Raw genomic sequence first — 72,089 nt, 5'->3', positions numbered from 1 at the left:
GAGTGAGGCCCATGATACAGCTTATTCAATTCATCCGGGCAGCACGAAGATGTATTATGATCTGAAGGAACATTTCTGGTGGTATGGGATGAAGCGTTCAGTGGCAGAGTACGTGGCCATTTGTGACACCTGTCAGCGTGTCAAGGCTGAGCATCAGAGGCCAGCAGGTCTGTTACAGCCTTTGAAGATACCAGAGTGGAAATGGGAGGAAATCACTATGGACTTCATTGTTGGATTGCCTCGTACTCAGAAAGGGTACAACTCTATATGGGTAGTAGTGGATCGATTGACGAAGGTTGCTCACTTCATTCCAGTGAACACTACTTACTCCGGTGCTAGACTTGCAGAGTTGTACATCTCTCGGATTGTCTGCTTGCATGGTGTGCCCAAGAAGATCATATCTGACAGAGGGTCTCAGTTCACTTCTCGGTTCTGGGAGCAGCTCCATGATTCGCTGGATACGAAGCTGCGTTTCAGTACGGCTTATCACCCTTAGACAGATGGGCAGACAGAGAGAACCAACCAAGTGTTGGAGGATATGCTGAGAGCTTGTGCCATTCAGTATGGTACTAGTTGGGATAAGTGACTGTCATATGCTGAGTTTTCATATAACAACAGCTATCAGGCCAGTCTGAAGAAGTCCCCCTTCGAGGCTTTGTACGACAGAAAGTGTAGAACTCCTCTATATTGGGATCAGATTGGTGAGAAGCAGCTCTTTGGCCCTGAGATCATAGATGATGCAGAGCAGATGGTTCAGGCTGTGCGAGAAAATCTGAGGATTGCACAGAGCAGACAGAAGAGCTATGCTGATGGCAAACGGAGAGATCTGACTTTCAGTGTTGGTGATTATGTGTACCTAAAGGTGTCTCCGATGAGAGGAATCTGCAGATTTAATGTCAAGGGGAAGTTTGCACCTCGGTATGTGGGTCCATTCAAGGTGCTAGAGCGAAAAGGCGAAGTTGCTTATCGCCTGGAGTTACCTCTCAGCCTCTCAGGAGTTCATGATGTCTTCCATATATCTCAGCTGAAGAGGTGTTTGCGAGTACCCGAGGAGCAGGCACCCCTGGATGGAGTCGATGTGCAGGAAGATCTAACTTATACTGAGCATCCGGTGAAGATTCTGGAGACATCAGAGAGGGTTACTCGGAACAAGCGCATCAAGATGTGCAGAGTTCAGTGGAGTCACCACAGTGAAGCTGAGGCTACTTGGGAGCGAGAAGATGAGTTGAAGAAGACATATCCAGATCTCTTTGCTAGCCAGCCCAGCTAAATCGCGGGGACGAGATTTCTTTAAGGGGGTAGGGTCTGTAACACCCTAATTTAAATCTCAGCATTTATTAATGAATTTAATTGGCTTTATTTAAATTTCTAAGGATTATTGTGTTAGACTTGCATTTAATCTATATTTTTGTTCTATAAATAATTAAAATTTATCATAGGTTTTAAATTTTGATGATGCATTCATGCTGGTGCATACTTTCATTGATTTGAGTGTGGTTGAATTCAAATTTGCATTTGAATTCAAACCTTGTTTGAATTAGGAATAGAAAAGTTTAGAAATAGAAAAGAGAAAAAAACTGGATAAATAGGAAAGCAAACCCAGCCCAACCCGAAGCCAAAACTCAACCCGGCCCGGCCAGCTCCCGGCTCGGCCCAGGCAAACCCGCGCGTCCCACTCTCTCAGTCGCGCCCCCTCTCTTCTCCCTGGGCCCGCTTCAGCAGCGCGCGGCCCAGCTCGCGCCAGCGCCCGCAGCCCGCACCGCCGCACGCGTCACGCCCCGGCCTGCTCCGCACGGTCCCGCCCGCCAGCGACACACCCCGAGCCAGTGTCGCCCCACGTTGCGCCGCGCTCACCCGCTGACAGACCGGACCCGCTGGGCAGACTCGTCTCCCCCACGCCGCGCCTGCGCAACGAACCCCGAGATCCACGGCCCGGTGATCTCGCCGGCCTTCCTTTTCGGACGCGCACGCCGAGATCCCAGCACCCCTCTTTAAACGGCGCCCCACACCCTGGGATCCTATCTCGCCCCCACAGCCGCCGCGCAAACCCCAGCAGTCGTCCCCACGCCGCTCCGCCGCGCAGGCTCCTCTGCGCCGCCGCGGACCAGCCCCGCCACAGCCTTCCGGCCCCTGCCAACCACCTCAGGAGCCCCGCCTCGACGTCAGAAACACCACCGAAGCCGCCAGCCCCGACTCCAGTCCGAGCATCACCGGAATCGGACCCGGACGCCATCTCAGGTGGGCTCATCCGCCGTTGCAATTGGCCGCCGTCGGTGCCGCTCCGGTCAAACTGACTCCTCCATTGGCCTCGCAGGGACTCCACACATCGACCCGTGGAGCCTAGGAGCCCGGAGCACCCCCCGTACCGACCCCGCCACCGAGCTCTGTGCCGACCCGCCGCTCGGACACCGCCGACGACCACCCTGCGCGATATCCCAGACCCAATCCAAACCCCGGTGAGCTTCCACACCTCCTCAGGCCCCTTTTGTGCTAGTTTTGTTAGGCCGTAGCCCCTGGAGAACCCCGAACGCGCCGTGCCGGCGAGCTCCGCCGCGCAGGGCCGCCGCCGACGCAGCGCGCCCCACTACCAGCCTCCCCGAGGCCCGCAAAAGCCTCAGGTGGACTACGCGTGTCGCGTAGTCCCCTCCCGACCCAGATCTCGTCATTTTTGACCCCGGGAAGGCCGAGTATGGCCATCTCCGGCGTAGCGCCGCCGCGGGGCTCGACTCCGGTGACCCGCGCCGCCGCCGTCGCCCGCTTTCGATCTGGACCATCCGATCCGCAATCAACGGATCAGATTAGATCCTGCGTACCTCTTTGTTTTGGCGCACACGATCGCGATCCAACGGCCCAGGGCCGTTGACCATGCTAGATACCGGTCAGCACCGATGTTTTTGCTAAAGAGCCCTCGGAGTTTTCGGTAATCAACCCGCAGTCCGAACTTATTCAAAAATAATTACGCAGAGGTCCTGTTTTTAGCGTTTGACCCCCTGAGCTTCTTTAATTTTGAACCCGCCGTCCAGCACCTGGTCTTTTGCACGTTAGCCCTTAGATTTAATGGTTATTTATGTTTTAGCCCTCAGTTTTTGCAGAAAAGTCCCTGGAACCCCGTTTTTATTACAAATAAGCCCCTAAACCTTGTATTTAGCCTAGAAAATGCGTTTTAGCTCCGATTTAAGCGTTCTTTATATCCACGCGATCGTTGTGACGCGTAGAATAGTTTTAGACTAGTTTAGTGTTCTGTTTTCATGTATTGATGTACTATTCTTTAGCTTTTGTTAGTGTTTGCTTGTATGCTTATTATTGTGCATTGTTTTGGCCATGTGTTCGTGAGTAGACGTTGATCCATCTGAGGAGCCCCAGTACCAGTACCCGGAGCAGCCATCTTTGGAGCACTTTGAGCAGCAGCCAGAGCAGTACGAGGAAGGCAAGTATAACATGAACAACCTATCACTTTAATTACAATTTCATACTGCATTTTAATACTGTATGCCTATAAGGACTTTCCTAGCCACTTTATATCCTTTATTTATGCCTTTGGGTTGCTTTTTGGTTAGTTGTGCTAGGTTGCTGCGCTATAACACACTTGGTCCTTTTTAATTAATTTGATTAATGGTTTACTTGAACTTAATTCTGGGGGTGGCCCTCTGTGCTTCGTGCTTGAGTGGCTCACGTCTCGTTAAAATATGGTTTTTGTAGAAACATGGTTTAGGGGGCCAGCACGGTGCTTAGTGCTTGGTTGGCCACTCTCCATAAGGACCGGTTCATAGAGCGACAACCTGGGACAACAGCGCTACCACAAGGCTAGAATGGGATAGACTTGGCGTAATAATTAGATCTTTTGGTTTGGAGTAACTTACCTGCAGGGCAGGGGCGGTAAGCTTCTATGGCCCTCGTGCTGAGTGGCCTCGTCTGTGCTTCGTGTCTTGATGCCCACTAGACCTGCTCCATAGTCGCCGATCCAACCTTGCGGTTACTCCCTACCAACGAGATTCTTTGTAAAGGCCTCGTAGTGAGTCGCTGGCCATCTCACCTAAGGAAGTGTGATGAACAACTGGCGTAGCTCACGACTTGTGGGTAAAGATGTGCAACCTCTGCAGAGTGTAAAACTGGTATACTAGCCGTGCTCACGGTTATGAGCGGCCCAGATCCTCCTTTTGATTAGTGGGGTTGTCTCCTTCCGACGAGGGAGGTGCCTCTCGGGGTTACCTTGGTGGCTTGGTTTCGGTTTGGTTCTCAGTAGTAGTATGATTAATTCTGATTAATTACTATGTAACTGGGTTAATGGTAATTCATCAACTCGTAGTAAATAGCTTTAATAAAATTTTGCCAACACTTAAAAGCTAATGCAGTTGAGTCAGCCAACCTTAGAGCCTCATAGTTTGTGTTATACTTGTTGAGTACAAGTTGTGTACTCGCTCTTGCCTCTTCTCTACTTTTTCCTCTTGGCTACGCTACTGCTGCTCAGTTCCTGCCGACTCGAGGGAGTTCGTCCAGCGCTACCAGGACTACGAGGACTTCTAGGTGTTCGTCTCCCAGTCGACGTCCCTGTGGCACCCTGCTTCAGCTTCGGAGAGTCTTTATCGTATTTTGTACTTCGCTTCCGCTGTATCAGACATTTTGTCATTATTGTAATAAATAACATTTGTATTTCGATTTATTATATCTTATTCGTGATATGTGCTGTGATATACTGTTCATTCTGTTGTATATACATGTGACTTGATCCTGGCAGGTATATGATTGCTCGGTTTATGTCCTTTTATAAACCAGGTGTTACAATTCTGCTCAAGATTCTGACTCCCATTGTAGACTTGATGATGACCAGATTACTCTTTAACCCCTCTTGTTTGAATTCACCAGATCTTTCAATGCATCTTGGATCATGCAAATATCTAACAGCAAGCTCTCTAACTATTAACTTCGACTTCAATAAGTTATGAAACTCAAATAGCCAAAGTAGCTGTTCTTCTGGTCAGATCGATGTCAATGATGGCTAGACCGATTTATCCAGGATGTGCCCCCCAGTGTTGCAAAACATCGGACTTTGAAAAGAATATCTCTTGCACATGGTGACCTAATGCCCATTATTGTAAAGTATTAATCCAGCACCATCATGTCTAAATGTCTTCAGCACCTAGCCATCAAGGTATCAAATTATAGCCCGAATTGAAAAAACACATATAATTCAGCTTTATTTGCTAGTGTAAAATTTTCCAATCGGCTCAAGACCTCAAAACAAAATCAAAACTTTGAGATCCCTTTGCAAACCGATTTACTGAATAAAAGCTTCATGAGGTAAATTACCATTTGCCGATTTTCTGCCCCCCGAGCACTAAAGCCTCGTTGAGCTCCATATTGCCGCGTTCTTAGTGTAGCCTCATAATCCACTAGCTCTTCATCATCTTGCACTAAAAATGTCAGTGGTGTTTCTTCATCGTAAGAAGCCGAAATGGGCGCTTCTGATTCGGCTTTCTACTGAACTGGAGGGTCAACCAGTCTGATTGGTTGCTCGAGGCGGTCAGATCGGTCAGCTATACCGGTCAGCTATACCGGTCAGACCGGTCGGTAAGGGCGGTTCGACCGGTCCTGCTGGCTGGTTAGCTGACTTGACCCGCCACACTTTGCTCTGAGGGAAGGTGGGCCTGTACTTGTTGAATTGCTCATACCTCAGCCTTTTGGCCTCCTGCTACTTCTGCTCTTGACATCGCAGGTGCTGCAACCTCCTCTTCTGCGTATGAGTCAACCCTGGTGGACACCACTTGTGTTGAGAGTATTTGTTCACGGAGCAGCTGCTAGCTTCATGGTTATCAGCCATGACAAGCTTCTGGTTGTGAGGATCGACCGATTTATCGAAAACCATCGGTCTTTTCTCAACATCATTGACAACTACATTGACATCGCTAATCTGCACGACATCACTGGTTGTAGTCTTCCTAGAATCAACTTCCATGGGCTGAGCTTCATCCTTCTTCTTCTTGATGCGATACTCTTGCTCCGGAGGATGAGACTGGACCGATATGACTGGTGCAGCATGCTGCTGCTGGACCAGATTGGTGTGGGCCCAATCGGTCATGCACCGGTTGTGAAAACCTATCAAACACAAGTCTTCTGAAATATCCTCCACTCTAGTGAGATGACAGATGCGGCATCGGATAGCACTGCATCCAAACTCCTTCATGCCCCCATGTTGGGCAAAAAGAATCTGATGCCAATGACGCCCATGGCATGTCGACGTACACTCTTTGAGGAGGAAACTTTGTAGTGACATCACCTCTGCACTTGCTGGATCCTCACCTAGGAAAAGAAGGTTTGCCTTGACGCAAAGGCGACCTCGATATCTTTTTTACTGGCCGATCTTTTGGAACGGCTTTTTTGTACTTGTTCAGCAACTGATCAAAGGTGGGTTTTTGCTTTACAACTCTTTCCCGCACCCTTGATTCATTCACCTTGCAAGTACGCACTTCCGGGCCCTTAGGCTTGACAGTTCTGGGTCGGCTCTGTGCCTGACCGGTCTGACCGGTTGAAGAAGCCGGTCTGACCGGTCGTGCCTGGGCAATAGGCCGACTCGTGTCTCGCGAGGAACTTTCTTGCCCCCCGGGTCTTGATGCTTTACAGTGATTTTCAACGACTCCCTACCATCAGGAGTCTTTTCCAGCACCACTTCCCTGGCCAGAATCTTATCCTTGACATCATTCGGCCTTTCTTCACCAATGATCACATTTTTTCCTTTCGCTCCTTCGGCTTGTTCCGGCTGAATGAGCACATTGGCATTACACAGATCAATGGTATGAACAGGGATGGGAGCTTCGTTAATTTGCAACTCAGGCAAAGTCAATCGTCCTTCATTAACGGCCGATTGTACATGTCGACGAAACACATTGCAATCATTAGTTGCATGAGAAAATGAATTATGCCATTTGCAATATGCATGCCGCTTCAATTCTTCAAGCGGCGGTATGACATGAGATAACTTGATGTTTCCACTTCTAAGCAATTCATCAAATGTGCGATCACACTTAGAAACATCCAAAGTGAAATGAGCTTCTTCTCGCCGATTGTTGGCAATCGGCTTAAGCGATGGACAAGAACATGGCATAACTTCTGATGGCCATACAAACTCGGCCACATAAACTTCTTTCCTCTCATCATCCGAATCATTGACTTCACACTCAACATGTGTGTTGGATTGATGAGATTCACAATTCTCTTTGGCTTTTCTAAATTTATACTCTTGGCTCATAGCTCGAAGTTGTAAATCATTAAGATTGTAGTAATAGAAACCTTCAAGTTTTTCCTTAAGATATGAATGCAAACCACCAAGAGCAATATCTATCGAGTCCTTATCAGAAATTGACAAACAGAAACATTAGTTTTTAATTTCTTTGAACCTTTTAAAATAATCAGAAACAGATTCGTCCCTGCCTTGTCTAACCGATGTCAAGTCTATCAATTTACCCTCATTCTACCCACTATAAAAGTGATCATGGAATTTTTTGTTCCAATTCATTCCAGGAGCAGACCGAATTAGGGGATAATGAAGAAAACCAAGAAAAAACAGTTCTAGTCAAAGATAAAGAAAATAAACGGACTCACAAAGCATTACTGGAACTAGCTTCACCAAGTTGAGCAACATATTGATTAATGTGCTCCCAAGTTGACCGATTGTCATCCCCACTAAATTTGATAAAGTTGGGAACGCGCCACCCCGTAGGATAAGGAACCAAATCAAAAGTATCAGGGTACGGTCGTTGGTACAAATCAATTTTACTAGGAGCTAAACCCAATTGACTTAGTGCTTTTCTAAAAAGTTGGCTCAGATCTTCTCTCATCTTAATATGATCGGCCTTGTAACTTTTCAGCGGTTGATGTTTGAGTACTAGAAGCTAGACAGTTTACTGCTGGACCAGTATCACTCATTGTCTGTACAGCATTGTGGGGACTATTCTTAGTTAAATCATCCCAAACATCTTGTGGCATGGAGGGTGGAAAAGGTGGCTCGCCATACGATTTAGTAGTGTATGGCGGCACAAAGCCTTCCAATTCACCAGTTTTGCTAGGGGCAGCCGAACTTGGAATTGGTGCGAGCGCGGAAGTGGACGCCGAGGCCAGCACCATGGCACCGGTCTGACCGGTTTGAGGGACCGGTCTGACCGGTTTGAGGGACCGGTCTGACCGGTTTGAGGGACCGGTCTGACCGCACGATTACAAATAAAAGGAGGGAATGAGAAATCTAAACGACTTAGTAGAGCTAGAGTATACAATTGACAGAAAACACATACATAGAACATACACTGACGAGGGACTTGTCTAGGGCGTCTTGATGGAATAGAAACCAAAAATGGTCAAAATCAATCCAAATGTCATCCATTACCCGATAGAAATGGGTATGTTTAATTCGAGCAGCTAGCATTATATACCCCTATGCACATGCTTTCAAGTACCACTGATGTAACTCACGCATTCTTGTTGGTAGGGTGTCAATCAGCTCTGGCCACATCAGAGGTTCCCCCAGTACAAATGGCTTTCTTCCTGCCCCTTGGTGAACCGGGATTTTTTCCTAACCTAGGAGCTGAGCTTTTGTGAGGTTCGTTTCCTTGACAAACTCAGCAGTAGCTTCATCCTCTTTTGAAAGCACTACTAGAGGGGGTACGCTTTGTTTGGGTTGTTCGCTGAGCTGGGGGACTTGGTTGTACCTCCGATTACTCTTCCTCTCCCATGATTTTGTAATCGAGCAGTCATAGTCCGACATCAGTGGAGGATTTGGTTGGCACATCATGGATAGATAGAATTTCTTCGCTCCTGGATCCACTGGTTCCTATGGCGGAGGCTTCTTTGGCTTCAACTACTTGCGCACGTCTTCTTGCACCCAAGCATCCAATTCCTTTGGAGTCATTTCGTAACCTGACTTCTCTGGCGCGGGCTTCTCTTTCATCTTTCGTTCTTGGGTCTTCTTATATCTTGGAGGTGGCGGTGGCGGCAACCAAGCAGATTTCTTCTTCTTTACGGGGCGAGGAGATGGCGGAGGCGGACTAACACTAGGCCCCCCGGAAGCGGCCGGTGACGGCGATAGACTAACGCTGGGGTCCTGGGCTGCGGGCGGTGACGGTGGATCCACACTGGGCCTCGGAGAACCTTGAGCAGCTGGCGGTGACCTCAGAGAAGGGCTAGGATCCCTTCCTGCAATTTTTATGTACTGTTTTTTTTCCAACAGATCCAAGTGTGGAGGGCCTGTCCTAGTTCCTCTTCTCCATCGCCTCCAGGGATCTCAAGGTCGAGGTCTTCCCATCCTTTCTTGACACGGTCAACCATGACTCTAGCATATCCTTCTGGAATCATCATGCCATGGATTGTCCCACCTTGAACAGGGACTTCAGCAACCCTGTGAGCAACTACTTTCAGTTTTTTCCTTAGCGGAAATAGAAGCTCACAGGGGGTCCTCACGGCGATGTCGTCCACGGGGTAATGTTCCGCAACTATTTCCTCTAGATCTGCGGCTGGGTGTTCCATTGAAGCGACACTGCTACGACGCTGCGAGCCGACGGGGCTAGTCTCCAGCTGAGCCATTGATCTGGCTTCTGGTGGCTGCTGTTGGCTAGCTGTAAGTGCACCTTTGATCGAAGCAACCCATTCTTCTAGGGCACGCACCTTCTCTGCTACTTCAGCCTTTCTTCTCTATCGGCTTCGATACGTCTCTATGTCGCCACTGAAGCCATGCTTCCATGGAACTACGCCCATGCCTCACACATGTCCTGTGTGTTCTGGTGTGCCAATAGCGTACGTCAGCTCGTCTTTCTCTCTGTCTAACTTGAAGTTGCCTTCGGACATGGCCTTTAGTGCCACATCGAGCCTGTCGGCCGCTTCCCTTATGGCATCGCTAGTGACGAACGACTCATCTTCCATATTCAATGAGCCTCCATGAGCGTAGAAGTAATGTTTTGCTCGTAATGACTAGTTGAAAGTCGCCGGTACGATTCCTCTGGCAACGAGATCATCTTCCATGGAAGTGCTTCTTTTTGCTCGCATTCTCCTTGCCCAAGATGATGGAAGTGCTTCTTTTTGCTCGCATTCTCCTTAGCTTGGGCTGTCTTCTTCTCACTATCCTCGGATGACTTGTACTGCACGAATGCCTCCCAATAAGGACATTGATTCTTGAAGTTTTTCTCGAAGTCCGGCGTGAGTCCCTTTCTAACATAATCTTTGTTCAAATTTTTCTTGAACGTCTGAAAAGCAATAGCCATCTTCTTCATGACCCAATCCTTAAACAGCTATTCTTTGTCCTCCGGAAAGGTGAAGTGTCGTTTGACATCTGCCCATAACATTTCTTTCTTGGTCTCGGGAACGACGTCAGCATCGATATCTGTGGCTTTACTTTTCTTCCATAGCTTGAAGCTAATGGGAATGTGGTCCCTGGCATAACATCCACATAGATTCACCACCGTCGTCTTCACACCCTTCGGAGACTTTGGTTCACCGTCAGGATGCAATGAAGTGATAATAGTGTGCCCCTCCATGATTTTCTTCGACCCTCATTTCCGTTTTGGTTTCCTAGTCGATCCGGATGCCTAAAAAATATGTATTTAATATGCATTATACTTACATATAGAATTAATGAGTATGTTTATATATATAAGCACGAATTGTATATACCTCTGTGCTATCATCTTGCACAGTCGTTTGTTCTGTCTGGTTATCATCGCCATCACCAGTATCATTAAGGTATTGGCTGCCATCGTCCTTGGCAGCATCCTCTTCATTGTGGTGCGTGCCCGTACCAATTATATCCGCAAGAAAGGCCTCATCGTCATCACGGTGAAAGGGTTCCATTTCATTTCCTATGTGAATCAACATATGTTTGATATGCAATTTTGTACTAATTCACAATGTATAAAAAATTTACAAGTGCACCTTCAATAAAGTCGTACAACGCATACAAGATCAAAATTTGTAAAATTTACATTATATACATCTTATATAAAATGTGCCTTGGAATTTTATAAAATGTGCCCTGAATTTTCTAAGATTTTCAACTATTTTTCTACTTTTTTCACCAATTTCTAATATTTTCTACTAATTTCACCTGTTTATAGTATAGCAATCTAAAATTTACAAAGAAAATTACAAATTCAATAGATAAAGCTGTACAAGACAAAATTTACATCATATACATGTCATAAAATACACAATTCAACAATACCAAATAAAACAATAAATGTTAATCCCGTAAAGACATGAAGTTTTCTACAATATACAAGATTTTTGTAAAATATCCATAATTACTACAAGATATAAATGTGAAGCCCGTAAAGACATGAAGTTTTCTACAATATTCAAGGTTTTTGAACAATATCCATAATTACTACAAGATATAAATGTGAAGCTCGTAAAGACATGAAGTTTTCTATGTATATATCTACCAATTTTTTTACAAATTTCTACAAATTTTGTACAAATTTCAACAAATTTACTATATATTGAACAAATATTTATAATTTTCTACAAATTTTCTAAAATTTCTACAATTTTCACTATTGCGTATCAATTCCTAACATTTTCCTACTATTTTCTACATTTCAACATTTATATATACCAATTTTTTTACAAATTTTGTACAAATTTCAACAAATTTACTACAATTTGAACAAATATCTATAATTTTCTACAAATTTTCTAAAATTTCTACAACTTTTCTTCAATTTTTTACAAATTATAATAACCCTTTTAACTAATTACAAAAAATAGCTGACGTCAGAACGGAGTCGTGCCGACGTCAGCCCGAGGGCTCACATCGGGGAGGCGAGGAGGCGGTTCTTCGGCACGGCGGCGATGGGGAGGAGCGAGGCAGGATGGCGGGCGGCGCGGACGGAGAAGGCTACATGGTGGGCGCAAACGGCGACGGCGCGGAGGAGGCTGGACGGCGGCACAGCGAGCGTGGAGGAGGGGGCGCACAACGCGGTCGACGGAGGCGGCGGCGGCGGCGTACGGAGGGGCGGTGGCCGGGACGGAGGGCGGCTGCTGCGACGGAGGACACCTCCGGATGAGGTGATTGGGCGAGGGAGGAGGCCGGCGCCGGAGGGGACGACGACGGGCGGCGGCAGCGCGCGCGAGAGGGCACGGGGCCGACGTCCGCGGTGCAGGGCGGCGCAGAGGAGGATGGCGGTGCAGAGGGCATCAGGCGACGTGCGCGAAGGGGGCCGGACGGCGGTGGCGGCATCGGCGACGGGCGGCGGCCGACTTCGATCGATCTCGTCGGGGGGGGGGGATGGCGACGAACGCTAAGTCCCCCCGATTATATAGAGGAGGCAGTTTAGTACTAGGCCATGGCTGCGCCTCGTACTAAACTGCCTTCTGCGCAGTTTAGTACCGGCTGGTGCTACGGCCCGGTACTAAGCTGCCCCGTTTAGTACCGGGTCGTGGCCCCAGCCAGTACTAAATGTCCCCAACAGGCGGGAAAATTTGGGGAGGTTGTTTAGTACCGGCTGCAACTATGGCCCGGTACTAAATGCCCAAAATGATTCTGCCTTTTTTAGTTTTGTAATTATTTTGTAATTCGTCTAAATATGTTTTATGTGCAATAAAATTCAATAAACAATTAAAAAATAGATATATGTACTATTTTCACCATGCAAAATTATATTATTAATGTTAAACATACATTAATCTTAATAAATATATGTTTTTGCACTAAATTCAAAGTATTTCAATTCGTTTAAATATGTTTTATGTGCAATAAATTCAATAAAAGCCTATAAAATATATAAATTTGCTATTTAAGCACTTAATTTATCATATTGAGTTCAAAATTTGTTATATTAGTGTGTCAAATGTGTTTTATTGTGTATAGTATTATACAAATGTATATATATATATGCATATATTTACTACTTAAGCACTTAATTTATCGTATTGAGTTCAAAATTTATAACTATTGTAACCAGAAAAAAATGAAAAATAATGATTTAGCACTTAATTTGTAAGAAAAAAATACTATTGTAACTATAAAAATTAATAGTTTTATACTGTTTTCAATTGTGTTTTCTGTGCAAACTATTATATAAATGCATAAAAAATTTAAATCTCAGTTATTTCATACATGTTAATTAAATAGTTAATTAAATAGATTTTATGTTTTTTTGGTGTTTTATCATATATGTGCATGCACTTAATTAAATAGATTTTCTGTTTTAATTATGTTTATCACATTGGGTATGCACTTAATTAATTTATCATATTGAGTCTAAATTTTTTTATATCTGTTTCAATTGTGTTTTCTGTGCAAACTATTATATAAATGCATAAAAATTAAAATATAATTTATTTCATAGACCATATATTACATCAATCACTTGGTTACATTAACATGAAAGTATAACATAATGATTACACATCATTGTTTAATGGAACGTTGACAACCTTTCTTTTTATGAATGTCCTTTGATCATGATCCAGGCGTAAGTAAGGAGCGTCCTCTTTGGACAACAGGATGCTAGGGTCAACATCGACAGAGAATGGAGGACGGTCGTAAAACTGATCAAAGTCTTTTGACTTGTCCGAAATGTCTTCAACTCCAACGATTTTTCTTTTTCCTGGAAGAACTATGTGGCGTTTTGGCTCATCGTCTGACTTGCCTTGATTTTTCTTAGGTTTGCTTGCCATGTCCTTCACATAGAAAACCTGCGTCACATCCTTGGCGAGGACGAATGGTTCGTCTTTATATCCAATCTTTTTGAAGTCCACTATTGTCATTCCATACCGGTCTATCGTTACACCGCCACCTGCTCGGTTCACCCATTGGCATTGAAACAAAGGAATCTTCAAGGGGCCATAGTCAAGCTCCCATATTTCCTCTATGACACCAAAGTAGCTGTCCTTATTTCCATCATGGCCTATTGCATCAATACGCACACCACTATTTTGGTTCGTGCTCTTTTCATCTTGGGCTCTTGTGTAAAACGTATATCCATTGACCTCGTATCCTTGGTATTGCATGATTGTGGCCGATGGTCCCCTAGCAAGCCATCGTAGTTGTACATCAATCATGCTGTCACCTATGAGTTTTCTTCTCAGTGAAACCATAAAGCTATCTATGTGATGACGTGTAATCCATGCCTCAGACTTCCCTATGTTTCATATCGGACAATATTGATGTGCTCATCCATATATGGGGCCACGAGGGATGAATTCTGTAGAACGGTGAAATTTGCTTTGCGGATTTCACTTTCAGGGATGTGCATATTAGATTTCTTACCTAGTGTGCCCTTTCCTTCCAATCGCCCATCATAGCGTGACATGGGGACCCCAATCAGACTAAGTTCATCAATGAAATCAACACAAAACTCAATGACCTCCTCTATTCCATAGCCCTTGGCGATACATCCTTCTGGCCAAGAACGATTCCGAACATACTTCTTTAAGACTGCCATGTATCTCTCGAAAGGGAACATATTGTGTAGGAATACAGGGCCTAAAATGTTTATCTCTTTCACAATATGAACCAGGAGGTGGGTCATAATATTAAAGAACGAAGGTGGAAAGACCATCTCAAAACTGACAAGACATTGGACCACATCATTCTATAGCCTTGTGAGCTTATTTGGATCAATTGCCTTCTGCGAAATTTCATTAAGAAAGGCACATAGCTTCACCACTGCTAATCTTATATTTTCTGGTAGAATACCCCTCAACGTGACTGGAAGCAATTGGGTCATCAAAACATGGCAATCATGAGACTTTAGGTTTGTGAACTTTTTCTCTTTCATATTAATTCTTCCCTGCATATTCGAGGAGTAACCGGACGGTACCTTCATACTGTTCAAGCAATCAAACATGCTTTCCTTCTCCTCTTTGCTGAGAGTGTAGCTAGCAGGACGTAAGTAGTGCTGTCCATTTTCTCTCTTCTCAGGACATAGGTCTTCTCGTTGTTTTGTTTCTTTCAAATCACGTCTTGCTTCTAGTGTATCTTTTGACTGCCCATACGTACCAAGGAATCCTAGCAGGTTCATGCAAAGATTCTTCATCAAGTGCATCACATCGATTGCATTGCAGACCTCCAGGACATCCCAATATGGGAGTTCCCATAGTATGGACTTCTTCTTCCACATTGAGGCATGGCCGTTTTCATCATTCGGAACTTGTTTGCTTCCACGGCCCTTTCCAAACACGACATGGACATCCTTCACCATCGAGAAAACACGCTTCCCATTTCGGAATATAGGCTTAGCACGAGTTTCTGGTTCCCCTTTAAAATGTTTTCCTTTTCTTCTTAAGGGGTGGTTGAGGGGAAGGAATCGACGATGACCCATGTACACAACCTTCCTACAATTTTTAGATACAAGCTATCGGTTTGTTCTAGACAATGAGTGTATGCCTGGTATCCCTTATTCGACTGTCCAGACAGATTGCTAAGTGCAGGCCAATCGTTGATGGTAACAAAAAGCAATGCTCGCAGGTCAAAATTCTCCTGTTTGTACTCGTCCCAAACACGTACACCTTCCTCCTTCCACAGCAGCAAAAGTTCATCAACCAACGGTCTTAGGTACACGTCAATATCATTGCCCGGTTGTTTTGGGCCTTGGATAATCACCGGCATCATCATGTACTTCCGCTTCATGCATAGCCAAGAAGGAAGATTGAACATACAGAGGGTCACAGGCCATGTACTGTGACTGCTGCCCCACTCGCCGAATGGATTCATTCCGTCCATACTTAAACCGAACCTTATGTTCCTTGGGTCATTATCAAAATCTGGGAAATCTCTATCCACATTTCTCCACTGGGACCCATCCGCAGGGTGTCTTAGCATCTGATCTTGCTTACGCTCTTCTTTGTGCCACCGCATCAATTTAGCATTGGATTTATTTCTGAAAAAGCGCTTCAAACGTGGTATTACTGGGAATACCACATCACCTTAGCGGGAACTTTTTTCTTGACGGGCTCCCCGTCGACCTCACCAGGATCATTTTGCCTGATCTTGTACCGTTTTGTATCACAGACAGGACAAGCATCCAGTTTCTCATATTCTTCGCCTCGGTAGAGAATACAATCATTAGGACATGCGTGAATTTTTTGTACCTCCAATCCAAGAAGGAAAACAACGTTCTTTGCTTTGTATGTTGTAAAGGGCAGTTCATTTCCCTCTGGAAGCATGTTCTTTACGATTCCATGTAGCTCCTCAAATCCCTTATCGGTGACACCATTAGATGCCTTCCACTGCAGCATTTCAAGTGTGGTACCCAACTTTTTAAGCCCCTGTTGTAATCTGGATACAATATTTTTTTGTGATCCTCCAACATCTTCTCAAACTTCTTTGACTCCTTTAAAGTTTCACAGTCTCTTTGTGAATCCACTAGAACCTGACCTAATTCATCTGGTGGTTGGTCTTCTGCTGCATTTTCTCCAGCCTCGTCCATTTCTTCAGCATCGTCCATGGGTTCATCTTCAAAGGCTCCCGCTTCATATAGATGAGCCCAGTCTACAATATTATGATCATCATCTTCTTCACCATCTTGCATCACAACTCCAGGTTCACCGTGCTTGGTCCAAAGAGTATAGTTATACATGAAACCCTTTTCATAAATGTGGGCGTGTAGAGTGCTCCTCTTAGAGTATTCCTTTTTATTTTGGCAAACGCGGCACGGACAACACATAAAACCTTTCGATGACTTGTGGGCCTCCTCCACATCGAGAAAAGACTTTAGACCATTAATCCATGCCATGGTGCACCGGTCGCCGTACATCCATTGTCGGTCCATCGATCTACAATTTTGAATTAAGTAACAACATTATTTTACTTGTATTCATATCATTTAAATTGGCACATAACATAATGAAATACAAAAGCCATTTTTGTGAATTTAACATTGAAATACAAAATTAATAGAAGTCCAAATTAATAGATACATTACACTACATGCTTAAATTATAGAACTGTTGTCAGTCGAAACCCACCGGCGAGCAGCGACAAGCAACACAAAGAACCAGGAGGTCGCCGGGGCGCTGGCAGGCACTACTCCCTCATCGACGGCCCGCAATTCCGTCACGCGCCCGGGGATTCCGGAGAAAGTCGGGCGTGCCACCTGACCTATACCCGATCAAGAAGGTGCGAACGTGCTTGCAACCATTTGCCTGCATACACAAACACGTGGAAAAATAAGTCCGAGCCGTGGTCGGCTCCTTGGGACGACTCTTGCATCGGCTTTAAATAGCCGATCGAGTCCCAGTGTCAGCTTGGATCTGCATCTATCCGGATATTGATAAATAAAGCAAATAACTGTAAAGCTGCTTTAATTAAATCTAACTAATCTAATCCACGATGGCAAAAGCTTCACTGCTAGATCGGAACATCCTACACGTAATTGGGCCTAATGAACGTAACAGATAACTAAACCATAACAAAAAATAGAGGCCTAAGAACTAGCAAAAGCCGATTCCCGGAACAATTCCCTGTTAAGACTAAAGCAAAGCATCTAACACGTCACCGGATCATCCAATCCGTTTGCAAGGCCTAACCTAGTAGATATTACGCCAACTCTCAAGAATAAGAGAAAACCATAACAGATTAAATCTACTAGATGGAAAAGAAGCAGGGTGTTGACTCCGTGCAACTAATTCTACGCAACAAGAATTAGCATAAGATTGAAATGTGACTGCACGGAAACAACATGATATTCGTAGATGATAAATAACAAAGCACAATAGATCTACTAAAAGCCATGCTACGAACATCAGGATAACTAGCATTACTCGCCATAAAAAATGCTTTAGTACGAGTAATACCAAGGTAAAAGCAAGAACAATGCTGCCCTGATCGCAAGAAGCGATCAGGGCAGCATGGCGCTTACTTGGATGAAACACTAGAATTAGGGGTGGCGATGCGCCGAGAATTGTTGATTGCGAGATGTGATGACGTTCTTCTTTTCATGAATAACATAGGGTACATATTTATAGTCCGGAGACTTGGGAAACAATCTAATCCTATCTTGTCCCGATCGGACTCTATCTCTAATCTTGAATTAAATCTAAAGATACATGGCCCATGTGGCCCAAATGCTCACGCAGGAGCCGATTTACAATCCTTCTTAATCTTTTGCTTTAAGCCCAACTTGCTTCCTGTTAATTTATGGCGATAACACATGCCCCCCTGGTTTTGGCAATGATAATTCCAAAACCACTCTGTTGCTTCATCTTCCCGTTAATGTTCATTAAAACACACTGCAACCACCAAGGAAGACGCAACGTCTCTGCAACTGGCTCCTCGTAGAATGTGAAACTGCCGATCCATCTTCCACCCTTTTACTATTTAATCTCACCCCGAATCGGCTCTTCTTCACGGCAAACACTTCTTCCTCCCAAGCCAAGTAGCACAGAAAAAACCCCGATCCTCCAACAGCCATGGCAATTTCTTCCTCCTCCGGCTCCAACTCCTTCGGAGATTCTTCCTCCTCCTCTTCTCCTTCTTCTTCTTCCCTCTCTGCTTCTTCCATCAATTCCATCCCAGAGAGCCGAGAGCCAACTCCCGAGTGGAACCCAACAGCAGCGTACGAGGCGCTGGCTCCTCTGCATTGGGATGCAGAGGAGTTCGACTTCGGGGTCGTCTCCAAGGAGGACGAGCCCGAAACCGAGGGAGAAGACCTCCAACTCCTGTTCCAGGAGGAGTTGGAGAGCGACGAAGAAGACTCCTTGGAGGGAGTCGACTCCTCCTCGGAAGAGGAGATCGACTCCTCCTCCGATGATGACGAGCCGATGGGCGGAAAGCCATTCCGGTTCCTCGGGTCCTCCGGGGAGGACAGTGAAGAAGAGAACAGCGGCAGCGGCGGTCGGAGCAGCAGATTCGGGTCCGAAGGTGGCAGCAGCGCCTTCGGCAGCGACGACGACAGCGACGACGGCAGAGATGCGCCGACCCGAAGCCCCAAACATTGTAGGTACTAGGTACCTACGAGCAGTAGAAGTAGTACTGTAGGAGTAGGATTGAAAAGCCGAAGGATTAATTCCTTTGTAAAATCGGCTTTCCTCTGTAAAAACCTTTCCTTTTAATGAAATCAATTTCCCTCAATTTTGTGTGTATGATTTACTTTCCAAAAAGCCGATGGCAACGCATCAGGCTTCTATAAATATCCAAGAGCCGACGAAATTCAAACTAGAAGCAACCCGCATAAGAGTAGAGTATCACTTCCACCTTGAACCGAACTCGAAACACGCTCTCAAATCCGAGCGTAATTCGAAAACCCAGCTCTACAAATTCGAGCAAGAACTTCTCCAAGCATCTGGAATTCGAATCAGAACCCATAGCAATTAAACCCTAAACCAACAGATCTGAACCATGGCGGATTCTGCAGCTCAGATGACAAATTCTGCAATCGATGATGCGGCAATTTGTGGCCTGAAGGTAACACTCAGCCTAATTCTTTTGGTATTCTTCAGCTTATTAAGCTTCTGAACATTAAACTCTGAAACCTGACACCATATGCATACTTCTGAATTTCTGAACTTCAGGTGTCAGACATTCTTCTGCCACAACCTTCCAACCCAAAATCTTTCTGTCTTGGCCCACGAACTTATGAAAATCCCACAGATTTAATCTCTTGTGAAGCAAATATGATTCCTTTCGTGAGTCAAAACATCGATTTGAACCTCTGGGCCGACTGCTTAAGAGCCTGGCTTAACCCCCCTGAGAGCTGGACTACATGGTACAGCAGAGTAGCAAAAGCTTGCATGCCCTTGTGGCAAGAATTAAACATAGCCGATGCGCTTAACTTATCATTATCACCCCTTGACAAAGATGAAAATCTTCTGAAAACCATCGGCTATTTTTGGTCTGATGCTCTGAACTGTTTCTTCTTTGGTCATGGACCCATGACCCCTACTCTGCTAGATGTCACCATGATCACTGGCCTAGATATTGGATCTCCTAATCCAGCTGCCCACAAAATGGCAGAAGTCCCCTTTAAACTTTCTTCCAAGGCAAACTGCACAAACTGGGGCACTTACATGAACCAGCATATGAAAACAAAAGGTCCAGTGACTGAAAAGGAACACATAGCCTTCTTAAATCTTTGGCTAGAGCACTTCATCTTCTATGGTCCTTCTTTAGCTCCAACTAAAAACTATCTTCCCTTGGCCTATCATTTGGCCCATGGCAACCGCACTGGCCTAGGTAAACTTTTCCTTGGAGAAACCTACAGATATCTCCATTTGATGACATCTAACTTGCTTAACCAAAAGAAACTGAGAACTGGAGGCCCTTGGTGGTTTATTCAGTTGTGGGCACAACTGTACTTTCAGCACCATATCCCAAACTTCCAAGGCCTGACCAAGAACTCTTTTCCTGATGAGAGTGGCAAACCAATTAGATGTATTAGTTACGGCCAAGCTTTATTTAGTCTTCCTGGTAGCAAACTGAACCCAACAGATGCAGCAAAATGGTTCAGAGTCTTCTACAAAGGACTAGACAATCCTCTCCTTTTCCCATTCACTGAATCTGAATCCTTTGAGAATCCAACTACCTTTAGACTGGATAGTTTTGCCGATGACGACAACACTCGGCATCTATACTCTTCAATGATCCGACCTGGCTTCCTTCCTGTTGGCAACAGCACCTCTAATAGAATTATCAAGCCAGGTTACGAAACTTACCAACCAGTCATAGCAGCTCGACAATTTGGCCTAGGACAGGTCCCTCCCCACTTCCATATTCACCACTTAGTGGAGAGTAGAGCCGATCTGCCTGATGGACTCACCAGTTCAAGATGCTACAGCATGTTCGATGATCTCCATATTCCAATACCAGCCGATCTGTCCTTTGATCCTTCATCAATCGATTTTAGCACATGGTGGGGAATGTGGAAAACCCATGTTTTCAGAAAAGCTCTAGGTCCTCGACTACAGCAAATTGATCTAGAATATGTAATCCCCGAGGAAGAGGTACTGAATTTATGCATTCATCCTTTCTAAATCCTCCATTCCTTTACTCGACTAATCTTGCTCACCCTGTTAGCAGCAACAGGATGGTCCAGAACCCATGACCAGCAACAGGGAGCCATTCCACTTTCTTCCAACTGTCCCTAATGTTCTCTTCTGCAAAGGATCACCATCAATGAAGAAAGTGATAATGACTATTCAGCCGGACTTACTTCAGTCGGCTTCCAAATGAAGACAAGCTTCTGCAATTGTTGCCCCCCGAGTCTTAACCAAGAAAAGGAAGATAATCACTAGGCGAGTCATCAAGAAACCAGCACCAGCTTCCCCGAGTCCATCAGAGTCCAACACCAACCATGTAACTCATCTTTCTAAAACTTCTTCTTTATTGCACACACATGTACTCTGGTTGACTATAATTTTATTTCCAGGACGCAACTGAAGACATCCTCGAAACCAGTAGCCCAGCACAACACGGAGTCATCGTTCATGAAGTTGATACTGGAGTAACTGAAACTTTAAATGCTCTGACGGATGTGCATGACGAACAGGTGACATAATCGAAGCCCCTGTTGTCACCTCCAATCCAACCGGATCGGCTACACTAGAGCCGATCATCACTTCTTGTTCAGAACAGGTAACTTTTATGAGAACCAATTTTGAACCAGCCGATAGCTTCATAAATGCACCTTGCTCTAATTTCAGATATGTCCACAGGGCTTTGATATTTCAAATTTGCTTTCCTTTGACCCGGCATCAATGGGTCTGACTGCCCCTGGAGTAAAAACACCATCTTCGCAGCAATCAGCTATTTTGGCAAATCAGCTTCATCTCATCAAGGATCTACTATCTGCTCCACTCACTGCTCTGGTTGATGATTCCAGCAAGTTAAAAGAAATTCTCGAGCAGATAGAATCCCAGCTTCCAGAATCACTTCGAGTCAAACTTTGGCCAGCCGGCCATCTTCCTTTCTTTCGGGCAGAGGTGAAAGCAACACAACAGAGGATAGAACTGCGTCATTCTCAAATCCCTCTGAAAGCCGACATCGCTCAGAAGTGTAAACTACTCAACAAAAAGAAGGCAACTCTGGATGCTAAAGCTAATATCTCCGAGAGCACAAGACGACTCAACCTCTTGGAAAAGGAACTGATAGAACTTGAAGAAAAAGTCTGCAATACCCAAAGTCTAATCCAAGAGGAGAAATCTTCGATCGCAAACTCCAAGCAGGAAGCCCAAGAAATGACTGAACAAATATAGGCAGAGTTTGCAGAGATAAGCACCTTGAGTCGACAAATAATATCAGGCAATGACAAGGACGATGAAGAAATAATTGCGAGAGCTGATGCTGTACGTACAAATGCCATCCATGCCATAGAAGGATTCCTGAACTAGTAAAACTATTCAGAAAACATTTGATGTTGCCTGTTAAACCTGAAACTTGTACTCATTTAAAACACCTTAAGTCGATGGTTACACATCGGCTATCTTGCTTCTCATATGTATTTTTACTAGCCAACTCAACGTGTTAGCCTCTCATCATTTTTTTTCTCTTGGCCAACTCAACGTGTTGGCCTATCTCTTTTTTTTTTACCGGCCAACTCAACGTGTTGGCCTTTCATGATTTTTTTTACCGGCCAACTCAACGTGTTGGCCTTTTCATGATTTTTTTTACCGGCCAACTCAACGTGTTGGCCTTTCATGATTTTTTTTACCAGCCAACTCAATGTGTTGGCCTTTCATGATTTTTTTTTACCGGCCAACTCAGCGTGTTGGCCTTTCATGATTTTTTTTTACCGGCCAACTCAGCGTGTTGGCCTTTCATGATTTTTTTTTACCGGCCAACTCAACGTGTTGGCCTTTCATGATTTTTTTTACTGGCCAACTCAACGTGTTGGCCTATTACACTACTAGATGGATCTCATCGGCTCTTGTCACTCGCCTTCCCACATGCTCGGAAAATATTTCTTGAGCTGTTGGCCATTAACCGCCACGGGAAACTTGACACCATCCAACTCTTCAAGCATGTAGGCATTTCCAGGCAAAACCTGATCAACCTTGTACGGTCCGTGCCAAGCTGGAGACCACTTGCCATATTTTCTATCTTTAGTTCCCAATGGCAATACTGCCTCCCAAACCAAGTCTCCAACCTAGAAATTCTTTGGCTTGACTTTCTTGTTGTACGCACGAGCAACTTTAGCCTTGTTCTCCTTTATCTTGTCTAATGACCAAAGTCTTAGCTCTGTCACGTCCTCCATATTGTCATTCATCAAGACTGCATATTGTTCAGTTGTCAGATCGTTCTGGAACTCGACACGCCTTGATCCAGCCGTAATTTCCATGGTAGCACAGCGTCTTGGCCGTAGACTAAATGGTACGGTGATGTCTTGGTGGATCCATGACATGAAATATGATATGCCCACAAAGCCTCTGACAAAACTTCATGCCAGCGCCTAGGATATTCATCAATCTTCCTCTTTATGAGCTTGATGAGGCTCTAGTTGGATGCTTCAGCTTGTCCATTAGCCTGGGCATAATATGGAGATGATCTGATCAGCTTAATCCCCATGTCATCGGCAAACATCCTGAATTCCTCTGATATAAAGACCGATCCTCCATCGGTCGTAATGGTCTGAGGGATCCCAAATCTGTGAATGATGTGCTTTTTGACAAAGTTGATCACATCTCTTGACGCTACTGACCTCATTGGCACTGCCTCTACCCACTTTGTAAAATAATCTATAGCAGCTAAGACCCACTGGTGACCCTTGATCGCAAGAACAACGCTGCCCTGATCGCAAGAAGCGATCAGGGCAGCATGACGCTTACTTGGATGAAACCCTAGAATTAGGGGTGGCGATGCGCCGAGAATTGTTGATTGCGAGACGTGATGACGTTCTTCTTTTCATGAATAACATAGAGTACATATTTATAGTCCGGAGACTTGGGAAACAATCTAATCCTATCTTGTCCCAATCGGACTCTATCTCTAATCTTGAACTAAATCTAAAGATACATGGCCCATGTAGCCCAAATGCTCACGCAGGAGCCGATTTACAAGCCTTCTTAATCTTTTGCTTTAAGCCCAACTTGCTTTCGGCCCATAAATTAACCCTGCCTGTTAATTTATGGTGATAACAAGAACATGATAAATAGAAGTCCAAATTAATATGTACATTACACTACATGCTAGCTACCTAATACAAACTACTCATCATGAGATCTTTGGACCAATGCTTCGTGAACTGCCTCGCGAAGTCTTGACACGGAACGGTCATATTCCACCCGCCCCGACTCTTCACATCTTGCATTATATAGAGCCATCAACTCACGATCATCATCAGTACCATGCAACTTGACATTATATTCACGACAAAATTTATGGCTTTCTTTGCCAAGGAAGAATATATAAAAAGCTTTCTTAATCAAACGACAAATACGACCGCTAACAAGACCAACACGCTCTGCAGGGTGGAACTCAAGCGAATGACCGGTGCACTCCAATTGATTGCGTACCACCGCCTGAGCTGCAGCTCGGCGCTCAAAGGCATCATGTTGCAAAGGCATTTCTAATAAGTAATATTAATAACACGTCAATTATATGTCTCATTAAGAAACAAAACTAATTTCAATAAACTAATCAAATAAATATAAAGATCTGAACAAATTATTAGAATTAAAATGAAAACATAAATTGTAAACCATAATTATTTTAACACTCTTCAGTTCAACGCGAACACGTCGTTCCACGCCATAAGGGATGCGTAATCAATGTTCGTGGCTTTGTTTTAGGCTCACTTTCTCTAAAACCATCGAGAAGAAAAAATGTTTGTTTCGAAACATGTCTATGTCGTTAACCTTGACCCTGTGGTGATGACACTGACATTCAGGGCTAGTATTGTCATCCATGACACAGTGCAGTACAATAGGACCCGATGAAGGATTTCATTATTGGGACCAAGACCATACTCCTTCATCGTGTCCTCATATATACCGCACCGCATCGTGGATATCGATGCTAGCCCCAAATACCAGAGTTTTCACTGAAGGATCAAGGTTAACGACATATTCATGATTCGAAACATATATTTTTTAAACTTCTCGATGGTTTCAATATGAGCCCCAATAAATACATCATTAGAGTGACAAAATAATGCAACTAAATGCATAACAAATACCAAACTAATTAACCATGCCACTGGAAAAAAATTGAAAAAAATCTGAACAAATTATTAGAATTAAAATGAAAACATAAATTATAAAATATAATTATTTTGACACTCTTCAGTTCAACGCGAACACGTCATTCCACGCCATAAGGGATGCGCAATCAATGTTCGCGGCTTTGTTTCAGGCTCACTTTCTCTAAAACCATCGAGAAGAAAAAATATTTGTTTCGAAACATGTCTATGTCGTCGACCTTGACCCTGCAGTGATAACACTGACATTCGGGGCTACTATTGACATCCACGACACAGTGCGGTACAATAGGACCAGATGAAGGAGTACGGCCTTGGTCCGGATAATTTCATTCTTAACTGGCTCAAAAGGTGTGGATTTCATAATTGAGACCAAGACCGTACTCCTTTATCGCGCCCTAATTGAGACCAAGACCGTACTCCTTTATCGCGCCCTCATATATACCGCACCGTATCGTGGATATCGATGCTAGCCCCGAATAGCAGTGTTTTCACTACAGGATCAAGGTTAACGACATATTCATGATCCGAAACATATATTTTTTAAACTTTTCGATGGTTTCCATATGAACCCGAATAAATACATCATTTGAGTGCCAAAATAATGCAACTAAATACATAACAAATACCAAACTAATTAACCATTCCACTTGAAAAAAATTAAAAAAAAATCCCTATAAATTATCCACATTGAAACTATCTAATACACCTTCTCCAAATTCAAGTAATGAATTCTATACATCTCAAATCCATGCATAAATCAAAGAAATCGTGCTCATTCTATATATTTCTAAAAATCACAAATATTTCAAACTACAGATCATGAAACAAATAATAAATACCATCAAACAAGAGAGAATGATAGACTCCTAATTATTTTGACACCCTTCAGTTCCAGGAGAACACTCTTTTCCATATCCAGAAACCATCTAGAAGAAAAAAAACTTTATTTCGGAAAATGTATATGCCGGTAATCTCGACCCTGCGGTGATGACAATGCCTTTCGGGGGGACACGGTGCGGTATAAGGATGTCACCAATCGGCCAGTCGCAGCACCAACATTTCCGATTAATAGGAACACAGCACTAGGCACAGGCAGTGTGCTCGTTGATATGCTCTCAGTGCAACAACGGCCACGCTGACTGCGTCAAATGATGTCTTCGTATCAATCGGAAGTGCTGGTGATGCGACCAACCGATTCGCGACGTCCATATAGCGTATAGTGTTTCCCCGAAAGGTAGTGTCATCACTATTGGATCGAGATTAACGACGTCCCACATTCAAGTCATCGGTTCTATATATATCTCAAATCATTGTATAAATCAAAGAAATCATACTCATCCTCACTATTTCTAAAAGTCACAAATTTCTCTAACTATAGAGCATAAAACGAAGAATAAAGACTATCAATGAAGAGATGATGAAGTTGCAAACCTTTGGCGTATTTGGATAACTAGAACACTCACTAAAACTAGAACAAATGCATGGCGGCAACTCTCTAAGGGAAGAACAACCCCGAGCTCGAGCTTCTCTGGTGAAATGGCACTGGCTCGGGCTCGGAGAGGAAGAAGGGTCCCAATTTATAGTGGGCACATTAGTACCGGCTGGTGGCTCCAGCCGGTACTAACGCGCCAGATTTAGTACTGGCTGGAGCCACCAACCGGTACTAAATTTCCTCACGGTAGTTTAGTACCGGCTGGTGGTTCCAGCTGGTACTAAACTGTCACTAACTGTCGATGGCGGATGTCAGAGCCTGTCGGTGGCGGACTTTAGTACCGGCTGGAGCCACCAGCCGGTACTAATAGGCTCCCAGGGCCACTGTTCCTTTGGCCCGGTACTAAATTTGCACGTTAGTACCGGTCAAAGCCGTGACCGGTACTAACGGCCGCGGACGAATGTGCGTTTTTCCAGTAGTGTGAGTCCAAAATAAATTCAAAATCATCATCCATGTCAACATTTGAATCAGCTTGATGCTTACAGGCTGCCACCTAGCGTCTCCCAACTTCTGAAAATAAAAAAATACCATGCAATTATAAAGATCCTGCATTCTGCTTATCTCATGCATCGAAACAAATATAATATAAGAACACAACCCACACAATGCCACATGCACGGATAGCCATAACTTGTCAATTTCTAAAATAAATCATAGATGACCAACACGAATGGGAATAGTTAGTAACCACATAATTATTTTTGCATATGGAGTCTGACAAAATACGGTGAACATACTACCAACTCCTGTCACATTCATTTGATGTTTCAGGTAGAGCTGAAAAGCAAGGTTAATTATTACAATGTAGTAAGAATGTCTAGCATCTCTATCCCCTCTGCTCTCTATTAAAACTGAAGCCTCAATTTTTGTTACTCTATGTAGCCGACTGAGATTTGCTAGAACAATTTTCTTTCAAAAAAAAAAGATTTGCTAGAACAATGATCCGTCTTCAGTCTACATTTAGGAGCCAGCCATAAACACACACACAAGACGACGAGATCAGGGGCGGAGCTGCGTGTAGCTGTCGGGGTCGCCGGACCCCGACGGAATTTGATCAAATCAATGGAAGATTACTATTTAGCACTGTTTAACCATGTGGCCGACCCCAGTGTTTAGGCCATCCAACCCCGGCGACTCTCTCGTCTGGCTTCGCCCCTGGACGAGATATAACCATGATTGCATCTATACAAGCAGATAAAGTACAAAAGGGGAGATGGAGGAAGGAAGAGGGCTGCCTCACATTGTAGTGGATGTTGACATCGTCGTCGTGTGCAGTGGTGCCTACTGCCGCGGTGGCCTCATCCTCCTTAGAGCTCAAGCCACCAGCGCCCTGCTGAGCCCATGCCGCTGCCTGCTGGTTGTTCTAAAAAGAAATCATTGGAAAGCAGTTTAATCAACAGCTAAATAAAAACTTCATCACAAATCTAGACTGGTTCATACAGGGGATATAGCCAGCAGCGAATGGGGAATTTTATTCATGGAAAGCAGTGAAGTAACAGCTAAATAATGAAGTGAAAATTTGTTCAGACTTTTTGCTTACGACATAGAACAGACGGAAGAAGCCTGGAACAGGAGATAATCCGCCCCCTCACCTGTTCACCATGTCACGGGAACTCGAGAAGACGAAGCCCACCGGCTATATTGGAACTGCCATGATCCAACAAACAAGGACGAGGAGGTGCTACGGGGCTGTCCTGGGGACCTGGCCGCACTGAGGCCGCATCCAGTGCCACTGACGCCGCCTACGCTGGGGCCGCACAGGGTGTTGAATACCCGGGGGCGTTGGTCATGCTCCGGTGAGTAAAATCGCGATGCGATAATTACTACCCACCAGCATTAATACTCCGTATAAGCCAATAAAGCTCCACAACCTCTCTTAACTTCTCTGTCCTCTCTTTCCTCCTAAAACCAGAGCTCCCAGGGAGCCCGTGCTTATCCCATTCCAACGCATGGCGGCCTGGTCGCAGCTTCCTCGGCGCCTGCTTCTGTGTCCATGATAGCAGCGTGGACCTTGTGAAAATGGATGGCCGTGGATGGCTGTGCAGGCGAGCACCCCAGATCCAGCAGGCCCTTGAGGTTGGGCACTACGATGGCTCCTGGGAAGAGGCTCGGAAGACGGCACATGGCCAAGCTCCTAGGTCTGATGGTTAGCAATCTCCACAGCTCCACTGCATGTTCTTGGTTAGCAATCTCACATTCTGACATGTCTACTTCAATTCAATCAATTAATACTACTAGTAGCTTTCTTGCAGGATCTGGAGGGCAGAACCGAAGCATCCCTTCTAGAAAAAAAATCATTTTTCCGATCCCATGGTTACTGGCTTTGTTTTCTCCTCGCGACCATGGGATTCATATTGAATGGTAGCAAGCGGTGGGGTAATCCACACGATTTTTGTCCTCACTCCACAAAAAAGTGGGAATTTGATGTGTTAGTGCGTTCAGCTTCAGATTGTACATCACTTAATCTTTGTTGAATCAAATTTTGCGTGATCAGCTAATGATTTTTTAAGATATGTGATTGCATATACCGGATAATACTTCTTGTTTGATCGCACAATTGTGAAGTAGTTCAAAAGATTATTATTGTCAAGACGTTGATAAAATACTGCCCTAAATTTTAAAAATTACTTAAAGCCATTGAAGATATTTACTTCTTTACGTTTGAAAATTACTTTTTCGAAAAGTACTCCAAGAAATTACTGGTCTACATCTTTTTGTCTATTTTGTGGACCTCTACCATTAATGCGAGCTTAATTTCTCTTGTCAACTGAAAAATAATTCCCTTGTCAATTGAAAAATACTCCTGACAGCAGTTGTGTCAATTGAAAAATATTATAGTCAGTTGCAAAACACTCATAGCCTTCGAAAAATACTTCTGTACTCAACTGAAAATACACTTGTCATTTGACAAAAAATACTCCCAACATTTGGTAATAAAAGAATACTCTAGTCAGTTGAAATATAGACCTGACATTTGAAGGATAAAAAAAATACTCCTGACATTTGGAATATACTTTTGATATTTGAAATAAAATACTCATATTTTCAATTGAAAAATAGTTGGAGAGGTATTCACTACTAGTTATCTCAATAAGTAATATTCGTGCATGCAAGTGTTAACTCCCTCTTAATTCTCTCTCTCTCTCTCTCTCTCTCTCTCCAATGCATGCAAGTGTTAACTCCTTCTGAATTCTCTCATACTATAAATGCATATCGTGCAATAACATTTCAGTTTTGCATCATGGATGTAATCTCTCTCTTTCTCCCCAAAACATGCATGCAAGCCAACGTCCAAACGATCTTTACGGCGGAGGCAAGAAATTACTCCTCTCTCGCGCATAGCAGATTATTGGAGGAGGCAAGACTGTAGGCTCTGTTGTTCACTCTCATTATCTATGGAAGTAATTAGTTGGAGCAAAGTATACGAAAATTACTCCTCTATCGCATATACCAGATTAGTGGAGGCAGGGCTGTTAGGTTCCAGCTGTCAACATCATTATCTCCGTAAGTAATTAATTAGAGGAGGCCAGCCGAGTCGCCTGTCTTTATTCCTTGCATGCGCTAATTCACTTAGATATGCATGCCATCAATCCACAGATATCGCTTTCCCAAAAACTAATGGCGTATATTGCTCTTCCAAGCATTCATTGTAGGCATGCAAGTTTAAATAGACTTATGAAATCACTACAATTTTACATTAATTGATATACAATGGAATTTCCATGCATGTCGCTTGCGCTGCATGCTCGAGAGACTTCGCATGCTTTGTGATCTTAAACTGCAGGAGACAATCATACTACTAATCTTAAAATTACTTCTAGGATCATACTACCAATATTTACTTTTTTTTGCAGCCCGTGTTTTTATGGCTAACTGGACTCGTCAGATCTCTGGCCATAACATATAACATGCAACTCGTCGAGGCTACGTCCATAACGCCTTGCCGGGAGCGCCGAGTACTCCCTCCGTATCCTAAATAGAAGTCGTTCTGGCCACGTGCATGGTTTTGGCAAAAGATGTCGTTCTACAGATGCGGGTGAGATTTGGACACCTTTGCCCCTGCTGCCGTTCGGTGCTGGCCACCCATTGCACGCGTTGGTCATCAAAGAATTAATTACTGTAGCACTTCGTTTCACTCGCCCATGCAAAATCACGATGACAAAAATAAATTGGGGCCACCAAGGACTCGAACCGGCATCCCCAGATCTCGGGACCAGCTTCGGTAACCAATCCGTCTATATGTGTGTTTATGGCTAGGGTGCACCCACCACCATATTTAATATGGGCAAACATGGAAAAATTGCCCATAATTAATCACTCTTTGGTATGCTAACTCATGTCTTAAACGTCTTCTATTTAAGATACGGAGGGAGTATTATTTTTCTTTCACTGCGCTTAGCCATCGAAACACTACTTTTTACTTCCACACACTCTAATTTATACTTCAGAGTATATAAGCAAGGCAGCCCATAGTACACACATGACTGGAACAATTGATGCCACGACGGACGTAACAGTATACCCTAGCTTTTTACTTTCACATATTCCAGTTTGTACTCCATCAGCATATTTACATCAAAAACAGAAAGCAATGACACGCTCATGGCGCCCTTTTCACTAGTCAACCAATGCTAAAAAAACATGGAAGACATTAAAACTGTATTAATAGTCCAGGCCCACGTCAAACCAGGAGATTTTGACCAGACTCACGACAAACTACATTAAAACCAAATTAAACACTAGTTTTTACTACCAACTGGAACACAAAATTTTTTGATGCAACGGGCCACATGTAGTTTTTTACTTTCGCAGATTCCAATTTACACTCCATCTAAACATTTACATCAAACACGGGAAGATATGACACGCTCATGTCGCCATATTCACTGGTCAACCTATGCTCAAAAAAAATCCAAATAATTGAAAATGTATTAAATACCCCATGGCCGCGTGAGCCCAGGAGAATTTGACTAGATCCACCGCAAACTATGTTAAAATCAAACCAAACACTAGATTTTACTTCTAGCTTAAACATTAACCGTAATATCCATGACGCCGGAAAACTACTTTTTACTCATACGCCAGGAAGCATGAACTGCTTTCGAAAAAACTACTTTTTACTCCTTGGCAATCCAATTTATACTTCAGCGATACGCGGGCAAGGCAGCGACACACTCATGTCGCCATATTCACTGGTCAATCAATTCTAAAAAAACTTGCAAAGCATTTAAAATGTATTAAATACTCCATAGCCGCGTCAACCCATGAGAATTTGACCAGATCCACCGCAAACTTCGTTAGAAGCAAGCCAAACACTAAAATTTACTATCCACCCGAGCATTAACCGTAATTTCTATGCCGCCGGAGGAGAGGCGGCGCTCCGCCGTGTGTGTTGAATATTATTCAACACCCTTGCGACCGGAACTCTGGTAAGCCTCCAGCCCTCCACGACCATAAAATCCATCTTTTTTCTAATGTGTTGGTCTCACTTTGATGCTCTTTTGATTTGAGCACTCCGGCGACCCTTGCAATAGGAGGTCAAGCAAATCTCTGCGGCCATAAAATCCACCTTTTTTTACAGCAGTTGACCGGTCATCGCATGCGTTGGCGTGATAGCCAGACCATTGACGAGCTAAAAATTATGCTCTTGTTGCGGGCAGAAGTAAAAAGCGACTAGTGCTAAATATTTGTGGGGAGAGAGAGAGAACCATGCATGCATATGCAATTTGAAACCTGGTTCCACGGGCTAAATATGTTAATAATTGTGAGGAGATCACGCACTGTAATAATCATTCTTTCATGAAAATTATTTTTCAAGATAACTAATGTTAATTATCTCTCCTAATTTAAAATCCTTTAAACCATCTCTCCTCATTTAAACTCTTAATTTCAAGATAATTATTAGAGTATAAAAGCATTACTTGAAATTGTGAAAAATACTACTCAAAGATGGCCAAATATAATACTCCAATATGGGACAAACTAAGAGGATAATATTCACATGTTAAAACACATGCGTAGTATTCCATATTACATAAGAGTTTTTTATTATTATGTTAAGACGGCTAAAGGAGTATTTCAAATGTCAGGATGTTTTTTGAAATGTTAGGAGTATTTTCACTTGACTAGAGTAGTATTTTCAAATTATAGGAGTATTTGTTATTGATATTTTGAGTATTTTTCAATCCACAAGAGTAATTTTTTCATGAAAGTAATTTACAGAACTTAGAGAAGTAATTTTGAGATTGGCTAATTTTGAGTATTTATTATTGAAATTCTGAAGTAATTTTCCAAAACTTAGAGAAGTAATTGTCTTATGGAAATTAAGCTCACAGTGGTATAGGTCAATGAAATAGAAAAAAAATAGACTTGGACATATAATCTACTGGAGTAATTTTCAAGAATTGGAGAAGTAAAATTAACTCATGATATCAGCCCAATGATAGAAATGCTATTTCTCTATTACTCCTCTAATTCTATGACAATACGCTTTGAGATTGGCAATATTATTGCTCCTATCATTACTCAGTTACACTGCACAAACTTAAAAATATCTCAGAGGTGGTGAGTACGAGGAGAGAGAAAGAGAGGATAAACATGAGAGAGTGTGTACCTTATTTTATGGTTTTATTCCAAACTTTTGCTGTCACGGAGGGGTGGCCAGATTTTTGGCTGACCCAGTGCATTGAATGATATTAAATGCGTGTGACTTGATTTTGCTATTGGATTGGGAGAAAGAAAATTCAATAGCAATCAATGCCGTGATTCTAGTATTTGTATTAATTGTTGTAGAGTAAAAGTGAAAGAGAAAATGGATTGAGAGAATGAATGATTCTATAGATTGATTAGAGGGGATTACAGCCTTCTATACATGCCCAAGGGGCTAAAGGGGCCGAAGGGACACACCCCTTCGGTTTGACCCTTTCGTGGATGGTGATGTAATAAATCACTAACTAATTATTAATTACAAGAATTGATCACTAATTCCATTTCTTAACACTCCCCCTTGATCAGTTTCTTCTTCTTGTAGTCTTGTATTCCTCATTCATTATTTGATTGTATGGAAAAACTCCTCTAAAAACCCTGTGAGAAAAATTTGAGGAGAAACCTATTTTTATATGGATATGTCATTGGAAAAACTCCTTTAAACCCTTTTGGGGAAATAGGAGAAAATATTGATATGACATATATGTGCTGACACTCCATTAAAAGTCCTTTAAAATCCAGTGGAAAAAATATAAGGAGAAAATGATATGGAATATCATTGATTGCAAACTTATATTAGAAAAACATCGAAAGGAAAAACTCATAAGTAAGTTTGAATATATTATGATCTGTGGATCATATCTGAATTAATTCTCCTCTAAAACCCGGTGGGAAAATATGAGGAGAAATTATATCTTGAATATCTTCTTAAAAACTCTAATGAGAAAATAGAAGATATGGTATATCTAACATGTCTTGAATATCCCTTTAAAAACCCCGGTGGGGAAAATTAGAGATATGACATAAAATATTGCCTCATTAAAAACCTATATATGAGAAAAACCTTGATAGGAAAAACTCATTTAGGAAAAGAGTACAATTATAAAATCTGATGATTATGGTTGCTTGTATGATAATGATCCAGAGAGAATCTCCCCCTGAGGCTTGCAAATCTCATGATTTGGTTTGCAAGGTTTCTATTTCCCCATAAAATAATTTAGGAGCAATGTATTTTGTGATATTGCCCTTTATATGCCCTGCATTCTTTGGTACAAATGTAAGGCGAATTATCTTCATAGATAATTATTGGTTTCATGATTGAATCAAAGCCACATGACTGTTGTATGTGGTTGATCATTCTATGAAGACATATGATTCACGTGAAGCTTCATATAATGTAATTATTTCAGAATGATTTGTGGATATAACTACAAGAGTCAATTTTGATGACTTCCAAGATGTAGTTGTTCCACCATGTAAAGCTATAAAACTTGTTTAGGGTCTAATATTATGGGGGATCATGATTCTAACGAGCGTTAGCGTAACCAACAATAATTTTGTCTTAGCTAAAGCTAAGATCAAATGTGCCTTGGAAATATCTGAAGATATTCTTAATTCACGTCCAATGGCATTTTATTCGAGCTGTGCTATGTCTGAGCTAATAAGTTTACAAGCTTAATTATCATTTATAGATAATATTCAATGATTCGATAAATCATAAATTAATCATTCATAGAAGTCATGTATTAATGTGATGCTTCAGAATGATGGACCACAGTTTTTCATTAGAATCTATTTTGATGATTCATATGAAACTTTAGTATCTGGGTATCAGTTTATATTCTGGCAAAATAGGGATTAGTTAGCCATTATCTCGATATCCCACTTTTATCGTGTTCTGATTTGAAAATAGCAAATCAAGATCTTTTGTGTCATATTCAGATATCTATGGATATCCGATTTGACTCCGACTTGTATGATATTGTTGGAGTTGCGCTAATTTGAGCTAGCTAGGTATCTACAAAAGCAATATCAGGTCTGTTGCAATTTGTATGATACAAAAGCACTTTGGCACTTAGTTTCTCATCCCAGGGTCAAATGGGTACTTATCCATTTTTACGGATGGAATGAACACAAGTGTTGATGGATTCGATTGTCCAATATTAATTGAATATTGGCAACTAATATATGTGCTTAAGTTGAAAACTTAAACATCAATTGGTTTTACCCAATTTTCATCTCGAATTCCGTCATGAATGAATGCTCGTTGTTTTGTGTTGAGATGATGAAAAATCCATTTGGAATTTATTTATGGACATACTTATGCATTCATAGTAATTAGAGTAATCTTTTTATGGAAGATACTCATTTAGTCAGTTGTACCACAAACAACTTAACTATCTCAAGTCATAGAGTGACTTGTATATAATTATATGTTACGATTTTTCATTTTGGATTAGAATACAAAATCCTCTCGGGATATAAAAAATCCAACGGTATCAAATTCAATTGATCTGCCACTATTTGAATATGGGAATGTAATTCTCACATATACCTTGATGGTATGTTCGTCGGTCTCTGCGTGAAACTATGTGCTACAAACTCTCGTTGTCTCACCACCTTGCTTTCTTGAAGAAAAACATTATGATATGTAGATAAGACTTGCTTATTTGAAAATGAGAGCACTTCTCCTTAATTGCAACCTTTTGTTTTGACCCAATTTGAGTGTTTGTTAATACTCTGCCTAGGACTTTTTGGTCTGGATCCAGTTAAAGATGTATAGCAATTTTCAATAGGAGTATATGTCGATAAATTTGTAGTCTTAATATGATTGATTGATCATAATCAATATATCTTGTGAGAAATAACCCTTTTAAATCCTATGTCATTTCCCACGACCATAGGATTAGGGCGTTCCATGACCCAGTGCCTTATTGAAGTGCACATATACTGGGCTTCTGAATGCAAAACATTCATAGGCTTTGGATTTAAATAAATCCATAAAGTGTCTAACAATATTTATGATGTTGATTTGCATTTACTATCTTGGAGGATGTCTCCCCCTATTTCCGCGGATGCTGTTATCAAGCTGTATTCCTAGCTTGTGACCATACTTCTCCCCCTCTTATTTTGATGGGAGCTGAGTGACAATTTACACTTTCTGGTACAATAATTGTAAGAATTTTGTTTGATGACACTTTTGATCAGTAAATTCATTTGGCAGGATATTTGCAATGTATGTGTTGAAAATAAAGATGTTCTGAACTATTAGTTCAGATATTATTTGTGTATATGTGGTTATGAGGATTGAATGTAATATTCTTCTATAATTTATAATTCCTGGCATTCTATGTGTGGAATTAATTTCCCCCTAATGCCTGGAATTTTCCTCAAAATGTAGTCAGCATACGAGCTTGAAAATAAATGAATTAATCCCTTATGAGTGATCCAAGATATTTTATGAATGACGGATAAATTTCTTATATGGATGCTCAATGCCATGGATGTATGCTGCAGTGGTGATATCGGTATGTGTAATATAACCGACACGCAGATGAGAAATATTTGGTTGAGGCCAAGATTTCACATACTTACTGCAATGAATGGTATCATTTCGATTACAGTTATATGAATTTGAATTAAGTTTACGGTGTGTAAGACCGTATGATGCCAACATGATGTTGATTGCAATTTTCTGATAAAGGTCTATCAAGTAAGTTATTCTCTTAATAAGAGATTTGGCTTAATCCATTTTGTGTATATACACAAATATCCCACATTAATGCCTAGAGCCATACAAAAATAATTGAAGGCTTTTGAGGAAAATTTAGCGGCATTGTTAATCCTGATGGATTTGATTGTGTGTTCCGGATAATATGCTCTTTAATTTGATAATTTGAGCAAATAATCATGCTTGGCATGATTTCTTGTGGATAACAATACATACGGGACCATATAGTTGATGCAGCAATAAGTACCATGAAGTACCAATTTGGTCCAACTAATGGATGAATGGACCACAAATGTCTCCTTGATTGCTTTGAAGGAACTGAAGTGGTTTAGCCTTAATCTTAAGATAAGAGGTTCTTAAGATTGATTTTCTCATGGCACATGCGATACGCTAAAATCTGAGAATTTGGGAAATTTTGAATCAATTTATGTGGTGACCAATTGAATTGCCGATAATTTTTTTTATGTCATCCATATGCAAGGATGATTAAGGCGGTAATGCCATGTCTTGAGGATATCAAGATTTTGAAAATAATCATGTACGCAATATTTCTACGGGTTTGATGTATGTAATATACAATCTCGTTGATGTTGAAGGAATTCTTTCAAGCATTTGCTTGATATATTCGTAATTTTAATGATGAATTGATATTCATCATTGTTGTCATTATGTGTTTCCACATGGAAACCATTGTGACAGATATTTTTTGTAACTCAAAAGGGTACAAGTTGAATTGGGATATAGGAGTATATCCTCAACTGCTAATTGGGTACCCATAGGAAAAATTAATGTGGTTTGATCATATTAAATAATCATAATACCGTGTATACGATTTGAAATTTCCTTTACTCTTTTTGTTTGGAAATTTTTAATTTTCCCGAGTATAGTGTTAGTGGTACCATGTCCACTAAATGGATTCCTTCCATGATTTGGATTGTTCCTATAGGATAATCCTTGACAACAAATATTTACAACACAATATAAATATGGCTGGGAAATTCAGTTTCTAGGGATTATGGAGATTAGGTTATGTCTCCAAATATGTCGTTGGATTGAAATTTCATGACCATGTTGCTAGTGCTCAATAGGTTGTTCCACATAATGGGATCTCCTCATTATCATATTATGTAGAACATCTCTATTGTGTTCGGTAGGAACATCTTTGGAGCAACTGATATTACTATGTCAATTGTTGAAGTGAGCTTCAAACTTGTCCCCTTAAACTTGTTTTTCAACATATTTCGGATATAAATTAACCAAATATTTGGCATTGTTGCACTTTTAGTGATTTGATTGTGACAATCACAACTTTTGACAAAACTTGAAAGTTGCAACGTTGAGTATTTTCTAAAAGTGTGTTTGCCTTTGTTAGGACCCTTTGTGATGATGCTTAGTTTTCCTTTGAAATTCAATTTGAATTTCATGCCACCAAATTTTGTTTTGGTATTCTGATCATTATAGTGATCTTCTGACAGTAGTGCTGAGCCCTGCTAGGCGTAGTTGATGGTTCCTTGTTAAGAGCTCATCAAGTTTTTCTGCCGGGAGTAGGTCATGTATTAGATCAGAATATTTGGTGTAGTTGTGGCGATGGTATTTCTGTTGCAATAACCTATTTGAAAAAAAGGAAATATAAATAATGACTTTTCGATCATTTCTGCATCATCTGTAATGATCACAAAGCTGAAGCTTGCAACAAATCTTTTATACTACAAAATTGGATTCTGCGATAGATTTGAACTTCATAAAGCGAAGTAGTGACTACTCGTGCCTTTCTTCTGGCAAAATGATTGCCCTATGTGTATTTTGAGTGCAACTCAAAATTTACGTGGATCCTTTACCAATGTCTTGAGATCTAGGTGAAAATGGTGTCTCAAGAAATGAGTATTTGGTTTCCTCTGAAATATGGGCTTATGCTTTAGGTTTATTGACGTCATCAATAAATTCCTTTGTTGTTAGTAATATTTCAATATTTATAAACCAAGACAGAGAGTTGTGACTATCTGTTGCAATTTCAACGAAACCTTTGTTGACTAAATGCCATTTTTCTACATGAAATATCATGTATATAATTAATTTACTATGGTAAATTTAAATTTATTGTGTGTAAATTTATGCAAAATATTGAAATCAAGATGATTCTTGAATCATAATTTAAAGTATATTGTTTTGAATAGTGTAACTATTTTTATAATATTCCTGCGGGAATAAATGACTTCATAGTCATATTTATACAATTTTAATTGTGTAGAATATTTTGGATATACACATTATAGGTAGTCATCATAAGATGTAGACCTGTAGTAATGGGCAATTAACTTGCTGCCTAAAAGCATGATCTCAGAGCAAATAAATTTTTAAAGAATTTATCACAGCCGATGCCTAGGTCTCTATTACCTTGTGTTTTTCCAAAATTTCAGATTTATATACCATAAATGTTAATTTTGCATAACTCTACATGATGTAGAATATAAATCAAGTGCTATATTTGTAAAAATACAAATAAAATAAATAGCACATAAAGAGATTGTTCACATAATATTTGCATAACCAATATGAGATCTGCAGATCATATATATAGAATTACTCGGTAATTATAACATCTATATTATATTGGTGCTATTTTCTAAACTTGATAGTCTATATAGCAATTTTAAAAAATTATGCAAATTCAAAATAATCTGAGGACTAAAATAGAACAATCTAGGGCCTTAAATATAAACATGCAGCGCTAAATATACTTAAGCATGTAAATATTTAGAAATATAGGGCCTAAAATGCAAGATTTGCATATGAGGAGAAAAAGAAAAAGAGAAAAAATGGCTCGGCTTGGGCCGGCCTGCCTGCGGGCGGGCGGCCTGGCGGCCCGGCTTGGCTTGCAGGCCGGCCTGGTTCGGCCCGTGTTAGAGGGGCGGGGGGCGGTTGGGAGAACCCTAACCCGCCTCCCCCTGGAAACCGCCGCTGCCTCTTTGGGGGCGCCACCCCTTGGCCCTGCTGTCGCCGCCGACACGGCCTGCGCCGCCACGGCTTGCGCGCCGGCGTGCGCCGCTCGCTGCGCCGAAGGGTGCCACCGCGGGGGCCGCCGTGTGCCGGAGGGCGCCGCGCCCAGTGCCGCCATCTCCTGGGGGTGCGCCGCCGCCGCCCATGTGTGCCGGCCTTGATGGCCGCCGGCCTCAGTCCGCGATGCGGGCCACTGGGCGAGGGGATTGGTGGTCAAGGAAGTGCCGGTCGCCGTGGCGACGATGCGGCTATGGAGGATCCGCCCACAGTGATGGGCTCCGGTGTGCGCCCCTCCTCGCCTTCCCCTCTTCTCATCTCACCGGTCCCATGCGCGCCGGCGTTGCCGGCCGCCGGGGGAGGGGTGGTGGCAGCCGATGGTGGTGCCGCGGGCGTTACCGCGCGCAGTGGGGTGGCGGGTGCCGAGGGCGTCGAGGGATCAGGCCGCCGGCCTTGGTTCCGTGGTGGTGCCAGGCTTCTTCGTCGACGACGAGTTCTTTGATGGTGAGGCATCCAGCGGCCTCGTCCATGGCAATGAATACAAAGGTGAGAAAATTTGTTCTTACTCGTCGAAATGTTCTGTCCATGCAGGTACTCCGGCAAGGTTGCAGGGACTCCGGCAAGATCTCCGGCCAGGAAACTCCGTGCAGTAGCGTCGTTGCCCAGGAGCGAGAGTTCTCGTTCGGTCCCTTCAGGAAAACGGTGAGTCTCTGGTTTTTGCGCTTTCTTGTCGAATTTCTTCTTCTCGGCGTCGGCGACATGGCCGATCGCTCTTTGGAGAGCAAAGTGCGTGATAACGTGTTGTAGAGTAAAAGTGAAAGAGAAAATGGATTGAGAGAATGAATGATTCCATAGATTGATTAGAGGGGATTACAGCCTTCTATACATGCCCAACGGGCCGAAGGGTCACACCCCTTCGGTTTGACCCTTTCGTGGATGGTGATGTAATAAATCACTAACTAATTATTAATTATAAGAATTGATCACTAATTCTATTTCTTAACATTAATTACGCTTGTGTGTGTGTGGGAGTAATTTGATCGATTTAATTTCTGCTCGCCGGAGTTGTAAACGGCACCGCCGGTGCGTTGAATAATATGTGAATCGTTAGGATGGAGTACTTGTGTCCACTATAAGTAAAATTTTTTAGCCATTAGAGTAAAATTCATTTGTATTGTTGTATGTAAAATGTTAGAGCAATTTGAGTAAAAATCTTTTCGCAAGTGCGTATATTTACTATGATGAATATAGAGAATGCCACATCAATATGGAGTAAATTTTGTTTAAAAGAAGGCGCGTTAGGTGATATTTCTTTCGTCCATTGATTTCACTCAATTTATTGCACGCATGATCTCCTTGTTTTGTGGGGTGTAGCTCTTTAATTGGCCAATTTGTTTTGATTTCTCCCAATTTATTGCATGAGTTTTTAATTGGCCAACGTATTATGGGGTGTAGCTCTTTAATTGTGTTGATGAATATGGTATGTGCTAGTGGGGTAGTAATTATCGGTAGTGGTGGGCTGTGGATTTTACTCGCCGGAGTAGGGGCAGTGCCGTCGGGATGTTGAATATTATTCAACACCCTGTGTGTAGAATAGATAATATATATATATTGTTTATATATATATTGTTTTGGTCTACTTAGCATTCCGGGTGTTGAATATTATTTAACACCCACGACGGAGCACCACCAGCACTCCGGTAAGGGAAAATTACGGTGCAACAATGTGAGGGTAGCAAAATCCTTAGATTATGTGCTTTCAATGCATAATTGGTCATGAAGACCCTGATTTGTCATGGTTATTGACTGTATTAATGCACGTATGACTCTCGCACATCAATAAAGCATTGAATTACCAGTAAAAAGGGCACCATGCAGGGGTCGTTCAGCTACGATCAAGTCAGCAATTTCAGAGATGCACATAAATGGGCGGGTGGTGTATAAAGTGGCATGTGTGGAAGTAAAAATAAGTGGTTCATCCGTTTTATTAATCAACACCCACGGCGGAGCGCCGCCCCTCCTCCGGCGAGAGGTATTTACGGTGCTTTGTTAAGACGGGAGTAAAATATAGTATTGAGTTTGCATTTAATGTAGATTGCGCTGGGTCTGGTCAAATTCGCATGGTTTGACACGGGACTGGAGTATTTATTAGAGTTTCAATTTTCTGCATGTTTTTGAGCATTGGGTGACCAATGAATATGGTGCAATCAACGTTTCATTACTTTTCGAATTTTAAGTAGATGTGAAGAGTGAGTATAAACTGGATTCTGCGAAAGTAAAAATCTAGATTACAGTTATGTGCGGGTCTTGGCACCCAAAAAAAATTGTTGGTCCAGTCGTATGTGTCTTATGGGCTACCTTGCCCGCGTAACTCTGTAGTATAAATTAGATTGTGTGAAAGTAAAAAGTAGTGTTTTGATATAAACAATACTCTGCGAAAGTAAAAAAGGTACGTCTGAGTTTTGTTGGTCGTGTGGTGCATCTGTATCTAACCTTGCCTGCAATCACGGGCCAGAAAATTGAAAGAAAGGGGTCCGGTGGGAGTTGCACTATTGGAGTAAATACTACGACGAGCAGCCTTTGAGAGAAAATGAACCAAGAAAGCGTGATTATGGGACACAATCTTGCATGCACGCAAAATGAAGGGTATAAAATTATTGTTTTCCTTTCCTGTGTGATTTGAGAACCCCTTGAACGACGCAGGAAAATGGGCTCCATGAGCGGTTAATTGCTTTTTGAATACAATGTAACTGTGCTGATGGAGTATAAACTCGAAGATGTGAAAGTAAAAAACCTAGGTTACCGCTGGAGTATAAATTAGAGCGCACGGAAGTAAAGAGTAGTGATAAGATGGTCTTAGCGCAGTGAAAGGAAAAAATCATCAGTATACATCAGTATACCCAGTGTGAGCGCACGGAAGTAAAGAGTAGTGACCTGGCCTTGCACGTATACCTAGGGTGATTCGATGGACTTTTACTCCTATTCATCACGGGTAGTAAAAAATCATGCAGCATTCTAGTTATAATCCTTTTAATGCCAGGTTTTCATTGCCATCAATGATGTGGTCATCCCACCCTTGAATGTGAAGTGAATAAGCATGATCAGTGCCCCATCCTCGTGCTTCTGGAAGGACTGACCGCCAATTAAACCGTAATGATGCATGCATGATTTTTGTTGCATGCAGTGTGTGCATTCTCCATGGAGATTTATTGCAGTTGATGAAGAGATTCTAGGTGCAATTAAACCATAATGAGTGAAACAGTGAATAATTTGTAAAAGTTGGTCATGGGGAAAAGGAGTAGATTGCAAAAGATGCATGGAGTAATTATTCATACAAAACTAGTTAGACATGGGGTAATTAATCTAACTCAATTTTATTTCATTTAGTGAATGGACTATATAATTGAAGGAGAGAAGTAATTAGTCTTCGGAATAAGACTTAGTTTGGAAGCAGAGTAATTTTCTATGCGAAGCAAGGAGTACTTACTCCTTTTTCCCTCAAATGGAGTAATTTTCGAGGAGTGATTTCAAATGTAGTAACAAGCAATATTTATACAACAAATAATTACTCCTAGATATTTCCACATACACATATGAACAAAACTTGACAAAACTTTTTCCAGGAACAAAAGAAAGCGAATAAATATCCATGCATGCATATGTCCCTGCATCCTTCTAGCTTGAAGCTTCTCGAACACAAGGTATGAAAGGTTATCTGCACGACATTAGAAACAAAAGGTTAGGCTGATATACAATTTACTTTGGCCAACAAAAAATATCAGCAATCGAGACACTAATGAAGTTATATATTACTCCAAACATATAATCGGTTGTAATCAGTAAATTGGTGTTTTCAAGACCCTAAAAAATAATGAATGCTCTAGAACGATAGTAAATAGATGTAGTGGTTGCGGTAATTTTTAACTATTACATGAGTAGATTAAATCTTCACAGCTGGTATTACCTAGAAAAGACTAGAAACTCCTTCACTAGAAGCATTGCCTAAAAATATCCAAGAACAGCAAGGATGCCTAGGGCAGTCAATTCCAATGCGCGTGAGGGATACATGTGTGTGGTTGCAATTCTTTGCGGGCATCCGGCCGGTGAATTAGAAACCATGGCCTGTGTGTTCATCGAATGTAGCTTTGGGTTGAACATGGAGGGGCCGGAGGAAGGGGGAGGTGGCGCCAGAACTCACCTGGATTGCTGCGTACACGTGCCATGGCTGGGTAGGTCAGGCTGCAACCTCCACGTGCTCCACCACCAGTGCTGGCCGACGCCGTCGTGGAGGAGTGGCTCGGGAAAAGAACAAGAGGAGGGATGGTGGCGGTGTATGCGGAACGAAACATAGGTTGATTGCCCTCTGTTTATATATCTGCACCATTGGCATTTTACGGTTCTACTAAAATATTTACGGTTGCTGTCCTAATCCATGCATTGGTACATAGCAGTTTTGACAAGTGAGGAGAGTATTAAGGTAAACAAAATTAAGAAAATTAATTGCCACCAATTATAGAGCAAAATAACCATAATAAATATGGTAATTATGCCTATATTATTTGCCACCAATAAGTAGCAATCAATGGTGTGATTTCCATGCGTTCTGAACCATCCCGGTATGTTTTATCCAAAAAACCAATCCCACCACACCACCGTAAAAGGTTGGTCTTTGGATCGTAAAATTATGGTCTAGATTTTTACAGCCTTGGTTTGCATGTGTGGATGGTCACGGTATTGCTTTTAATTGTGTTGAATGCGGTATGTGTTGGTGGGGTAGTAAATATCGAAGCCGCCGGAGTTGTGGTTGGAGCCGCCGGTGTGTTGAACTGCGATGTCACTCTCCGACACGGGCCATAACGGCACTGGTCAACTACAAAAGCCCAGGTCGGTGCAAGAATTCCCGCTCCCTGCACCTCATCTGACTCCACAGGGGGAAGTGGACTAGAGGGAGGTAGAAATATCAGGGCACACAACTCTATGAAAGCGCAGCTGGATCAAGAGTTGTACATAATCAAGTATGCGGCTATACGTATAGTTTTCACCCTGCAGGGGTTGTACACCTGTACCCACTCGGGATGCAAGCCCGGAGCTAACCGACTGAGACATAGCCCACAACCATTTCCTGCTTTCTCAGGGTGGGATACATTCGCCGCAACGAATGTCCCGGGACTGTGAATCTCTAACCTGGCCAACTGGCTTCGAGAGTCTCGGAGACTAGGGTCGGAACACCCGACCAGGTCTAACGCATCTCGGATTCCCCTGGGCATGCGCGGCATACCCTCTCCTCACACAGCTCCTACAGTCCTGGTACCGCACAACTAGAAATGGCTGGAACCCCTGCCCATACGGGGGTAAGTGGTGTGCACGTTTGACATAGTTTCGTCACCAGGGACACTAACTCGAACTATATTGCCGGGGCAAGCATGTTCTCGTGCAGTCCTCCGCAGTGATCCGCCAAAGGCACCCATAACAGATATCGCCTCTCCTTGGGCAACCATAACAGGTATGCCCCTCCTCGTCCCACACCCGCCACAGGTGCTCCTTAGGATGTGTGATGTGGACATGACACCTATGGATATGACCATGATAGTTAAATATAAGGTGAGCTCATTCCTATGTTTGCATAATGATTTTTGTTACAATTCACTTGGTTCCACTTGTACATGTCAATCTTTGATTGTAGGCACAAATACAAAGTTGAACTTTTTGTTCGTCGGCAGACTGATAGTGAATCATTGCGAACATCATAACTCAGTCATCTGGAGTGTGATTGAGGTCCATGAGCTGTTGATGGAAAGCTTATTTTATAAGCATTCAAATAAATCTGGTCCCACCTCAATATCTCATCGGCAAAGTCTTCAAATCATCAAGACATTCCACCATTGTTTCTGCCGGGAGCTACGTCGTTGTCATGGGCATAATATTCACCCTTGGGATCCTGGTCCAAGTAGGAGCATGCCTCAAAGACATGGACAACACCTTTGGGATGGTCCAAGACGTCCTCCACCTTGGACACTACCTTAGGAGACCAGTAAGGGAGCCCCAGCCAAGGTGGAGGCCCAAACCGATTCGACTTCGTTTTAGTTTCGGACTCCAGGAATAGCCCGCACTAAAACGGACACCCAGGTTGCATACGGAGTTGGATTTGGACGTTCTTTATATGGTTGGAAAGATAATTTCAAGACGCTTCCAATGGCATTGGTTTCAAGCCTAAATTAATCCGGAGTCGATGGGAATCGTCCGAATAATGTGACGTCCAGAATCTGATCTGGCGCTGCGACGCCGTCTTTCGGTCTTTGGGCCTTGTATCGTGTTGGAGCCCATTAGAGGCGCATCCAGAGGGTCTTGCACGACCCTAGAGTCTTCATAAATAGTATCCACCACACCATTAGGGTTTGAGTTTTGCTTAGATTATTCTGTCAAGAATAGTTTCGCCGCCGTGTCAGTTTATGAGACCCCAACTTGTGAGATTAATCATTCATCTGCAGAGTCACTTCAATTGAGCTGCGTTCTTTCGAGTTCTTACTTGTGTTCTTCATTGCGCTTGCAGAGATTAGCCTTCATGGCGAGGTCAACCGGATTGTGACACGGTTGATAACCAGAGGAGTTGTGGTGCAAAGATTGCAGGGTCAGATATTGTTGATCTAAAGCCAGATCGGTGTGTCGCTCTCGGAACACAACAATAGTTATCCAGAACCTGACGGAAGATTGGGAACCCCTCTCCCCATCTTTTGATATCAGAGCCAGGTTCTAGATAACTATGATCAGGAACCCCTCTCCCCATCATTTGATATCAGAGCCAGGTTCTTGTGAAGACCTAATCGCAATTACGTATAAACATAGGGACCAAAGTACAAGAATGCATAAAACTTCTCAAATAAGATCCAACTCACAACAAAATCTATTCTATCAGATAGATCATGGTTTTAGAAGAATTAAGAAATTAGTTTCATAATTTTTAGAGGTCCAGTTAATTCATTATGAATTCCTAAGATTAAACTATTTTTTGAAACTAATAAATGATTATCGGAAAAGGAAAAACACACAATTAGCCATGTGGCAGCCTCTGGGCGTGCCAAGTGTAATGCTGATGTTAGCACGGGGTCAGCCACATGCTGACGCCACCACGGCTCTTGATGATATCAGCATTGACTTGGTCAAAGTTGACCAAGTCAACGGGTCAACAGAGGTCCACGACCAGGGGTTAGCTGGGCCCATGGGTCAGTCATAACGCGTCATTGACAAGCAGGGCCCACACGTCAGCGCTAGGTTAAAAGAAAAAGGAAAAGGCTTAAAGCGTTAACGGGCTTCGTGGGCTCAAAGTGGTGTTGGGCCGGATTGTGCAACCCAACTTCGACTCGACTTGGGCTCGGTGGCGTCCTGGGTTTTGGCCCATCTCTTCTCTTCCCTTTCTTCTTTTTTTTCTTCTCCTCCCTCTAGCTTCTAGCTGAAACCTCGGGCCCATGTGGCGGCATCTTCTTCTGACTAGCAGGTCAGGTCCGCTTGTCGGCAACTGCTGGATCTTCTATGGCTTCATCAAGATCCAGTGCGGTGCGACTCGGCTTGTGTGTCGACGTGCGGAAGGTGTTCGACCAAAGGCCGAGACGGCTCCCGCGGCATCGCGCGCGACGTCACGCTGTGGCACACAATGATCATGCGTGGCGAGGTAGCGGCGGAACGAGGTAGGGTAACACGGTGGGTTCTAGAGTTCCAGGTCACATCGCAGCACGACAAGGCGGCAATGACAGCCATACCAGGCTATGGCATGACGAACAAAGGCGAGACGCGGCTGAGGCGGGTGAAGGGGCTTGGCTTGCACAAGGGCGATCTAGCTCGGCGGCGAGGCGGAAAGGTAGGTTCGCGGCAAGATGGGCAAGACATGGCTCAGGTGGACATAGGCGAGCGAAAGCGGCTCGTATTCGTGAGGCGCTTGGTGAAACGCCACGAGGGTCCGGGAACATCGCAAACATGACGTCGCGGCGGCGTTCGCGTTCACCAGGCTGGCCCATGGTGAACGATGATGTTCTAGGGCGAGGATAAAGCCGTGGTCGAGGCAAGACATGACCTTCGATCGACAAGGGCTAGAACAAGGCAAGGACAAGGTTATGACTTGGTTCGGTGATGCTTTGGTGCGCGTTCGTGAGTGGAACACGAGCGTTCCTAGTGCGTTCCCGGTCCACCACGACGCAGTGAGGGCCAGAACAGGGTAGAGGTAACAAGGCGAGGCTGGAACGCGACAGCGACGTAGCAAACGAGTGAGAGGTGTCGCGTCAGGTGCACGAGAGTGTAGGCTAGCAGCAGTCCACAAGATGTTCGGCAGAATGCCCTAGCGGCATTCGTGGGTGTTCGGCCGCGTCAGAGGCGACCAGTGTGTGTGCAATAGCACCCAAACGGCGTTCTAGGCAACAGTGCATAGCAGGGTGAGGTCGTGTGCGTGTATAGGCTGTGTGGGTGTGTGCACAGCGAGCGCTTGATGAAATGCCCGAAAGGACTCACCTTGTCGCAAACTCGACGACGCGGTTAGGTTCGTAACCACAAGGGCTGCAGCGAGGCGTGTGCATGCACAGGTGTTCAAAAGGTGCAGCCTTTGGGCTATTCTCATGAGCGTGCATGCTGGGCATGGCCATGGCCAGGCCATGGCATGGCCACGGTGCTCAGGGGCGGACATAGGGCGACGGCGGCTACGGTTTTGCGTGCGGGGCGAGTCGTCGGCTCCTGCATAGAGTCATGGGATAGGGGTGTCCTAGGGGCCAACTATAGCGGGTTCATCGACGACAATGAAGCTCGTCGGCAGCACAACTCAAGGAGGTTCAAGGAGCTGGGATCGGCGACCTACCAGACTGGGCTGAAGACGACGAGGGCGATGTTGTGGCGTGGCGTGGCCATGACGAGCTGCGGCGGTGCCGACCAGCGCAGGATCGCCAGAGGAGTCGTTCGGGGCGCTCATGTGACATGGAGGTACTAGTGGCGGCTCTGCTCCTCCCTGCTGTTGTTGGCGTGGCAGCAGCGACGGCTTTGGCGTCGGTGCTCCTCCTTGTGCCGTGCTCCGAGTACGCAGTGCCGGCTTCCTCCTTGGCGCCCATCCTTCTTCCCTCCTCTGGCTCCTTCCCTTGGCGCAGGGGGCGGCCTCGCGGTGGCGCTGCAGGCCTGTCCGGCAGCCATGGCGAGCGGCCAGGCGGCCACGGCGCGCGCGCGGCGCCCAGGGCACGGCCCGGCGGCGAGGGCGGCGTGCCACAACAGACACCTATGCATATATGTTTGGAAGCAATTGATTAACTTTTCAGCACAAATAACAATTTCTCTAACAGTGCTTAAGCATCTAACATAATTCAAGCAGTGATGATCTTGATAGGTGATAAACCAAATCAAATTATGGAGCGGAACTATAACTTAATTAGCTTTACATATGACCAAGAAACAATTTGAAACTACAGCTTATCAGATAAGCCACATGCCCCAGAATTTCATAAGAAAATATTTCAAATTGCAAACATGAAAATTAGGCATCAATGAAAATAAACATAAGCCCATATTTTTCATGCAATAGAGTGACTGACAGTATTGAACACAGCTGAATGTTTTCTTTGATCCATTCCACCTCCACTGAAGCAGAATTTGCAAGAATTATCTTGTTTGACATCTATCTTGACTCTTTCATCAGCTAGACAGGACAATCCAAGATGAATCCAGCCTTGAGTAATATCACACATTAAAATTAATCCATAACCACAAGACATCACACAATCCATGGTCCCAGGCCACAATTATTTTTCGTCCACTTCAAGCTTTAACAATCTAAAAATTTTGTATATCTTCATGACACATTAATGACATCACATATACCTAGTAAACAATAATATTTATTGAACCAATGTAGATGGCAAAACCCAAAAACTTATCTGAACCAAAGATTTCTCTAACAAATGTGCATTCAAAAAGTAGTACACGAACAAGGATGAAGAACCTGAGGATCTTAGAGATCAGCAACTTAGCTTTGACTATCACGAATGACAAATTGATACAGGAGAATCTTAAATCACTACTACAGAACAGGCCTTTGGTCCAGCACATTAGTCTCGGCCTCCGTTGGACCCGGGACCAATGTAACCTTTAGTCCCGGCTCTAATAACTAAGAGGGAAAAAAGATCTTTTGTCCCGGGTGGTATCACCACCCGGGACTAAAGATCCCCTACTAATCCCGGGTGGAGCCACCACCCGGGACTAAAAGCTTTAGTCCCGGGTGGTGGCTCCACCCCAGTTTAATGGGGCAGCTTTAGTCCCGGTGGAAACCACGCACCGGTACTAAAACATTCGCTGGCTCGGTGATTTTTTCCAAGTCTCGAGAAGGTCCTCCCTCTCTTTCTTTATAGGGTTATTTGGATTGATACCGTTACAACTTTCACAAGTTGGAAATATGCTACTACAATTCACCATATTGGAGATATGCCATCAGGATACCTCTTTTCCCTCTTTGGGCCCACCCGCAGGGTATACCTTTCTTGTATTTTCCCGTATAGACATTTTTACCCCTCCCTCTCCCGTTCCTCTGCTCCCTGTTTTGCTGCCGCCACCTTGGTTCGTCACATGGGCCGCACCCCCTCCCTCCCATGCTGCCGTCGCGCCCGGAAGCCACGCCGCCGAGGCCGCTGGACCCCGCGCCGCGGGGCCCTCTGGAGGCCGCGCCACGCCCCCTAGACGCCGCGCCGTCAGGCCGCCTGGATGCCGCGCCACGCCAATGCCCCCGCCTGGACGCCGCGCCACGCCGAGCCACCTGGATGCCGTGCGCATGCCCCCGCCAGGAAGCCGCGCCACACCGAGACGCCTGGACGCCGCGCGCACACCCCCCGCTTGGATGCCGCACCACGCCGAGCCCCCTGGACGCCGCGCCACGCCCCAGCCTGCTGCGCTGCGCTGGTCACCCCCCAGTTGGGATGTTTGTCTAGGTTTCAAGGTCCCGAGAAGGAATTGAGGATGTTTGTAAAGGACTAAAGAATGTAATCCGTTTGTACTCATATGTTAGTATGTTTTGAACAATGATATTTGTCAAAATTTTGGCAGCATATCCCCATAATTCCTTAATGGAGGGATGGCAAACAACATGGTTCATATAAAGGATAGAAACAAAAGCATATATGGCATCACTTAAAGTCTGAAACATAACTGAGAATATCAGGATCGACCCATACAAAGTTCCATCCATACTAGGTTGCAACATATGAAGTTGGCAACCTCACAAGAGTCTGGCATACAAGTTCTCATATTAACCTCTTACAAAAGCATAGCATAAGCTAGTGAGAAGCTATAGTCTTCAAAGATTAGCCTCCTAATGCTACTAACAACACTAGCAGGTGGGTCAGCTGCAGCCTTTTTGGCCTTCTTCTTCTTGGGTGTCTTCTTCTTTTTGGGTGTCTTTTTCTTCTTGGGTGTCTTCCTCTTCTTGGGTGTCTTCTTCTTCCTCTGAACTTTCAGTATCTTGGCTTGGGAGGAACCAACTTCATCATCTATTTGAGCTTGTTTCCTATATTTGAAAGGTAAATTTATATGGTGTGAAATTAATCATAACAACTTTGATTTAGTGCACAGAAACATACCTTTTGTTAGCCTTGTTCCTTGGTGGAGCTCTCTCACCATCTTCTCCAATCTCGGCCAGTTTACAAGTTTTTTCAAAGTGGCCAAAACCTCCACATCTCTTACATTTGACCACCTTTTTGGATGCATTTTTCTCTAAACAACCTCTTTACCTTTGAACCTGTGGTCTTCGTGCTCCTCTGTCAAGCAATGGTGGAAACACTTTGAATCCAAGTTCCACAACAGGCCATTGTGTCCTATCTGGGAGAGATTAAATTCTGTCCGCATAGGCTGCCTTGAACCTAGCTACTGAGTAATAATCATCCACTAAATCTTCAATTTTCAAACCTCTGTTGGACTAGATCCATGCCAAGGCATGTTTGCAGGGCTTCCTTGTAACCTGCCACTCCCTGCAGGAGCACTTACGGTTTTGCAAGTCAACTGTGTGCCTTCTCTGATTGTTCCAATCATCCAAGATGGTTACTTCAGCAATATCAACATCATTAATAACTATCTTGACAACATTGAGGTTATGGGTTATCAAATTCAGCTCCTTTGTCACATTTGGGAGTGTTCCATCCATCCATTGCCTAGCAAGAATCTTCCTAGTGTATCTCTTCTCCATGATTAACTCTCTTATTCTATCCACTAATTCATGCAGGAGCAGACCTTTGAACTTCCTTATTTATGAATTGAAGCTCTCTGAAACATTATTTGTCAAGTAGTCACACTTGTTGTTTTCTAAAAATCCACACCTATTCCATATCCAATTGTGGTATTGTTCAAGGTATTCAATTGCATCGGGAGCAAACTCAAAAATTTTCTTCATGTGCCACTGAAACATCCCTTGTGTGTAGCTTCTAGCTGCAGGGTACAAGTGATCAGTGAACACATCACTAGAATAGTGCTTCATAAAATTCAGATACATGTGCCTCATGCACTCCCTATTTTCAGTTTGTGGGAAGACAACCCCCACTACAGTCTCTAGTCCTTTACAAGCATCTGTACTAATAACTAGATTTGGAACATCTCCTATAGCCCTATGTAGCTGCTCCATGATCCATTTCCAGTTATCTTTAGTTTCTGACTCAAAAATTCCATATTCTATGTGGTACAACCAATTGTGTCCATCCACACCAGTAGCTGAAGCTAACTGACCCTTGTATTTACCTGTCAATATGGAAGCATCTATCCCAATAAAAGGTCTACAACCAGCCAAGAATCCATCAACACATGGTCGGAGAGCAACAAAAATCCTCTTGAACCTGTTTTTGTCGCCAATCCTCTCCAACTCGATCTATACGAAGCTATCAGGGGATACTTTCTCAATTTGAGCAGCCCAATTAAAGAGCAACTGAAAACTCTCCTCATATTTACCATGGATCTGCTCTAATGTTACCTTCATACCTGACCATGCCTTGGAGTATTTCAACTGAATGTCATAGTCACACTCCAATTTTTCCTTGCAGTCACTTGCACCTTTTGTTGGATTCTTCTTCAGCCAATCTGCCAACCTATCTGCACACCTTCCTTGGGTGGCCATCTTCCCTACTCTGAGTTTTGTGGTAGCACAGTTGTGTGCAGCTGGTAGCTTTTTGATCTACACAAACCAATGAAATAGGACATTATAAGATGCATAAACTACAATTTCAATAAAGAAACAATTGCCACATTAATAAAAAATAAATACCTCTATTATCTTGCCATAAAAAATCCTAGAAGCATCTATCCGCCAAGTACATCCCTCTACTTTACACCGTGCTCTAAATATTGTCTTGTCAGTAACTAGATCAGCAAACTCAAAGCCTGTCTTCATGGCGAAATGCCTAAATGCAACAATATCGGGCCACCGCCCTCCCTTCACAATTTTGGGGTTTTCTGGATCATGTATAACATGAACCTCTAGTGGATCTGCATCATTAATTTCTGCCTCAAGAGGAACACCTCCTTCAGCAGCAGCAACATCATTCGCATCAGTATTACCACATGGTTCTAGAGGAGAAGTGTTAGCAGCCTGTGCATTGTTAGTGTGCTCATCTATTGGTTGGGGTACTGGCACATACATTCCCTCGTCATCGACACCCACATACTCCTCCGCATTATCAAATATGTCTGGCTCCCTCTCAGGCTCTAGTTCAGGATCTGCATCTAGCTCTGCATCTAGTTCAGGATCTGGAGGATTAGGCTGCTCAACAATATCTGGAATAGGATTCTCATGCATATTTGGATCTGGATCTTGGTTGTTATCATCAGGAGGAATGAAACAAATCATCTCTAGGGTAACAAATTCATCAATTTCTGCAATTGTTAACCCAACCCTAGCAGAAACAATTCGCAAAAAATTACACTACGGTCGCTACTTAGACATAAGCATTCAAATTTGGTTTTTCGAGATGCATACCTCTCCTCACCGTCTTCCATGTCCTCCAAGCGGGTTGGCGGCGCGGCCTGCAACCAGGCAGGGCTCCTGGCAGGGTGGCGGCGTGCCCTGTAGTAGGGTCGCCGGTGCAGTATCCTGGCGGGCTCCACGACGCGACCTCTTGGCGGCGTGGTCTGCAGCGGAGTCGCCGACGCGGCCTCCTGGAGGGCTCCGCGACGTGGCCTCCTAGCGGGCTCCGCAACGCAGCCTCAGGCGGCCCGGCGGCGTGAGCTCCCAGCGTCCCGGCGGCGCCTTCGAGGCGGGTCATCGAGGGGGGGTGGCAGGGGTGGCAGTGCCCGTGAAAGGAATCGGTGGCAAAACAGGGGAGGTGAGCAGAGGAATGGGAGAGGGAGGGGTAAAAGTGTCTATACGGGAAAATACAAGAAAGGTATACCCTGCAGGTGGGCCCAAAGAGGGGAAAGAGGTATCTTGATGGCATATCTCCAATATGGTGAATTGTAGTAGCATATTTCCAACTTATGAAAGTTGTAATGGTATCAATCTAAATAACTCTTCTTTATATCCTCGAAGAAGCTCATCCGTGCCTTATCTCTGAGCTGTCTTTGTCTCTGCCCCCAACTCCTCTCTCATTTTCTCTCTCCGGCCGCGAGAAGACCAAGACCTTGGGGGTTCGGCGCAGGCAGGAGGTGGTCGGGGGCCGCCAGTGCAGGCGGAGTGGGCTGGGTGCCGCTGCTGCTGGCCGCGCGTCCCGGACGGGGTGCGTAGGCAGGAGCGGCTCTGCGCGAGGCCTGCACGGGCGGAGCAGACTGGGAGCCACCGGCGGGCACCGTGCATCCTTGCCGGGGGCGCAATGGCGGGAGCGGTGCGGCCAGGCCCCAACGGGCGGCGGCGCGGCAAACCCCATGCCTCGGCCGGGCAGCTCAGTGCTGTGGCGGAACCACCGAAAACTACTGGGCCCGGGTGCACTGATCTTTGTTGCTAAGCAACTCTGACCCAATTTGGCACTCACCGGTAGTTCCTCGAGTGAAGCCTCGATAAAAGCCACGCTATTCCAGGATCAGCAGACAACACTCACACGAAGGTGAGCCCAGAGATTACAACACAAACCATTTCATACATCCCAGAGTGATTGCAGCGGAAAGAAAATTTATTACAAACCATGTTCAGAGTAGTAAAGTACTACGGAGTTCCAACTAATCAATTATTCAAGTCTCATGTTCAGCGGAAGCAGTAAAGATAACCTAGCGAGATCACGTGACGCATCGATAAAGCCTGTACGAATGCGTCACTCAGAGGGAGGGTGATTAGCACCAGCTGAAGGGCCATCCCACTCAACAGACCAACCCGGAGGCAGAGTACAAGGCCAAGTAAGACTTGCAAACAGATCTTCAAAGTTAGTACCTGAAAAACAGTGCCACAAGCAAGGCTGAGTATACTAATACTCAGCAAGACTGACCCGTCACCGGATATAACATAGTCCGATAACTAGACATGCAAGGCTTTTTGGTTGGTGGGGTTTGTTTGCCAAAAATGCCGCTAAGTGTTGATCCTTATTTCAGATTTTATTTAGCCATCTTCTAGTTAGATTAACCATTCTAAGTTTGCATCCAACTCTACACAAACATGGTAGAGCAATCGTTTAATCAACCAGCAGTATTATCATCATCATGTTCCACTTGTTACTCTATGTGACCGAAATCATTAAGCAATCTCATGCCGTGAGAGGCGGACGATTCTGAATCGAATTTCAACCTGGCCAGGGGAACCTAGACCACACGCATGGGGATCGACTTCGCTCCCGCCCACGCTACTTTTCCCCTTTCTTTCCAGTCCGTGGATCCGGGGCACCCTCCCCGACTACAGAGTCCGACCACTCTGCACCCGTACGTCGCGACATAAAAATAAACCCTACTTCTACCAGAAGGGTGCGAGATCGTTCCACTCGCCGGTCCAATCAGGTACTTAAGCTTACCGATTACCATATTTCTCGGTATGTGGCTAGTACTTTCAAACGCTTAACGAAATGTGCCACACACCGCGACCTTAGCCATTTTTGACTACACCAGCGGGGTATCACAACTACACAACCCCGCTCGTTGTCCTTACATTTCAACAGGAATTAAAGTCAGTACAATTCCTATTTGCTCGCGAGAGGCAGGAAACCACTCGACTTCTACCGTGCCTATTTAGCATGGCAACTAGTCGATAAAAAGATCCGGTATCAAACATAGGTTCTTAGGGATCATGCATATAAGGTTTTCGATCAACGCCTACAAAACTTAAATGCAGAAAACAAAATATTACAATACATTAATAAATAGATAGCGGAATGATAATTCGGAAAATAGTGGGATTATGCTCCGGGGCTTACCTTCTTGGGCACTGTCAGGCAGAAAAGCTTCTGGGGCTTGGCCCAGGTCTTGAGACAAGTTAGTACAATTCAGATTAATCTCCTGCTCCGCACGAGAGTCCGCGGGCACCAATTCGTAGTCACCGTCGACGAGATTAACCGTTTCTATATGCAATGCAAGATTATGAGTTATTCATGGATAACAATTTCTTTCCTTCACGATAAAGTTGTAGTCCAACGAAAGTTAATTTAGTGACGATTTCACATTTCATTACATGGGCAAACGTTTATAGAGTAGTAAACATAACTACGTTTATTCATGAATGGGTGGGGTTTTGGGTTTTCATTTTTAACTTCAACACATAGCATGCTTTCATTATTTCTTAACAACACAACTACTAAAGAGTTAGTGATGAAACACTAAAGTAACTCAGATCCAAACTTGAACATTCCTGGTATAAATTTCAGCATCTACCATAGAGCAAAAACTATAACTATTCATGTAATGGATTACTCTAGTTGCTTCATCTTTTTGTACAGAATGTTCAAAATGGGTTCTGGTGCTACAAAGTTTATGGAAGCAACTTCAAAGCATAAACTCAGCACTGAAATTTTTCCAGATTTTATACACTTATACAGCAGAGGTGATAAAAAGAATAAAAACAGCAAGCCATTAACAAAGATTAATTCTACAGAAAGTTTCACTAAGTATTTGGTTCTCAAAGTTTTACCAGAGACTATTCATGAGTTAGCCATGCTCCAGAAAATTTTTCAAGATTTAACTCACTATGATAAATTAATTATTCAGTTAACTTAGCATGAGTTTGCATAAATTTCTCAAGGTTCATTTGACCAGTATTGCATCTGAACTTTTTATTATAGGTAGAACATACTCTAAACAAGATCGTGCCCAAAAATCATGACCAGAAACATTGTAGATTACTCAAAACAAAAATAGAAAACCTAGCCCTAAGATGCTAAGCATGATTATTCGACAAATCCAAACTCCGTAACTACAGCTCAAAATTTTTAGACAGGAACACAGAGCTAAAAAGAGACTCCACAAATAAATATGGATTTTTCTGAGTATCAGAACTATATATGAAGAATTAAGTTGATTAAACAAGCATAAATCATGGTATATAGCAAATCAACTCTAATAAATCTGAAATTTAGGTATTAACAGTATTTTAGTTCTACATGCACGCAGTAAAAATTCCAGAGCAAGTTCATGTGCATATTTTCCAGAATTAAATCGAGAAAGCTAACAACAGATTAGAGAATCTTGACTGTTCTAACATGATAACTGTTTTGGTTTGGTGTCATATTTTTACTGTGATTTTAGCATCCCATTAGTGATAATATATCGAAAAATCAAGGTCATTTGATGAGCAGAACTTCATGAACATGCATAAGGTGGTTTTCTTAATCTTTTCCCTAGATTAAATTCGGTTGAGTTTCTGAAATTGTGAATGTTACAAAATTTGTAGATGTTGTTACAAGGATTCCAGATCAGTTGAGTTTGCATTTTTCTGATTTTTTTGTGATTTGTTTCGCATTTTAGAAGTTCACTGGTATACACTGGATTACTTTCAGAAACACCCTTAAACAAAAAAAACAAATTACAACCGGGTCCTTCGCCGGCCTTCTCCGCCGTGGCATCTTGCCGGTGGTGTTCTGCGGTGCAGGGCTTACCGGGGCTGCCACGGGGAGGCGCGTGGGAGAGAAGGGATCGAGGAACACCTACCCTGGTCGACGTTCGAGTGTTTGGTGCACGGGTTCGAGCTCGTCGGCGTTGATGGCGGGTCGGTTGTTCGGTTCGCCGGCGCTGGGGGTGATGGAGGGCTCGGGGTAGGGGAACAGGGCGCGCACGAGCACCGCGTGAGCTCGAGGAAGCTTCTGGGGTAGCTGTCGTGCTCGATCTTCTTCGGAGCCGGCCGGTCCGCGGTGAGCCTGACTGGGAGGTGGCAAAGCTGTTGCGGTGGTCGGTGGGGGCAATGTGGGGCTGGGCTAGCCGGTCCGCGAGAGCTGGATCTCGGCGGCCATGGCGGAGCGGCGAGAGGAGGAAGAAGGGGGAGAAATGGCGCGACTGTGGGGTGCTGGGGGTCTTTATAGGCCAAGGAGCTCCTGGGGAAGGAATGCAGTGACTGGGGGCGGTCGATTTGGCCCTGAGCGACTCGACGACGAGCGGGCGTAGGAGGCAGCGGCGCTGCGCCGGCCGGGGTGTCGTGGCGGCTCAGGAAAGGGCCTGGGACGCGTGTGCGCGCGAGGAGGTGCCAAGGGGCGGGCCAGGTGGCGCTGAGAGACTCCCCAGGGTCCATTTGGCCATGGGCGCACGGTGGACGAAGTCCACCGGCGGCGTACGGCGGGCGGCGCGAACAGAGCAGGCCGGGGGAGAGAGAGATGGAGATAAGGGCATATTTGTGATTTCTGAAATTCCAGGGACCTCTCGGTAATCAAAAATTATCTCCTATTTGGAGGGCTCAAATGGAAAAGTGTTGAATACCACTTTTGCATAACTTTTCAATATCTACAACTTTCGTGTTATGCAAATTTTCATTTGAAACTCACATTTCGAACTATTGGTACATTTGCATATTTGCACAAAAGGACTTTAGTTTTGTTCAGTTTTTGACTTGATTTTGGCTGAAGTTCAATTGAGCACATGTCAATTGAAACACCTCTCATGAGCCAACAAAAATTTTGTGCACATTTTTGAATTAAATTTTGAATAGCTTTTTACTCCTTTTTCTTTTTCCTTTAATTTGTTTTGTATGATTTGTCTTTTATTTGATCCTTTCTCTTTGAATTAATTTCTCAAATTTTTCTTTTAACTTTAACTAAGGTACATTGATTGTATTTAAATGTGCTAACACCTGAGGTGTCACAACCTACCCCCCTTAAAAGGAATCTCGTCCCGAGATTGGATGATTGAATTGAGATGGGGAAAATGATATACCTGAGGTGGAGCTAAGGAAACCCGGATAATGTCGATTAAGATAATCCTTCGTCTCCCAGGTGGCTTCTTCTTCAGTGTGATGAGACCACTGAATTTTATACATTTTTACCACCTTTCGACGAGTACCTCTCTCTTTTTGATCCAGAATTCTGAGTGGATATTCGGTATATGAGAGATCGGGCTCCACTAAAATTTCCTGTTGATTAAGGATTTCCGTAGGAACTCGAACACATTTCTTGAGTTGGGATATGTGGAAAACATTATGGATGGCGGCAAGTCGTGAAGGAAGTCGCAAACGATAAGCCACGGGTCCACATTCTTCAATGATTTCATATGGCCCGACATAGCGAGGTGTGAGCTTACCCCTGACTCCGAAGCGTTGAACGCCTCGAGTTGGGGACACTCGTAAATAGACATGGTTACCAACCATGAACTTCAAAGGATCCCTTCTTTTATCGAAATAACTCTTTTGCCGAGACTGGGCTGCTCGGAGATTTGCTTGTACTATTTTTACTTTCTCTTCAGCCTCGACCACTAATTCAGGTCCAAAGATTTGACGTTCTCCAGTGTGGGACCAACTCAAAGGGGTTCGACACCGTCGACCATACAAGGCCTCGAAGGGTGCCATCTTCAGACTGGCCTGATAGCTGTTGTTATAAGAAAACTCAGCCAAGGATAAAACATTTGTCCCAGTTTTTGTCATAATGGATGACACATGCTCGAAGCATATCCTCAAGAATTTGATTCACCCTTTCAGTCTGTCCGTCAGTCTGTGGATGGTAAGCTGAGCTTCGAATTAATTTAGTTCCGAGAGCCTCTTGGAGTTGCTCCCAAAACCTTGCCACAAACTGAGGACCACGATCCGATATAATTGTTTTGGGTATACTGTGTAGGCAGACAATCCGATCCATATAGATTTCAGCATATTTCTTGGCTCGATATTCAGTATGTACTGGAATAAAATGAGCAGTCTTTGTGAGCCTATCAACAATGACCCAAATGGAATCATGGTGCTGAGAAGTATTTGGTAAGCCTACGATGAAATCCATGCTGATATCTTCCCATTTTCATGACGGAATTGGTAGAGGTTGGAGAGTTCCAGCAACTTTCAAGTGACTAGCTTTCACTCTCTGGCAGGTGTCACATTCTGCGACATATTTGGCAATCTCTCTCTTCATGCGAGTCCACCAAAAATTTTGTCTGAGATCTTGGTACATCTTGGTGCTACCCGGATGAATAGAAAATTTAGAGATATGTGCTTCGTCCAGGATTTGTTTCCGCAGCTCATGATTCTTTGGAACGACTAGGCGATCCTCGAACCACAAAATTCCTTTATGGTCCACTCGGAAACACTTATATTTATTTTCACCTTCTACTACTTTCTGCTTGATGATACCAACACTTTTGTCGTGTAATTGTGCCATGATGACCTTGTCATAGAGTGTCGGTTCCACCGAAATATGATTCAAAGAGCCCTGAGGAATGATTTCTAATTTCAGCTTTTGCATTTCAGCACACAATGTGTCATTATACGACTCCACTGAAAGGCAATTGCAGTGAACCTTGCGACTGAGCGCATCGGCTACCACATTAGCTTTGCCTGGATGATAATGAACTTCCAGGTCATAATCTTTGATTAATTCCAACCATCTTCGTTGCCTCATATTCAGCTCACTTTGAGTGAAAATGTATTTGAGACTCTTATGGTCGGTATAAATATTGCAATGAGTGCCCATAAGATAATGTCTCCAAAGCTTGAGAGCATGAATAACTGCGGCTAGCTCAAGATCATGAGTGGGATAATTTAGCTCGTGTGGCCGAAGAGCTCGGGAAGCATATGCTATAACCCGATTGTCTTGCATCAGAACACAACCAAGACTAGTACCTGAAGCATCACAATAAACATCGTAGGGTTTATTGTTGTCAGGTTGAGCCAAGAGTGGTGCAGTGGTTAGATGTGCTCTCAATGTATGGAATGCTTCATCGCACTTTGCATTCCATTTAAACTTGACATCCTTCCTTAGTAGTTCTATCAGGGGCTTAGCAATTCTGGAGAAGTCCGGAATAAATCTGCGGTAATACCCCGCCAAGCCGAGAAAACTGCGGATCTGATGAACTGAAGTAGGAGGTTTCCAGTCCATCACTTCTTGTACTTTGCTGGGATCAACTGAAATGCCTTCACTAGATATAGTGTGACCCAGAAATTTGACCGTGTCCAGCCAGAATTCACACTTGGAGAATTTTGCGTACAGCTTATGATCTCTGAGACGTTGAAGAACAATGCGCAGATGTTGCTCATGTTCTGCCTCATCTTTGGAATAGATCAGAATGTCGTCAATAAAAACAACGACAAACTTGTCAAGTTCCGGCATAAATACCGAGTTCATGAGATACATAAAATAAGCCGGAGCATTTGTGAGACCGAAAGACATAACCAAGTACTCATAGAGACCATATCTGGTTGAGAAGGCGGTCTTGGGAATATCACAAGGCCGAATTTTAATTTGATGATAACCCGAACGAAGATCAATCTTGGAGAAGATCTTTGCTCCAGCCAATTGATCAAACAGTACATCAATGCGGGGAAGTGGATATTTATTTTTGATGGTCACCGCATTGAGAGGCCGGTAGTCAACACACAACCTCAGACTGTCATCCTTTTTCTTTACGAACAATGCTGGGCAACCCCAAGGTGAAGCACTTGGGCGAATAAAACCCTTCTCCAGAAGTTCTTGCAGCTGGATTTTTAATTCGGATAATTCTTTAGGCGGCATTCGGTACGGCCTTTTTGAAATAGGGGCTGTACCAGGTTGAAGTTCAATGATAAATTCGATATCCCGGTCTGGCGGCATACCAGGTAAATCATCTGGAAACACATCTACATATTCACGGACTACCGGAATATCTTCGAGACGAATATCTTTCATGGCATAGGCACAAGAGTTGTTGCATTGGTGATGAGGTAAATATAGAACCGAATGACCATGAGTGGGAGAATTTATCTCTACGGCTCGGGAAGAGATATCTAACATTACCCCATGTCTTTTCATCCAATCCATTCCCAGAATAATGTCCATACCTTCTAGTGGCAACAGGATTAAAGTGGTAGGAACAGTTTTACTACCCAAACTAAGTGGCGCATTACGAACGATTTGGTTTGATGCAACTTTACCACCCGGAGTAGATATCATAAATGACCCTTTCGTGTGCCGAAAATCCAACCCAGCCCTTGCTCCGAATTTAGCACTAGTGAAGCTATGGGATGCACCAGAATCGAATAAGATAACTGTGGGGTGTTGGTTTATAGAGAATGTACCCGACATGATTGGTGCTCCCTCGGGAAGTTCAGCAAGGTTGGTGAAGTTAAGTCGGCCCTGCCTGACTTGAATGGTTTGCCTCTTGCCCTTATTCTGATCGTTTCTGCGAGAAGCCTGCCCTTGAGTTTGTCCCGCCTGGGGGCACATCTTGGCAAAGTGATCCGGACTCCCGCATCGGAAACAACGGTTATTATTATCAGGGCGAGCGGCTGGCTGAGTATTCGGCCTAGGGCCGTTCTGCTGCTGCTGCGGTGCAAATCGAGCTTGCTGAGGAAACCCGAATCGAGTCTGCTGCTGCTGTTGAGGAGGTCGAATAATCCAACGCCCTGGCTGAGGGGCCTTCTGAGAGGGTGCGGGTGGGCTATTCTGCACAATACGATACCTCGGTGCAGAGGCACTCGAGGGTCCAGCAGGTGCCTTGCACTTCTTTTCAACGCGGTGTGCAGAAATAAGATCCTCCTGAGAGATAGCCATATTCACCAATTCATTGAAGGAGTCCGCACGGACAAGATTTAGCCTTTCTTGTAACTTGGTGCTAAGGCCTCGACGGAAGCGTTCACGCTTCTTAGCATCGGTATCCGCGTGATGTCTAGCATATTGACACAATTGATGGAATACTTGGGCATACTGCACCACAGTACGAGTGCCCTGAGTTAAGGCCAAGAACTCGTTGAGCTTACGGTCAAGAAGTCCAGCTGGAATATTGTGATCTCGAAAAGCCAATTTGAATTCATTCCAATTCACCACATGATCAGCCGGTAGCATCCCGTGGTAATGATCCCACCACATACGGGCTGATCCGCGAAGTTGCTGCGCGGCGTAGCGAGTCTTGTTCGCTTCGGAACAATGAGTAGTCAATAGAGAAAACTTGGACTCGATCGTGCGAATCCAAGCGTCCGCGTCCAGAGGCTCATCCGCTTTATTGAACAGCGGAGGCTGAGTACTGAGGAAATCTTGGTAGCTTGCTTCTTGTGCGTGATGAGCATGATGCCCACCCCGCGGTTGTTGCTGAGCTTGAACCAATTGCCGCAAAATCTCCGTCTGGGCGGCAAGGACCTCAGCAATACCCACTGGTGGAGGAGGTGGAGGTGGATCGCCATTCCCCCCGGCTCCAAAACCACTAGGGGTGCCTCGAGTCGATCCCACCATCTGAAATGTGAGTACCTTTGCATTAGACCCATCATTATCATCATCTCGAATGGGAATTTTCAACTCAAGATGACATGTAAATATCCGGAAATGCTTAAATCACGTCGTGCAGAAAACCAGTGATACAAAAACGCTCATAACTGGAGTTCTGTACATGATATAAACTTGAAATTTTTACAGGAGATGGATAATTTCATGATCTACAACTTTGGTAGTCATCACAACGTCAGATTTCCAGAGTAGGTTAGTCGAAAAATTCTTTTACTCCTCCTCTGGTTTTTCTGTTTCACAGAAAACAGAGCTTCTGTAATTTGCGATTATCTCCTGCGATACTGATCCGTTTGGGCTGAAATTTTGTGAACATGTTCCCGATGAAATTTGGAACAACTTTGGTATTCAACCCAGGAGCTAAATCCGAAAGGAAAAGAGGGTAAAAATTCGAACTAGCTGCTGCCTTCAGCTTTTCACAGATCACTGATAATTAACACTAGTAGCATTAGGGGTTCATTACATCCATCGTTCTCTCATTTCTACTTGGTCACTCCTAACATCAGTACTAAGGGAGTTACTCCACTCTAAGTTAGCCTAGTAGCCATGATCCAAAAGTAGGCTACACCAAGAGGGGTCTACAAAAGCTAAGAAACAGCGCCTCGGTCTACATGTTGACCGATGCCTCACTCGCCGCGGGAGTGTGAACCTCAACCGGTGCGGGCTGCGGCGCCTGGTCCTCGGAGTCCATCTCCGAAAAGCCCTCGATCTCCTGGGGCTCGTCCTCCTCGTCCACCTGCATCTCGTCGGGAGGTGCGTGAAGGGCATCCTGCGCGTGCTGTATCGCGTGGAGCTGCCCCTGGGCCTCGTCCAACTCAAGCTGCAGGTCGTGAAACTGGTCCTCCAAAAAGTTGATTGTAGCGTCACGATCCATCACCGTGTCCTGAAGCTCGTGAACCTGACCGTGGAGCTGGGCGATAAGAGTAGCCCTGCTCTCGAGCTCGGTGCTAGCCTCCTGAAGCTGTCCATCTCTCAGCTGGACCGCCAGGTGCAAGGCCTGAGCGTGGTCCACCAACTGAGCGACGGCGTAACTCTAGTAAGTGTGAAGTCTGTAAAGGCCGTCCAAGCACATCGCTGTCGTCCGAAGTGCCCCGACCGGGTCAAGGGTAGCGACCACGTCCACGTGTGCCATCCGGTCGAGCCAAAGCGGGTCTGCCGGGTCGGGTGCAGGGAACAACCCGAACGCGGTCAGAACCACCTCCAGAGGGCGCAAAGAGCAAAAGGTGGTCATCGCCCTCATGGCGGTAAGCTCCCAAGTGTCCAGCAGGTAGTGACCGACCATCTGAGTCACGATCGGCTCCCACCCGTTGAGCGGGTGCTGCGGAATCACCATCGTCACACTGCAGCGACGAACTCCGTCCTCCACAAACTCGTGGCCATCGTAAACCGGTGGCTGGAGGTAACCAGCTGCACTCAAAAGCTCCCAAAGACAGCGGGGAAACCCTTCCCAGTGCAGGCAAGCGGAGTGCACGTGCCCCTGCGCGTCAACGACCAGCAGCTCTTCCATCTGTCCCAACAAAAGACCGATGGATCAGCTGATGGTAACAAGAACTACTAACTCTGGAACAGTGAAAGAAATGGCCAAAACTGTAGAGAACTTGCTTCAAAAATTCTCAAAAATTTACACGAGATCCCTCTGATATTAAGGAACGATTCATCTAGTAATCACTAAGCTCAATTCGGATTCCATGGGGGTGATATGCTCCGGTATTCAGAGTGATGTCAACCAGGAAAACTGAGTGTCTAGAGAGGGTGTATTTTGACTATAACTCTCAACCCAGACGTCAAAAAAATTTCAATTTTTTATGGTAAGTTCATCACTTAGTTGTCTACAACTTTCATGTTGAACGATTTTTAGTTTGAACAACTTATAAAGGTCAAAAAATTTCAGTTGTATAGACTGTTCAGAGTTAACAGTTTTACACAGGGTTGATCCAAAAATACAAATACCATTTTAGAAGGCTTCAAAAAATTTCAAATTTTTACAGAAGCTTAATAACTTAGGAAACATCATTTAGTCTTACTACCCCAAGTCGATTTGAGTAACTTAACAGAAGGTTAAAATTCGTGGAAACCCGGTTGCAGACTTTCTGGATACTCCTTAGGATAGTGTTTTAGCTGATTTGCTTGCGATTTCTCCAGAGATTTATTTGCTAACCTTTTTGAGAATGAATGCAGAACCTATACATCCTCACCAAGGAAAAATTGCCAAGTAACCTTGGTCTTACGCAATGACTTTGGTGGCATACATATTACGTCTCTCACTATATAGCTACTCGATATAGCTAGATAGCCTATAATTCGATTTCGAGTTAGCGTACCTGCAGAAGATTGACAGTATATAAAATGAACCTTTCGTGCCAGCACTCACGAAAGCGTCCCCATACATTACCGATCACTATAGAATCGGCATCCATACCATTACCGCCGTATGTACAACGTTAAGCATACATTATCGAAACAACGTATTGACTGAGTACCGTCTTTGACGGGGAATTGAATTCCAATTTCGAACCATTACTCCCCATATATTCAACCGAAGTTGGTATATGGGCAGCAGCTCAAGTAGGCCACTGCTTGAGCTCCAGCGTTCGGCTCGCATCACCGACGGGAAGGTCAGACTCCCTCAGCTGACTGAGTAAGCATACCTTCGTGGCGATGATGTAGTTGCAGAATTTAAATTACAGAATTTAAATACTGAAAGGTAATGTGCTGGAAGTTAGCCATACAATATAAGCCACCTGATTATACCCATAAGATTCCCTAGGGCTTTACGTCCTAGACTTGTCCTTGGAGATCCTAAACTCTTTCAAAAACTTTAGTAGTTTTGAAGTCAAGTTTTAAATCGTTGTTTTGAAAACCGAGGTTGCCATCTCTGGTAGGCTGTCTGCGAGCTCTGATACCAGCTGTGGCGGAACCACCCAAAACTACTGGGCCCGGGTGCACTGATCTTTGTTGCTAAGCAACTCTGACCCAATTTGGCACTCACCGGTAGTTCCTCGAGTGAAGCCTCGATAAAAGCCACGCTATTCCAAGATCAGCAGACAACACTCACACGAAGGTGAGCCCAGAGATTACAACACAAACCATTTCATACATCCCAGAGTGATTGCAGCGAAAAGAAAATTTATTACAAACCATGTTCAGAGTAGCAAAGTAGTACGGAGTTCCAACTAATCAATTATTCAAGTCTCATGTTCAGCGGAAGCAGTAAAGATAACCTAGCGAGATCACGTGACGCATCGATAAAGCCCGTACGAATGCGTCACTCAGAGGGAGGGTGATTAGCACCAGCTGAAGGGCCATCCCACTCAACAGACCAACCCGGAGGCAGAGTACAAGGCCAAGTAAGACTTGCAAACAGATCTTCAAAGTTAGTACCTGAAAAACAGTGCCACAAGCAAGGCTGAGTATACTAATACTCAGCAAGACTGACCCGTCACCGGATATAACATAGTCCGATAACTAGACATGCAAGGCTTTTTGGTTGGTGGGGTTTGTTTGCCAAAAATGCCGCTAAGTGTTGATCCTTATTTCAGATTTTATTTAGCCATCTTCTAGTTAGATTAACCATTCTAAGTTTGCATCCAACTCTACACAAACATGGTAGAGCAATCGTTTAATCAACCAGCAGTATTATCATCATCATGTTCCACTTGTTACTCTATGTGACCGAAATCATTAAGCAATCTCATGCCGTGAGAGGCGGACGATTCTGAATCGAATTTCAACCTGGCCAGGGGAACCTAGACCACACGCATGGGGATCGACTTCGCTCCCGCCCACGCTACTTTTCCCCTTTCTTTCCAGTCCGTGGATCCGGGGCACCCTCCCTGACTACAGAGTCCGATCACTCTGCACCCGTACATCGCGACATAAAAATAAACCCTACTTCTACCAGAAGGGTGCGAGATCGTTCCACTCGCCGGTCCAATCAGGTACTTAAGCTTACCGATTACCATATTTCTCGGTATGTGGCTAGTACTTTCAAACGCTTAACGAAATGAGCCACACACCGCGACCTTAGCCATTTTTGACTACACCAGCGGGGTATCACAACTACACAACCCCGCTCGTTGTCCTTACATTTCAACAGGAATTAAAGTCAGTACAATTCCTATTTGCTCGCGAGAGGCAGGAAACCACTCGACTTCTACCGTACCTATTTAGCATGGCAACTAGTCGATAAAAAGATCTGGTATCAAACATAGGTTCTTAGGGATCATGCATCTAAGGTTTTTGATCAACGCCTAGAAAACTTAAATGCAGAAAACAAAATATTACAATACATTAATAAATAGATAGCGGAATGATAATTCGGAAAATAGTGGGATTATGCTCCGGGGCTTGCCTTCTTGGGCACTGTCAGGCAGAAAAGCTTCTGGGGCTTGGCCCAGGTCTTGAGACAAGTTAGTACAGTTCAGATTAATCTCCTGCTCCGCACGAGAGTCCGCGGGCACCAATTCGTAGTCACCGTCCGCGAGATTAACCGTTTCTATATGCAATGCAAGATTATGAGTTATTCATGGATAACAATTTCTTTCCTTCACGATAAAGTTGTAGTCCAACGAAAGTTAATTTAGTGACGATTTCACATTTCATTACATGGGCAAACGTTTATAGAGTAGTAAACATAACTACGTTTATTCATGAATGGGTGGGGTTTTGGGTTTTCATTTTTAACTTCAACACATAGCATGCTTTCATTATTTCTTAACAACACAACTACTAAAGAGCTAGTGATGAAACACTAAAGTAACTCAGATCCAAACTTGAACATTCATGGTATAAATTTCAGCATCTACCATAGAGCAAAAACTATAACTATTCATGTAATGGATTACTCTAGTTGCTTCATCTTTTTGTACAGAATGTTCAAAATGGGTTCTGGTGCTACAAATTTTATGGAAGCAACTTCAAAGCATAAACTCAGCACTGAAATTTTTCCAGAATTTATACACTTATACAGCAGAGGTGATAAAAAGAATAAAAACAGCAAGCCATTAACAAAGATTAATTCTACAGAAAGTTTCACTAAGGATTTGGTTCTCAAATTTTTACCAGAGACTAGTCATGAGTTAATCATGCTCCAGAAAATTTTTCAAGATTTAACTCACTATGATAAATTAATTATTCAGTTAACTTAGCATGAGATTGCATAAATTTCTCAAGGTTCATTTGACAAGTATTGCATCTGAACTTTTTATTAAAGGTAGAACATACTCTAAACAAGATCATGCCCAAAAATCATGACCAGAAACTTTGTAGATTACTCAAAACAAAAATAGAAAACCTAGCCCTAAGATGCTAAGCATGATTATTCAACAAAGCCAAACTCCATAACTGCAGCTCAAAATTTTTAGACAGGAACACAGAGCTAAAAAGAGACTCCATAAATAAATATGGATTTTTCTGAGCATCAGAACTATATATGAGGAATTAAGTTGATTAAACAAGCATAAATCATGGTATATAGCAAATGAACTCTAATAAATCTTAAATTTAGTTATTAACAGTGTTTTAGTTCTACATGCACGCAGTAAAAATTCCAGAGCAAGTTCATGTGCATATTTTCCAGAATTAAATCGAGAAAGCTAACAACAGATTAGAGAATCTTGATTGTTCTAACATGATAACTGTTTTGGTTTGGTGTCATATTTTTACTGTGATTTTAGCATCCCATTAGTGATAATATATCCAAAAATCAAGGTCATTTGATGAGCAGAACTTCATGAACATGCATAAGGTGGTTTTCTTAATCTTTTCCCTAGATTAAATTCGGTTGAGTTTCTGAAATTGTGAATGTTACAAAATTTGTAGATGTTGTTACAAGGATTCCAGATCAGTTGAGTTTGCATTTTTCTGTGATTTGTTTCGCATTTTAGAAGTTCACTGGTATACACTGGATTACTTGCAGAAACACCCTTAAACAAAAAAAAACAAATTACAACCGGGTCCTTCGCCGGCCTTCTTCGCCGTGGCATCTTGTCGGTGGTGTTCTGCGGTGCAGGGCTTACCGGGGCTGCCACGGGGAGGCGCGTGGGAGAGAAGGGATCGAGGAACACCTACCCTGGTCGCCGTTCGAGTGTTTGGTGCACGGGTTCGAGCTCGTCGGCGTTGATGGCGGGTCGGTTGTTCGGTTCGCCGGCGCTTGGGGTGACGGAGGGCTCGGGGTAGGGGAACAGGGTGCGCACGAGCACCGCGTGAGCTCGAGGAAGCTTCTGGGGTAGCTGTCGTGCTCGGTCTTCTTCGGAGCCGGCCGGTCCGCGGTGAGCCTGACTGGGAGGTGGCGAAGCTGTTGCGGTGGTCGGAGGGGGCAATGTGGGGCTGGGCTAGCCGGTCCGCGAGAGCTGGATCTCGGCGGCCATGGCGGAGCGGCGGGAGGAGGAAGAAGGGGGAGAAGGGGCGCGACTGTGGGGTGCTGGGGGTCTTTATAGGCCAAGGAGCTCCTGGGGAAGGAATGCAGTGACTGGGGGCGGTCGATTTGGCCCTGGGCGACTCGACGGCGAGCGGGCAGAGGAGGCAGCGGCGCTGCGCCGGCCGGGGTGTCGTGGCGACTCGGGAAAGGGCCTGGGACGCGTGTGCGCGCGAGGAGGTGCCAAGGGGCGGGCCAGGTGGCGCTGAGAGACTCCCCTGGGTCCATTTGGCCGTGGGCGCGGTGGACGAAGTCCACCGGCGGCGTACGGCGGGCGGCGCGAACAGAGCAGGCCGGGGGAGAGAGAGATGGAGATAAGGGCATATTTGTGATTTCTGAAATTCCAGGGACCTCTCGGTAATCAAAAATTATCTCCTATTTGGAGGGCTCAAATGGAAAAGTGTTGAATACCACTTTTGCATAACTTTTCAATATCTACAACTTTCGTGTTATGCAAATTTTCATTTGAAACTCACATTTCGAACTATTGGTACATTTGCATATTTGCACAAAAAGACTTTAGTTTTGTTCAGTTTTTGACTTGATTTTGGCTGAAGTTCAATTGAGCACATGTCAATTGAAACACCTCTCATGAGCCAACAAAAATTTTGTGCACATTTTTGAATTAAATTTTGAATAGCTTTTTACTCCTTTTTCTTTTTCCTTTAATTTCTTTTGTATGATTTGTCTTTTATTTGATCCTTTCTCTTTGAATTAATTTCTCAAATTTTTCTTTTAACTTTAACTAAGGTACATTGATTGTATTTAAATGTGCTAACACCTGAGGTGTCACAAGTGCGGTGCCGTCACTGGCGGCCTCAAGGCCGGCGCGCAGCTGCTCGGCCGACGTGCGGGCGGCCTGGAGCGACACCGGCGTGCGGCGGCTCGACTGCAAGCTCAAGCGCATGATTGAAGGTGGAGATTGATAGGCTTTTTTTCTCATGATTGAATTGTTGTGAGCTATTGTTGTTTGGAGGAATGTGGACAAGATTGAATACAGTTAAGTTGATGATTGATGCTGATTTAATTGTTGTAATTGAACTGGGAATTTGCTAGTGTTGTAATTGATTGGGGAATTTGAGAAATGAGGCTCGCTGTGTAGGATAGAAGGAGAGGACGTCGGCCAGCTGTGACTGCTCGCCGGCCAAGCAGTCGGGTCCCACACTTTTTTTTTATTTGTGAAAATTTTTATTGATCCCGGTCGGTAGCATGACCGGGACTAAAAATACTATTTGGTCCCGGTTGCCTGACCTGGGACTAAAAGCTCTGGAACTTTAGTCCCGGATTGGCGGTCCCAGTTGGGAAACTTAGACAATAGAGATTTCCCAACCGAAACTATTTAGCTGTTCTGTAGTAGTGAATAAGTTAATTGCCGACCAACGGGCACATGATGAATTTCAATGATATGCAAATGTTTACTATTATTTAATGTTGACATAACATTATGCATAATAAGGCATGTCTGGAGGACTTTTATAATAAACACAAAGATTTTATGAGTTCCTGCATTTGGGTAAATATTTACAAACAGGCAACCACGATTATTGGATCCTTTTTCTAACATTTTTCACCCAGAAAAAGTAGCCTTTAGTGAATGAGTAACTGCGCTAGTTCATGAATCCTATCATTGGACAGTTAAAACAACAGTTCAATGATAAGTTCAGATGAAAATTCTAGCAACCATTTGCACACCATTCTAAGGCCTCATAATCCATACTCTAGAAAATGAACCTATTACAGTGCAGGCTTCTCAATTGCACTGGGTTTACCAGATCCACCAATTTGAACAAGGCCTTCTTGTACCATGCCCTTGCCTCCTCGCCCTATTTTTTATAAGAGATAAAAACATGGTGATGGTGGGGTGAAATTTAGGATTTGTGTCCTTTTCTAATAATCAACAATATGCTACACATGATACAGCACATAACGTCTACAAGCTGGCAATGTTTGACACCACAGAGATCAATCGATGACATGCATCATACAAGCTGGCATGGAATAGTGTCTAATTATATATGCTTTCTATACATTCAGATATCTCTCAGTAAAAAGTATATGAAGCTAATTGCCCATGCATTGGCAGATAATG

The 72,089-nt window shown here is 43.8% G+C and overlaps 1 protein-coding gene and 2 long non-coding RNA genes across 4 annotated transcripts; 2 read left to right on the top strand and 1 right to left on the bottom strand.

Annotated features, from left to right (window-relative positions):
* Window positions 1-27,394: 27,394 nt before the first annotated feature.
* On the bottom strand, window positions 27,395-28,476 carry LOC120710608. Its single transcript, XR_005689951.1, has 3 exons — window positions 28,197-28,476; window positions 27,845-27,967; window positions 27,395-27,759 (listed from the first exon to the last, which is right to left on the bottom strand). It is a non-coding gene; the product is annotated as an uncharacterized LOC120710608 (long non-coding RNA).
* A 9-nt stretch (window positions 28,477-28,485) lies between these two features.
* On the top strand, window positions 28,486-29,102 carry LOC120710607. Its single transcript, XR_005689950.1, has 2 exons — window positions 28,486-28,750; window positions 28,857-29,102. It is a non-coding gene; the product is annotated as an uncharacterized LOC120710607 (long non-coding RNA).
* A 10,536-nt stretch (window positions 29,103-39,638) lies between these two features.
* Window positions 39,639-71,085, top strand: LOC120707027. 2 transcript variants are annotated; one of them, XM_039991790.1, is made up of 3 exons: window positions 39,639-40,318; window positions 40,406-40,516; window positions 70,787-71,085. In XM_039991790.1, exons 1-3 carry the CDS (start codon window positions 39,962-39,964, stop codon window positions 70,907-70,909), a joined length of 591 nt encoding a protein of 196 aa, XP_039847724.1. In that variant the 5' UTR covers window positions 39,639-39,961; the 3' UTR covers window positions 70,910-71,085. The 2 variants fall into 2 exon arrangements, with proteins under 2 accessions (XP_039847724.1, XP_039847725.1); XM_039991791.1 differs by having other exon boundaries at window positions 39,642-40,318; window positions 70,797-71,085.
* The last annotated feature ends 1,004 nt before the right edge of the window (window positions 71,086-72,089 follow it).

This window comes from Panicum virgatum, chromosome 5K (genome assembly GCF_016808335.1).
Source record: "Panicum virgatum strain AP13 chromosome 5K, P.virgatum_v5, whole genome shotgun sequence".
Classification (NCBI taxonomy): domain Eukaryota; kingdom Viridiplantae; phylum Streptophyta; class Magnoliopsida; order Poales; family Poaceae; genus Panicum; species Panicum virgatum.
Note: the sequence above shows the minus strand (reverse complement) of the source record. Positions and strands in the feature narration are given on the sequence as shown.

What these genes read in the sequence shown, in the direction of transcription:
- LOC120707027 (XM_039991790.1), top strand. Translation starts at nt 39,962, where the DNA reads ATGTGTGCCGGCCTTGATGGCCGCCGGCCTCAGTCCGCGATGCGGGCC. An exon ending in CGACGACGAGTTCTTTGATG is followed by an intron (nt 40,319 to 40,405) that starts GTGAGGCATCCA and finishes CTGTCCATGCAG; the next exon opens with GTACTCCGGCAAGGTTGCAG. An exon ending in TCGGTCCCTTCAGGAAAACG is followed by an intron (nt 40,517 to 70,786) that starts GTGAGTCTCTGG and finishes CTAACACCTGAG; the next exon opens with GTGTCACAAGTGCGGTGCCG.